Source organism: Oryza brachyantha, chromosome 5 (genome assembly GCF_000231095.2).
Source record: "Oryza brachyantha chromosome 5, ObraRS2, whole genome shotgun sequence".
Classification (NCBI taxonomy): Eukaryota; Viridiplantae; Streptophyta; class Magnoliopsida; order Poales; family Poaceae; genus Oryza; species Oryza brachyantha.
In genome coordinates this window covers 7,947,534-8,019,622 of record NC_023167.2, presented here as the reverse complement: position 1 = coordinate 8,019,622, position 72,089 = coordinate 7,947,534, and the positions used below count along the sequence as shown (strand labels likewise).

Genomic DNA, 72,089 nt, shown 5'->3' with positions numbered 1-72,089 from the left:
TTATATTCATGTCTCCTTTTGGACACAAGAGTTTTTTTGTACGCAATAATAAATCATATAATGAATTATTCAGATAATACCATCCATTTTTTATTGATGCAAGAAAAGAAATATCCAAACATACACATGAGCACACACACTCATAGTCATATGCTATGTTATTTATTCATCCCACTCAGCTCGACCATATGACCTTAACCAGAAATACTTGCATGAGTACATCATACGGATATGGTCCCGGGTTCTAGCTTAGCCGATTCTGGGGGTCGTTGCCACTGTGTCGACCCAGATGCGAACACGATTCTCGTCGAATTCGCCTGTGACGATGGCGCCTACTGTGAGCACCTCGATATTGAGGTCTGGCCGGTCTGCCTTGATCTTCTCCTCAGCCTGCTCGATCGTTTTGCCAACCAGCTCAGGCCACTCCGTCTTGGAGGCATTGCTTGTGGTCTTGGTCTCGGAGGAACTCATCTTCGCAGCGAATTGGAGAAATTACCTGAAATTGTTGGTGGTTTCACAACTATTGCATCTTTCCAGTAACAACAATTGCATAAGAAGTTTGATACTCCCTTCGTTTTTTTTTTCTATGCCATTGATTTTTTATCTACGTTTGATCTTTCGTCTTATTAAAAAAGTTATATAATTATTGAATTTTTTTATTATGATTTGATTTGTTACTAAAATAACTTTAAGTATGATTTATAATTTTAGATATTTGGACAAATTTTTTAAATAAGACGAAGGGTCAAACGTAAATTAAAAAGTCAATAGTGTCAAAAAAAACCGGAGGGAGTATCTCACAAAATCCCGAGGAATAAAACCTGCATGTTACCTCCAAGACTTTTTAGTATTGTTTAGATTTATATGAATTTTAATGAATCTAAACAAACCGGAGGGAGTATCTCACAAAATCCCGAGGAATAAAACGCGCATGTTACCTCTAATTTATAACGTAGGACTTTTTAATATTGTTTAGATTTATATGAATTTTAACAAATCTAGACATATGTATAACCAATATATATTGATTAATAGATGAATCTAGCCATTAAAAAATGGGTAATGGTCTGTCTGCCTCCTGTGTTCTCTTGTACGTTCAGACAACTCAGATAAACGATACGAGTAATATTCCAGCAAATACGAGATGCATGTTTGGATAATTGGATGCATATGTATATATACTTCTGGAGTGTTGTCCTGATTACTTCGATTCAGTGCCAAATGTTCCAGTTTTATTTAGCCCGGTTAATTAAAACATTGACCATACGCGCGCCAAGAACCAGCATTGATGAGACATATCAGCGTTGGCTTTTTACTCAGTTAACCAAAGTTAATTTGCAGCAATAAAAATGTGTAAATAGCCATATGAGCTTGTTGTAATTGGTTTGCAGTTTCACTGTCATCTTTGTACGTTAGATTTCTCAGGGGGCGTTTGTTTCTATATGATTAGCCTACGTGATGCTATAGTAAACATTTGCTAATTATAGATTAATTAGGCTTAAAAAATTCGTCTCATGGATGAGCTCTAATTTATAAAATTAGTTTTTTATTAGTCTATGTTTAATACTTCAAATTAGTGTCTAAACATCCGATGTGATATCGGGCTAAAAAGCTAAAGAACCTCTCAATTAATTCTTGAATTTTATTCCAACAATACAGAAACAGATCCTTACGTAAAATTCAAACAAATATGAACCTAATTAAACAGAAGGACATGGGAGAGAGTGTTACTTACACGCTGTATTGCTTAATTACAAACTCCAATTGATTGGTGCTTCTCTGCAGTGGTTTTCCTACAATGTTTGGATGGGTCTGCGTAACGCACGCATGGTTTTATAGGAGAACGACGGTGCAGCAATTTGGTGTGAAAGAATATATGCACCAACGCGTGGAGCAACATGTGTACAATAGCAACTGCGCAACTTGCAACGACGTTTCAAAGACGTGAGTTGACATGCTAGCTACCTATCCTTCCCGGTGGATAGGCTTCTTGCCACGTGTAGAGTTGTTGTTGAGATATCCATCCATATGTTTGAACTTGTGTGGAGATTTGAATTTTTCACATGATGAACCTTACACCTGTTCTTTACGACACGTACACTGGGATGAAGATTTAATTAAGAAGCGAATAAAGGATGGACCTTCTGTGCCTCACCAAATCAGAAAATAAAGTCACTGTGGACAAGCTTGGAGGAGCTGCCCCTCGTTTCCACTCGTACGCACTTCTTCAAAGGTATCCGTGGATTTCTCCACTCAGTGATATGCACGTAATCACATGGAAGATTGCATCATATATTATATTTTCATATTTATCGTGCATTGTTGGTTAAGATAAATAACTTATTATTGATTAAAAAATATATGATTTGTTCGCGAGACTCTTTATTATGTATGTTACTATTTCTTAAAAGGATCCATGATCAAATATTATATATGAGACAAGTATGATTGTATGATCAGTACATGTATTAATTGACAATTATATCTCATGGATCATGGTATGACGATACCAAATCGATAACGTAGACACGTGTTGGAGAACATGATGCTGGATAGATCCAACACAAGACACTACATGAGCTATATGTGATGTGCCATTAGTTTTTTATTGAGTGTTGACGTATAATCCTTAGATTGAGATGATTATGGCCCCCCAACATGTACATTGCATTGGTTATGATGAGGATATCAATGACATCGATACATCCACAACTCCACCAGTGCAACTTCTTGGTCCAATTACCCGCACTCGTGCACGTCAACTCAACTATCAGGTGAGCTCTTTCTTGAGTTCGTATTCCTCTTCTTTATACCCAGGAGACGCGTGCACTATTGTTATGCTCAAGAACGATGGACGATCCAAAGGGGCGAGGATTCGCGCGGGGTGGATTTGGACTGCAGGACAGCGGCAACTTCTAACTGCCACCACAACTTCATGCTAACTCCGATTTGGGCGTACAAGTACTTCATGGAGAGATTATCAAGTCTACATTCAAATGAATCCAACCACATCTCGTTATTTGTTCTGGAACGACCACTATTGCTGTTTTACTTTGGACTGTTTTATGTCCATGGGTGTTGCGTCACCTCTTTTGGCCAATGGGCCGTGTATCAAGTTGATGCCTATTAAGGGTGCGTCCTAGGGTTAGGTCACGACTCTGTGGTCGTGCATTTCCCCTATTTATACCCCTAGCCACCACCTAGAATGGCGGGTTTTGTTTCTACAAGTTAGCTTTTGCTACTTCCTTGTATACGTATGTGTTGGTGCAACCACTCGGATACTTGTTCACAAAACCCCATTCTGATACTATTCATCGTTGTGCTTCATATTTATCTCACAATTCAGTTGCCTGATTACTTGTTCTTGCTAATTCTTCCATTGCTCATAGAAGAAGTGCCCTCGTGGCCGGCGTCGCGCACCGCAAGATCGCGACAACCATTGGAGGTGGTGTATCGGTTGCTAAGACGCAACGTTCTTGGAAAGTTGTAGTCGAGCCGTGAACGTCATCTCCACTTCAATCGAGTTACCCTCTCATCGAAAGATCGGGCACCAAAAAAAAACCTCACGGGTCTTCATCAGCTTAGGAACTGCTAGATGCTACTCCATGACTGGGTAGTCATAATAAAAAGATAGTCTTCGGGCATTCTATAAAATATGCAGTGATGTGTGAATAATCAAGATGAAATTTGTCCCACAATTAGAGATATCTCTAGGCCCCTTGATGTTATTGATTATGAAAGTGCATGGTCATACCAAAGGTGACTGAGGAGTCTCCATCCAAAGTTAAGTAATCTATTACAGGATTAAACGATGTAGGTTTAACCGATGTGATCTATTACAAAGGGACTAATACAAACATACGCTATAGATTCAACCGATGTGATCTTTATGTTTGCTCAATGGGTCAATATATTCTGCTAGCAGTCACTGTTGTCGCCTTGCCAAAAAGAGTTTTTCGGTTCCAACCGAGTATACATGAATAAATGAGTTGCACCACTACAAGAATCTATTTAATCTATGACGGAAAAAATTCGTCACAGATCACCAAAAATTCGTCACAGAAATTTGCCTGTGACGATTCTACTTATTGTCATCTATTGAGCGTCACAGATTAAATCTATCGACGTTTTGTTCGAAATCGTCATGGATCAGCACAATCTATGACATTTTTTAACCGTCATAAAACGCTTTTGGGCTCGTATAGTCTAACCAGGCCCAAACTTTGTGACGAAATAAAACGTCACGGATGATTGCCACGTGGCGGCCAACATGGCTGGTGACATGGCTAGTGACATGGGGATGATGACATGGCAGCTGACATCATTAATTATTTTTAACGGGCCATTATTTTTGCGAGGGTCCATTAATTTTTTTATGGCCCATTTCAGAACTGGCCCATTTTGTCAACATACTATCAGATCAAAGCCAAGGCCTGTTAAAATCTGAGCCCACCAAATTGAATCCAAATTCTCATACCATAAATCAGAATACAACAAAATGTTTATCAACCTAATAACAGATACAATCTCATATTCAAAGGAATTCATCCCTACTTCTAGAATCAAACAATTGTTCCACAACAAGCAATAAAAGTTTGTGTAGCACCAGCTTGTCCGGGTTCATGAATCACACCACATTCTAGCAGAGAAATCTGAAACTAGCTTGTCCTATGGTTGTATGTGTAGCACCAGCTTGTACATAGTGTGAATTTTGAAACTAGAATGTGCTCTTTGCAATATCTCGAAAAGAATACAGAGAAAAATACTCAATGAGATGTCAAATATAACTTTTACCTTTTGTAAGAAATATTAATTTGCAATGTACTGCTTAATGGGATAAAATAAATCACTGAATAATGTTACCAATACAACTAATAATGGCTAATTGGCTATGCATAGAGAAGATTAGATAACATGTAAGACATGCCAAGGAATTACCTGATTAGTTATGGTAAATATGTACTAATTTATGAACAATGTATGGTACCACTTTATTAAAACCAACTAAGTTTTTTATGGAAAGCTTATGGACCAAGAATTTGTTCTCATGTCAGTTTGTAGAATTTTTAGACCAAATTTATGTTTTATTGTAATTACTATGTGGTAATTTGAGGGATAGAAAATTGAATTGTCCATAGAATATAATTTTATTTTCCATCGTTCTCTGGGACATGGGCTATAATGAAACATATGATCATAAATATTATTTTTGTGTAATTTTCTATACATCATATGAATTTCTATACATTAAATGAATTTCTACATGGTTATCCAAATTAATTTAAAATTGAACTATGTGTGCATATTATAAGATAAAAAATTGCAAAAAAAATATATTTAGGATTATGTGTTCCATCCTAGCCTACATCCTAGAGATGGATGAGAAATTAAATTGTCTTATAAGGACAATTCAAATTTCTGTCCCTAAATTACCACATATTAATTACAGTAATATCTATATTTGGTTAGAAAATTATGCAAACTAACATGACATAATATTTTTGGTCCAAGCTTTCCATAAAAAACTTAACTGGTTTTAATGAAATCGTACCATACAATGTTCATAAATGGATACATTCTCATGTAGTTTCTTATAACCGAAGATAAATGTATATATTTATGAACAATGCATGGTCCCACTTCATTAAAACCATTTAATTTTTATGACAAGCCTATGAATCAAAAATATGATGTCAGGTCATTTTGCATAATTTTCTGACCAAATATACATATTGTTGTAATTATTATGTGTTTATTTGGGGATAGAAAATTGAATTGTACTTAGAAGACAATTTAATTTTTTATCTATCTCAAGGACATGGGCTATAATGGAACATATGAGCCTAAATATTATTTTTCAGTAATTTTTGGTATTTTATTAGATGCACTTGTAGTTCAATTTTGAATTAATTTCCATAATCATATAGAAATTCAATTAACATATAGAAAATAGTAAATCAACTCCAAAATTTTTAGATCTTTTAACAAACAACATATACGTAGTCTATTACATATGAAAAATAAAATAATATATAATATAATTAGTTTTATGTGTTATTCATATAATGATGCAATAACTAAAAAAGAAAACAAGAGAGGGACGGGAATTAGACTTTCTTTGGGCTGAAACAAAGGAGAAGGGAGGGGAGTTGGGCCTAGTAACCAGGCCGAAAGAGCGGAGAGGGAGAGAGTTGCTGGGCCAAAAATGGCCCAAAGCAATGGGAGAGTTTTTAAACATTTTAGATTTAATTTAAACGCTGGAATGATTTTTTATTTATTAAGGATACTTCACATGCTCAAATAATTACTAGAAAAATCTATAAAATAGATGAGCACACAAAGTATTTAATAAAATTTTATCTTGACTATTTTCATGTTAAAAATTTCTATAAATTTTAACATATCATTGCTTTTGCATTTTAAACTTATTATAAAGAAAATATTAAACAAATAAATTGTTAATTAATATTTTTCTGGATCATGACATATAAATTTTATAAATATTAAATTATCATTTTATAAATTTGTGGTTATTTACAAAAATAAATCCAACCATAATTGAATTTCGAAAAATATTTTTTTTCGTATTTACTTCACTTGTTAATTCTTTTAACCTTTCGTATAAATTCTAGAATTAAATTATCCTTTTATTCGTTGATCCAAAAAATATTATATTTTGTGTTCTAAACATTATATTTGTAAATGGTGACGAAATTGCTATAACGTTACAGGTTTCGGATCGGTTTATGTCGAAATCAATAAATTGTCACGATATTATGGGCCTTGTATCCATAGTTGCATATCTATGACGATATCTGAAAACATCACGAAAATTTCGTCAAATTTCATCATAGATTAAATAGTTTTTTAGTGACACTTAATTGGCTAGAATAATAGAATTGAATGGTGATCCAAAGAGGCTCAATCCCTGTAGGGATCTAAGTAAAACTCCTGTGGGCGTAGGAGTCCCAGTTTCGGATCCTGTATATTCAGGGGCGAGTAAACTAATCACGAATGAGAAAAACATTGTTGTCGTCCTCCCGAGCCGAACACTAGCTGCACATGGACGCTAATATGTCCGTGCACGACGTCCCTTTCTATACGTATGAATACTAGTAGAGCTAGACTACGATGTTGATAGGTATAGTTTTGTACCGTGAGGTGAATGCATGTGCAAGAGAAGATTGGAATACTGCGCTCCAATACTTCCTGTACTTCGTTGTGAAGTATATCGGCGATATTCCTTCATCTTCTTAGTAATTTCTTCCGCTGCACAGCATATCTCCGGTGGTAACAATACATGATCTTTTATTTTTATGGTTTCCGGGTTTACGTGGTAAAAAAAATTTTGTTTGGTGCTATCGTAGCCCTACACGTATCTCTTCATCCATGCCCTAGAATTGATTTGCAATATCAGATGCTTACATCACTAGCTAATAAAGATAATGTGATTTTCATTCTGTGGACGACTTAAGTGACTGCCGGTGAAAATTGATTTTATTGGCGGATGCTTATAAATAAATGTGATTTTATTGGCGGATGCTTATAAATGCTTATAAATAAAAGTATGGTGTTAAGAAAAATCATTATTTTATTAGTAGTTTTTAATGGGCGAAGGATTATCTGATTTTCAATAGCTATTTAATAGTGTAAACGATATAATTAAGAAAATATACTTTAGAATGGTGAGATGATGAAAAATAATCTCTTATTTTTTCAATAGCTATTATTTTATTAGTAGTTTTTAATGGGCGAAAGATTATCTGATTTTCAATAGCTATTTAATAGTGTAAACGATATAATTAATAACTATAAAGTTGAAAATATACTTTGGAATGGTGAGATGATGAAAAATAATCTCTTATTTTTTCAATAGCTATTTAACAATTCGTGAAGCGTGAAAAATAATCTTATTCCACTAAGAAGGACGCAGTCTTGGAGGAGAGAGAGGAGTACTACAACTAGATCCAGTTTCCTTCTCTCCTCTTATTTTAATAGATTGCACATTATTTTTTTTTATTTTTATCCTACGTGATGTGTCGTAACAACAATACACTAATCATAATTTTTTATCCTTCACGTTATTAAAAAAACTAGTACTACACATCACTCTTACAATACAAACACTATTAATTCATATTTTAATTTTATATTACTCATTTTTATTGTCACCCATCTTTTCGCTCATACTTATATATATAAGACAAAATCTAAATATCAACATTAAATTTGGAGTTGATTTTGCATTTGTTTTACTAAAATTTATTTTTTAGTCTTGACTTTTAAATAGTGTAGAATTACATAAAATTTTTATTCATAAATTATTTTCATTTGTAAATATATGGTTTGGTTTTTTCCATCAAACCATGTATCAGGCAAAACATAGTTTTATTATGTTTCTTCATTAACCCATTTGTTACATCACCTTCTTATTCTACGTGGTAACTCATTTAATTCTAGAGACATCATCATATTCATTGCACTATGAATGCCCTCATATAGGCTACGGTTCTTTTGCTATATTTTTTCTCAGCTTTTGCGTGCATGCTTCAAAAACTACTTAATGGTGTTTTTTCGCAATAAAGTTTATATATAAGGGTTCAGCATCTTATGTGTTAAGAGTAAAATTTCAACCTCTTAGTGATTAATTCAATTATTTATATAATTAAATAGCAATTATAAAAGTCCGATGATCTTTCATCTTAGTGAAAATAGAACGCATTCATAATTTAATGATATAAAAACCATAATGCGTGTAGCATTAAGACTCTTAGTTGGCCTTGTACCATATTGTTTAAAAAAAATTGTTTTAAAAAAGTAGATCTCTTATGGGTATGTTTTGATGTTGTTACTGTAAATTAGTCGTCGTGTTATTACTGTACAATTCCTGTGAGACGAGAAGTGAACTTAGATAGACATGAGAAAAACCCATAAAGATATTGACCAACAGGGTTAAAACCAGTCTTTAAATAAGGTGGGATAATTTTTGAGCCTTGAGAGGAGGCTGTGAGGTGGCATGGGCCTTGGGAGGCCTTAGAAGAGAGGGAAGGTGTACAATAGCTTATAGTAAGGGGTGCCCACACACATACATATATATATATATAGTAAGAGAGTAGCTACAGCTGGTGGTAGGATCTAATTTATATATATATATATATATGACAAGACTAATATGTGCACCCCGTAGTATAAGCTATTCTACATCTCTCACTTCCAAGGCCTCCCAAGGCCCATCTTACCTCCCACCCTCCTCCTAAGACCCAAAAATCACCACCACCTTGTTTAAAGGCTGGTCAAAAAGTTAATCCCATGGGTCGACCTCTTTACGGGCTTCCCCTCATGTCTATCTAAGCTCACCTCTCGTCTCATAGGAATTGTGCAGTAACACGACGACAAAAATACAGTAACACGATGATAACAACGTCGAAACATAGCCATGAGGGATCTACTTTTTTAGAACATTTTTTTCAAACAATATGAGACAAAAGTTCTTAAAAAATAATATATGAGATGAGAGATAAAATTGTTTTGAGTTCAAAATCTTAAAAAATATCTATATGTGTAGTAATGTTGTGCCTCCTATACCGTAATAGCGTTATGTTGCTATAAAATATATGTATTGTTACTGCACAATTGCAGTAACGTTATGATAGATGTGCAGCAACATCGCGATATACGTGTAGTTGCAGTAACGTTATGATAGATGTGCAGCAACATCGCGATATACGTGTAGTAACACGTGTGTTGCACAGTCGCAGTAACGTCGTGATAGAAATACAGTAACATCACGATAGAAGTACAGTAACATCATGACGTTATATTGTTGTTACAGTATAACTAATACATGTGAGGGAATTGAAAATATTATATTCCCAATATTTTTATGCATATGCATGGCTAGCTAGTTCCTCGGCATATGCGTGCATATCGAAGTTGATTTCGTATTTATCAGTAGTTGGTCCATATAAGAAAACACGCTTTCTCTGACTGGAAAAGATGGAGAAGATATTTGGTCACATACATGTAGTTAAACGTTCTACCAAATTCATACATGTTTCCGAGACCGATGCACTCGCTCCCTTCTAAATGCAAGTATTTTTTAATTTAAATCTTATATTAAAATATAAATATTTTATTATTATTTTATAGCACTGTTTATTCTATCAGTCATTTCATATATTTAAAATTGTGCTTATTTCATCTCACCTATCGTTCCAACTTTAGTTATTTCTCATTATCAAGAGATATCATGATTTTTTTATATTTAATCTTAATATCTGTTAAATAAACTAAAGTTATTATACGTACTACTTCTGTAGGTGAGATCAATCAACATGCCATAAATGCTTGCTTGCTTATTGTACTACAAATTGTGATCGAGTCCAAATTGTGATATCCAACAACCTGTCAGCATACGCTTGTTTCAAAGTTTATGGGTCAGACAGATCGACCGGGGAATTCATAAAATACATGCCTCAATTTCAAGCAACGTGCCACACGTGTTGCAGTCATTTCCACTCAACCCATTCAAATAGCAAATTGTTGTTTCACGTCGGTGATAATGAATATAGATATATAAATAAATCTAGATGTTGGTAAAATATTCTACAATATAAAACAAAGCGAGTATATAATATCTACTCCCTCCATTCTAAATTAATAGCTCCGATTTTTATATGATTAGGTCTATGTTTGATTATTTGTCTTATTAAAAATATTTATATTATTATTAATTATTTTATTGTGATTTGATTTATTATTAAATAAATTTTAAACATGATTGTGATTTTTCTATTTGCACATAAAATTTGAATAAAACGAGTTGTAAAACATCGATTCACATGTCAACGGCATCAAATAACAAAATTAGAGGGGTATAAGATTTTTCAGGATTGGGTAGATTCATCTATTATAATATATATACATACATATATATATATATATATGTGTATATTATATATACATACATATACATATACATATATATATATATATATATATATATATATATATATATATATATATATATATATATATATAACACAGTAGTATCCATGCATATATGTTCTATATATAGACAACCCCAGAAAGTTATATAATAGGAAATAGAGATTACTTCTGTGGTTTTAAAATATAAGAATATATATGATTTAAATTTTGTACCATTATAAAAATATTTCTAAATTGATTCTCATAGTTCTCATCTCATTGATTATTCCCTAGCCAATCAAAAACTTATAAAAATATAAACAATTCATAATAAAAAAAATTAGCCAACGAAGTAACTAAAAAGGTACCTTTTGACCCAATATGGATATTTATTAAAGAACATAGAAGTACATGTATTTTGTGATAGAGAGTGCAAGATATTGCATGTACGTTGCAACATGAATTTAATTAATAAAAGCACCCTTAACACTATTTCTCTTAATCTATGCATATATTCGTTAGTGACAGCGTGCCACTTATCCCCGCACAACCTCTTTCCACCAAGAGTTGGTGGTGATTGACATGTTTTTTCCTTTCCAAATAAATTTGGTGGTAAGACGGGTGCTAGATTCACCGCAAATGAGTAGATATATGGCTCTTAATTATACCAGTTTGACATTTGACAGACACACGTTTCAGTTATGTTCATTAGCGATAAAAAAGTTATTTATAGGTAAAAAGTTTATACATGTATACTTAATGATTCAAAAGTAAATAATTGATGTAAAATAGCTACAATTGAAAAATTCTAAAATTAACTTCAGATTTAAATTTTTGCTTATGCTTATCAGTAAACCATGGAGCTCTCTTTCCTCCCCAAATAACCTGGTGATCATTTGGTTTTCTCGTGGAAAAAATTAAACATAGATTTACAGGAGTAAAATAATTTGTGAATAAAAATTTTATATATGTGTTTTTAGCGATCTAAAGACTAAAAATAAACTAGGATAAAAATAAAATTAAAATTTGAAATTTGAAATTTGAAATTAAAAATTCAAATATTGTCAAATAAACATAATTAGAAGTGAAATGATGAGACCGGCAGAAACTATGCGCATAAAAACCAAGAAAGTATATTGTTTAGAAATTATGCGCATAAAAACCAAGAAAGAAAAAACTAAGAATACACAACCTTAACATTTGCCTGCATACACAATTATATTATTAACTGGCGTAGCCTGTTCACTCACGGCACTGAAAAGTTCCAACTTGCAGCTCTCCAGATTTGTGATCAGAAGCCTACAAGTACACAACACAACTTCATCCATACAACGTAATATACCATTCGGACACAGCACACTCGAGAGGAAGCACGGTAAACTCCTCCCTCCATTACATAGTACAATTATATCTACATTTGAATATTGTATTAGAATGTAACAGTTTCTGGTATTATTTAGAGTATCACATATTCCATAAATTATTTCTTATTTAAAGTTCTTCTCACTTTACCCATCTACAATCTTACCCAAACCATGCATTACTCGTTTATTAAGAGGTAACATGGTCTTTTATTATCTATCGTAATCCTCACTAAATAATCTAAAGATGATAATATTCTAATAAGGAGGTTGTACATGCATGTACATGTCATGCTCGTATGCACCTTAGAATCTCGATAGGGATGAAATTCAGCAAATGTTCTTTTTTTAGGAATACTTCTAAGGGTTTATTCGTTTTGGAGAAAAAACAAATAATTTTGATTCGTACGAAATAACTCCTATGCCTATCATTTGGTTCGTGTGAATATAGTTTAGGAGTACCAAATGAAATTTCCATTTCTTATGAGTTGTAAAGAGGAAACAAATAAATTCTACATCCAAACCTCTTGAAAATCTATTATGGATTGGTGTATATAACCATTCCTAGTCCTCCACTGTCATATTTCTACAGGTGAAATTCGTCCAAATCGTAGCAGATATAAATATTTATTTATACATGAAGATGAAGTCCATTTTTACCGTCTGTAGAATGATATAGCTTCAGATGTTCCTCTTCTTCTATTGTTTAGCATTTCATTTGAGGAAAGAGTTTCAAATGACTCGTGCTTATCCCTTGTCCACATTGGATGTATTCTACATGTCCGCTCGATCCTCCGACCCATCTTCTTACCAAGATCTTGGATACATTTAAGAAACAACTAAAATAATTAAGTTAAGCATAGCCAAAAGTATTTTGCTTCAGGGAAAGGTGGCGCCTGATAAGCAAGAACTAATTAATTAACCAATGCTATTAATTTGCAGGTGTTTGCTTTGAACTGACATCTAGCTTGCTGCGTGTGACGATGAGCACGTCGGAGAAGATCAGCAAGCCATGCGATGCCCCTAAGACAGAGTGGCCGGAGTTAGTTGGGCTAACTATCGAGCAGGCCAAGGAGAAGATCAAGGCTGACCGCCCTGACCTTAAAGTCGCCGTCTTCCCAGTGGGGGGCCACCATCCCCCTCATATTTGACGAGAACCGCGTCATTCTTTGGGTCAACACCGTGGCTGAGATCCCCACAATCGGCTGAGCTGGATTAGCGTAACGGCACATGAATAATGGTGCTAAAACAATTATGCCCGGCGCGTGTCACAATGAGTCAAATTTAAATAAATAAGAAAGTCAGTGTTGTTTTTATTTATGTTGCATCATTTGTTTTTGTGTGTACATGTGTGAGGATGTTAGATATATTATTGTGAATGTACATGCGGGATTATTATTTGGTTTACTATGAACTTATCTATCTATCACTACTATTAAAAATAAAAAAAGCTTCTGTCATACATCTGATTTGTGCAAAAACGTGACCGAATTATGCGACCACTCGTTCAATTGGACATGCACTCAGCAACAAAATAAAAAAAAAACTCTATGGCCCAATACATACACGGTTCTACTGAACCAAAGGTTCTGGGATCGATCCTAGAGAAGGCATCTTAAATTTGCTTTTTTTTTCCATCGCTAGCGACACGTCTTCTTCGTGAAAGAAAAGAGAAAAATAGAAGACAAAGGAAACAAAATGGAAGATAAAAGGAAAAAAAGGCAAAATTTGCTACAGGATACCGAAAAAACGTGTAATTAGCCGGTGGACACCGTAAGATCACGAATTTGCTGCAGGACACCACAAAAGTGTGGTAATTATCTATAGGGCACTCTGGCCAATTTTTTATTATTTTTGGAGTCAAAAATTCTAAAAATGACGAGATTGTCTTTGGTGGCCAACCCGTTATGCGCTCTTGTCGCTGATGGGTTACAACTGTCGTTGTCTGCTCACTCACTCTGTAGGCTAGGGTTCGGGTGTGTGCGGCGCCGAGACCAACTGGGTCTGGTTTGACTGGACCCAATCGACATAACGGGTTGGCCGCCGAGGGTAATCTCGTCATTTTCAGAATTTTTGACTCTAAAAATAATAAAAGATTGGCCGAAGTGCCCTATAGCTAATTACCACATTTTTGTGGTGCCCTTCAGCAAATTCGTGATCTTATGATGTCCACCGGCTAATTACGCGTTTTTTCGATGCCCTGTAGCAAATTTTGGCAAAAAAAAAGGCAGCTCTAGCGACGCGTCTTCCTCCAAGCAATGGAAAAACTCTTTTGATAGACAAAAACAAAAGAAAAAGGAAAACGATATATTAAAATTTGAAATTTAATTTGCTTTTATTTGCAGCGCTAGCGACAGTTATTCCTGAAAGAAAAGGAGAACAGAAATAAAATGCAAAAACAGGATAGAAACGAAAAAAGGGAAAGAGAAAAAAAGAGAAATGTTAAAAATTAGAAATTAAAATGTTGTTAAGTAGAAAAAGAGAAGAGAAAATAAAAAATAAGGAGTAATGTTAAAAATTGAAAATTAAAAGGTTTAGCAGTCATCATGCATAGTTTAAAATTAAATATTTGCATCAAATAAAAAATTCATCTTATTTAACTTATTCCCTTTGTTCTATATTGTAGGATATTTTAGCAATATCTAGATTTATCTATTTATCAACGTATATTGTTATTTGAATGTAAAAGAATAATTTGTTATTTGAATGGGTTGAGTGGAAGTGACGGAACACATGCGTATATTGTTAATTAACCATGTAAAAGAACAATTTGCTATTTGAATGGGTTGAGGGGAAATGACGGAACACATGCGTGCACGATGCTTGAAATTAAGGCATGTATCTTTACTATTTAAAAGGAGGGTTCCGTCCATCCGTCCGTACAAGAAAAAAAGAAAAAGAAACGTACTCACGCCGAATCATTATCTCATGGTTGCATTTTGTCATAATGAGATATTTTAGACTATGCACTTTGCTGGTTAAAAAACCGATACATTGCAACATAAAAAATCCTATCAGCCCAAATTACTCGAATAAACTAGAGCGTATCTAACACACGAGTTATCATAGAGCACGAACATAGAGAAAAGAAGATCTACCAACATAGGGAAAAACTAGGCAACATAGGGAAAAACTAGGCACACTATATGATGTATGTAAAAACTTTGGAACTATTTATTATATTAAGTGTGCAATATTTTAGATTACAAGGTTAAGATACCCATTTTCTTTAATCCACGGAAACTTAGTTCACCTGTTTTGTAGCTAAGGTGTACTTCGTAACAGTTCTAGAGTTTAACACATGTATGTAGAATAAATTATGTACATGATTTGTCCAATCTTTATTTTTAACAGAGGTTAAATATGTGAAATTTTAATTCTAACATATGGTGTTTCATTTCATTTGAAGTTAGGGTGAAGCCCCTATGGGCTTTCGAAGTCAAAAAATGCAAAATATGGTATTTTCATACTATATAATTTGTGGGGGTATTCCTCTATGTGTTATTATGTAAATTCTTTCTATAAAGCATTCAAGAGAATATTATCTTAAATCTAACTAATTATCTTCTTATATTTGTATCTAAGCGAATTTAGAATTTATTATATGTGAAATATGATATTTATACTCTGCTCTATTTTTACATGCATTCTAGGGATTTTTCGATCTAAAATTATTTAACTAGATTAAACTTTTCAATTTAATGAGTTCAATAAAAATGGTTTCATGATTTTAGTTTTAGCGGTAATTTCTAAAGACTTCACAATTTATTCCAAAAGCATTATCATTAGATAAGATTTTTATATATGACATGCATGTTACATTCAAATTTACAATATTCCACCAAAATACATTAATACATTTCTATTTTATAGGTAGTTTCAAGCTTTCTTCCTTTTAGTAGTGTTACAGTAAATGTTTTTAGTTCTTTTTCTTCTTTTCGACTTTCCTACATGTGGCCCCACCTGTTGATGAAGAAGATAGAGGCAAAGGCAGATATGACCGGACAACGCCGGGGTTGTTATAGGAGGCTTGGATGGTGTCACGACCAAAACGTGAAATGGAAATGAGGACACGGTGAATCCAATCTCAGTTGTGCGGTCGCCGTAGATGGCCAGAGTTGTGTGTCGACAATATCCCCAAGTGGTGGCAGTGCATTGGGATTTAGTTGAGGAGAATCGCCTTGTCATAGCTCTTCGCGAGATGTCATGATGATATATCAGCATGCATGTTCATACGTGAGGCTGTATCTTGTGGGTAAGTTTGCACATCTCTGGTCAGAGTAAAAACCATTCAAACAACTGCACCTTGGGTTATGGGTGATCGATCGAGATTCTCCATGATTAGTCTCACTGCTTTTAATTAAATGAACATGGTTAATAATATGCCCGTAAATATATAGGTGAAGCTAGTAATGTATAGTGTAGAACATTATTGGTGGATAGTTGGGTCTGGTGCAGTGTGGTGTAGCACGGGTTAGAGATTGGTTCAATTTTGATTAATAATTATCAATGTTTTGCTTTTGCTAAATTAAATGCTTTATAAATATTGTTTATACAAATTATCCCATATGAATTATTATTGTACTTGTCTGGTGTGCCTTGTTGAGTATGGCGGTTGTACTCAGTCTTACGAATTCCTCCTTTTCGCTCAGAGGAAGGAGCTACATCAGATGAGTATCCTTTAGAGGATTAGGCGAGTCACTAAGCTTGAGGTTTGTCGATCAGCTGTAGTCTGCTTCCTCGTTTAATTCCATTGCATTTTTAAGACTCTTTTTATTTATTTTGTAAGACGACGATATTGTATTAATTTGTCTTTTGTGACACCCAAACTGGTCCTAGACCGAGATTTAATACACAATAAAGTTAGGAAATTGGTTAAATTTCCGATGTGACACATGTGTTGCCCTACATCAAATGATCTCACCTTGTTCCTTTTCATTATCATAACTTGCGAAGTTGGGCTTGCTTACTCACCGAAGTTGGCTCGAGTAATCCCATTAGATGCGTACATGAGCTGACAAAGGACTATGTATCTGTAAGTTTTTACATACATCATATAGTGTACCTAGGTTTTCCCTATGTTGGTGGATCTTCTTTTCTCTATGTTTGTGCTCTATGATAACTCATGTGTTAGATATCTCTCTAGTTTATTCATGTAATTTGGGATGATAGGAGTTTTTATTTTGCAACGTGTCAGTTATGTACATATTGTTCGAATACCAAATAAACTTAAATTTCTCTGTTTTTAACCAGCAAAGTGCATAGTCTCAAATATCTCATTCTGACTAAATGCAACCACGAGATAATGATTCGGCATTGTTAAAATGCTCAAAGGTTTTTTTGTGTTGGAGTGAAAACGTGCAAGGAAGATAACCTCAAACCGGTTAGAGCAAGAGAAATAGAAGTTTGAGGGTATGGACAAATTACATCTGCTTACAATGTTTTTCTTAAGTGTTTGATATATGTATTTATTTGCTTGTGTTCAATACATGTATGATTTTTCAATCGACATTACTCGAGGCTTAAATGTCTTATGGTAAGGTTATTCAAGCATTTCAAATGAAAGAAACAATAAGTGAATTAAATGAGTTCACTTTCGAGATTCCATACGCATATTTAGACAAAAAAGTTCTAAACTCTGCCCAAATTTCGTAACCAGTTATATGATAACTGCTCAGGTACAAGGATAAAAGAAACAAGACCTATCTTAGTTTGTGTAGCATCAATTATGTATGTTTACTCTGACAAATTGATTTACTGAGGTAATTTAGATTAGCCAATGTCTTGATTTTAGTATAATATGGGATACCCCATGAACGTGTATACAACTTGGCGAAATACCACATATAATGTTTATATGAAAACAAACCCTATGTGTATGTATAAAATCCAAAGCAAAGAAGGATGGTGTCCGTGATGTGGGAACTAGGGTTTCCCCCACCAGTTGGCTCACAACACACTAAGACTTATCTACGTCCTAGCTGAGAGGGTTCTGGCTACCTCAATACCTCCTCTCGAGCAGCAAGCAGGGGGCAGCCCAATACTCAACTGCTGCCAGCATGACATACTGTTACGAGCCAGTGGAGGGGGACCATCGAGAGAATTCTAGGCATGCGTGGCACCTAACATTGCCTACCCCATGTCACAACATTAATTATGATGGGAAGGCACTTGTCACTCTTTGAGTAGGTGTGGCAAATAGAATAGGCCCCTACTGGGCCTAAGTTTTAGTGTCATCATAATCCCAGTCCAGGATGATGATTGATGAACAACGTTAATCAGGATTAACAACCACCTGGCATTTGTCCTCATCGACAGGTGGAGGCCACCGGTTAGATATCCAACGGCGGTGCGAGGGGCTACAAGCTCTATCTGTACTCGAAGGGCATGGTACACGAGGGCCAACATGTTCGAGTAAGGCCGCGTTCGTTCGTGAGATGGTAAGTTAACTTAACTTGACACGAAAAACGTAGTAATAGATTAGTACATGATTAATTAATTATTAATTATTAAAAAATATAAAATAGACTAATATAATTTTTTAAAACAACTTTCCTATAGAAAAGTTTTGCAAAAAATACACCGTTTAGCAGATCGGGAAGCGTGCGCATGAAAAACGAGAAGGTAAGTTATCTTACTGGGAGCAAACGAACGCGGCCTAAGGCTATCACCGACCTTCCGTACCACAGTCCCATCGTATGTCTCGTCAACAAGAACGAATCACACACATTAAATGGCTACCCTAGAAGGTGCATGTCACACCCGGAGTTTCGTCCTTAGCCTAAATCGTAAAAAGAAATCCGTAAATAACAATTGGCTTAATTAACTCAGGAAAAATCCCTCTAAAAGGAATTAATTCAATTAAATCGAGGCTCGCAAATCGACTAACAGGATTTAAATTCAAATTGCAGAAGTATAAAATTTGGCCAAACAAATTAATTTAAAACTCGGCAAAAGTGGGGTTTTCCTTTTTCCCTCCTTTTTCCTTTCTTTTTCTCTTCCTTCTCAAATTGGGCCGAAGTCCAATTTTCCTCCCTCTCTCTTTTTCCTTTTTCTTTTTCTTTTTCTTTTCCTTCCCGGGCCGGCCCAGCCGAGCCGGCCCGTCTTCCCGCTCGGCCGGCCCAGCCGAGCCGGCCTCCCTCCGCCCGCCGCGCGCGCCCCCGCCTGGGCCGCGGCCTCGGCCCAGCTCTCGCGCTCGCCGCTCGCCCGCGCCGCGAGTCCGCGTCGCCTCTCTCCTCTCTCCCGCGCCACTGACAGGTGGGGCCCACCTGTCAGTGACCGTTCGCGGCCGCCCGCGCCCGCGCCGCGCCGGCCGAGTCCGAGTCCGCCGCCGCGCCGCAACCGCCGCCGCCGCAACCGCCGCCGCCGAGACCGCGTCGTCACCGACTCGGTCTCCAGCCTCCGCCCGCCCTAGCCGGTCGCCGCCACCCTATAAATCCCCTCCGCCGCCGCGCCGTCGCTCGTTTTCCGTCGTCGCTCAAGTCGCCGCCTCACTGCCGCCGTTCGCCGCCGCCGCGCAATCTCGCCGCCAGCCGCTGGTCGTCGCCGTCCCGCTGCGTCACCACCTCCGTCCCTCTGTCACCGACTTGTTGCCGCCCTCGCCGTCGCCAGGGAGCCTCCCCAGCGCCGCGCGCTCCCTCTCCGCCCGGTCGCCGCAGCGCCTCGCCGTGCGCCGCCGCCACTCGATCTCCACCGCCACCGCCGATCTCCCGCACCCGCCCGCGTCGCCACCTTCGCCTCGGTCTCGCCGACCCGTCCGCGCCCTCGCCGCCGCCGGTGAGCCTCCGCACCCTCCTCCCCTCTTTCTCCCCCTTTCCGGCCGACCGCCGCCGAGTCGCGCGCCGTCGCCAGACGAGGCCGAAGCCCGCCGCTCCCGCCGGCCGTCGTGGTCGTCGTCGCCTCCGCGTCGCCGACGTCTGGCCGCCGTCTCTTGCGCCCGCACGTGCCGCGCCGTCGCCGCTTGCCAGTCGCCGTCGCCGCTGTCCTTCCACCGCCGCCCGTGCGTCGCCGCCCCGGCCGTCGTCGCCGTCGCGCCGTCGCCGCTCGCCGGTCGTCGCCGTCGCGCCGTCGCCGTCGCGTCGCCGTCGCCGTGCGCCGCCGCCGCCGCGCCGCCCGCCGCTCCCGCCGGTCGCCGCCGTCCGCCGAGCCGCGCTTCTCTCTGTCCCCTCTCGCTGACGAGTGGGACCCACTCGTCAGTCGCTCCCCGCGCCCGCCTTCTCTCTCTCCTCCGGGCCCAGCTGTCAGCGCCTCTCTCCCTCTCTCTCTCACCGACAGGTGGTCCCCACCTGTCAGCCGTCAGTACCCTCTCTCCTCGCTGACGTCAGCAGCCCCATTAATTGCGCAATAATTGATTTAGGACTTTTCTGTTTAGTTAAAAAACCCAGAAAACTTCTAAAATTCATAAGTAATTCATCTAGTCTCCGTTTAAGTCCATTCAAATTTCATTAAATTCATAAAATTATCAAGAATCCATTAAAAATGGTTTCTTTTGCTGTTTCAGTAGAGTTTGTGCCTGTTTTATTTATTTTTGTGCTTTGTCGCTTAGATTCGGACCCCGCCGAAGAGCCGGTTTACTTCGAGATCGTCGCCGAAGTTCCCCAAGGGCCAGAGCAAGGCAAGTGACACTCATCCTTGAACATATTGAACCCATTATTGCAAATTCCCCACTTTATTACTTCAAATATGCATCGTTTTAATTAAAGTACTTACCTTATGCTATTTTCGGGTAAACCTTATTACTATGCCGTTGTTTATCCAACTTTGTTCATTGCTGGACCAGGGGTAAATTGATTAGAGTCAGGCCTAGGTTAATGCTTAGCCATGCTTAGTTCAACTAGCTCACCAATTATCGTTTAATTACTGTTACACTTTGATACACCTTTAATGGTTGTTATCCTTATTAATCTCCCGATGTGGATTAATACAACTAAAATATGGACAATGGTGGGCTGTGGGTGCATGGTTTTGAGAGTCGCACCCATGGTAATTAAGGACCGGTTCACGGGAAACCCTGGAAGTCATTAAGTGCTAACCACATGCCGAAATGGGTAAGGTGGGATTTGGAGCATGACTTCGAACTATTTGACGTACCCAGGCAAGGGTAGGCGTGATGGAGTATGGACGGGCAATCGTGGTGTAACGAAAGCTTCTCCTGCTTCCGGATCTACCAAGGCACAAGAGGGGACTGCCCGACTTGGTGTAAAGGAGGGGGTGAAACCTGAAGTGTGGTACGATTAAATAGGGAGGGTTGTGTAACGGGTCCTATCACGGTCTCCTTTCCGGTATGCCGTGGTGGTATGTCGGCGCACGTTCAAGTGTAGTGGAGTCGTGTCTTGTGGGTACAGTAGTACACCTCTGATCAGAGTATAAACTATTCGAATAGCCGTGCCCACGGTTACGGGCGAACTCCCAGCTTCACTGTGATTAGTGAACCCTAATAACTTGAGTAAAATCTGTTATCACTTGGGACTACTGCAGCGTGGTGTAACGTTGAGTAGTGGTTGGGCCTGTTGCAACGTGGTGTAACGTTGGACAGTGTTGTGGTATTTTACAACTGCTTATTTTATTTATGTTTTACTGTATTTAAATTACCTTTATTCTTTCAATCTCTGTTATTTATTTAAACTGCTGCTTTGTCGCAACTAACCCTAGCCCGTCCTTGCTAACTCCTATGCATCATTTATGTTTCCCCCTTGTCCGTGTTACTTGTTGAGTACGGTGGTTTGTACTCAGCCTTGCTTAACTTTCCCAACCCAGAGCTAGAAGCAGAGTCCGATGGAGGTGCCTCTCAGGAGTGAGTTGTTCCGCCGTCGGAGTGTTGCCTGTGGACTGGAGCCGTACCCGCTGGAGCTAGTCTACCCCTTTGTTTTCCTTTCCGCTGCATTTCCGCTAGAATAAGTGTAATTTTCAGTTGTTTCTAAGAACGATGGTTATGTAATCAACATTGTCTTTTTGTGTACCCTGGCTGGTCCTGGACAGGGATTTAATACACAATTAAGTTCAGAAATTCGTGTGAGGAATTTCTGGGCGTGACAGTGCAGGACGAAGGAGATAAGTCCTTGTAGCCACACATTCATTGGTTAGAATTGGGTTGCTGTGATATCCCATTGTCACTATAGAGAGAGGATCAAGCCTAGCGAACACGACAGACAGAGAGAAGATCAACATAGGAGGGAATATAGCAAAACATAGCCCTAAGTCATGAGTATTCACGAGCTAGGTGAAGAAGAAAGTAGTTGGTAGCAACCCTGAGTCACGAGTGTTTAGGAGCTAGGGAAGAAAACTACTAGGAGCTAGGTAAGGAAACTCCCAACCACTAATAGAGAGCTCTCCCACTCTCATCATCTGTATTACACTCAAATCATAAGCACATCCACAAAAGTAGGGTATTACGCATATGCATGACCCACACCTGCATACTTGCTTTGTTAGTGTGATCCTCCGGTCGTACTCTACACCATCGACCAAATTTGACCTAGCGACTTCTCCCACGCTCCTTGAGCCGAACATAAAGGGGGTCCTTTGATCTCACACTTCAGGGGCTTTGACTCCAACAGAAGGTGTCCCAAACAAACAAAGAGATACAAAGTACTACTTGGACCTAACCCAGACTACTTCGGTATCCATACTTGCCTCTCGGCCTAACTTGGACAAAGGGGGCACCGAAGGGAATAAATGCAAGTCCCTCAAGGAGGGAGAAAACCACTATGATCATTGAGCCGATATGGGAGGAGCTCTAAGGTGACCAGCAACTGCTAACCACCATTCTCAAGCTTTGTGCCAATATTGTGGTAAACTAGATTAGGTTTTTTTCCCATGGTTTGTACTTATGAGATTAATATGTAGAAAGCAACGACCACCTGTCCAAACATGAGTACACCTATTACCCTCTAAGGGGCCCAAACCTATATAAAATCCATATGTCTCATTTTCCTCTATACCTAATCGTGGGTACCTTGGTACTAGATGTCTACATCCTCTTAGTACCGTAGATTCGTAGATATGATATCACTACTCGATAAGTTGTAGGATTAATCAAACAAACATGTACAAAGCAAGTCTTCTCATTAAGGCAATCCATCTTGCACCTAATTTCTACCATCTTTATACAATATTCCCATTGCAACATATGGGGTTTCACCTACCACTTTGTATTGACACAAACCCATATTTTTGAATGCTTGAAATACAAATAAGAAGAAATTGTTCAAAGATAGTCTGAATTTATAACATAAATATATAATAACATTATACTATCGTATTGTGTCCATCTAATGTCATAAATACTAGAGGGACTAGTCATTTTGGGGCGTGGCCAAGTGTGTCGCTCTTCTCGTAAGATGTGGGGCACGGGCCTAGAGACCCCATGGCAGATCTATTATGTTTGATGGAGATTTAGATCGGACGGTGCACATGTCCCCCCAAGCCCTCGTGGCTCGTCTTTAAAGTGCTCCGCGTTAGGTTCCTCTCTAGATCATATATTGCTCGCCGTCATAGCTCACTCACTTACGAGAGACAAGTCGGCAAGAGTCTTAAGATTCGCCCACCAAATCGATCTTCTAGGTGGGGATAGGAGGAGGTAGAGGGGAGAATTAACTCGGAGTGATTTCGAGGTATAGCCACCAAATCGATCTTCTAAGTGAAGTTGGTGCTAGATTGCTTGCTTGCTGTGAGGTTTTGGGTTTGTTTCTTTGGCAGAATCAAGTGAGGATTTTATCTTCTTTTGGAATAGTTACACATTTCCATGTTTTATACGCGCTTGTTTGACAGGGATTTCATCCTTGATTTGTTTGGGAAGCAGAACGGCGCTTGAAAGTTCAAAAATCTCCGGTGGTATAGCTTCTACGTTCCTGAAACAAAAAAAAATTGCCAGGTGATTAATTAATGATTCCGGCTAATAGATTAACCACTTGTGTTTGATTCTTTTTTCTATGGCAGCTTGCATGCATACGCTGTTGCTTGCATATTCTTCGCAAATTAAGCTTTGCTACGGAATTTGTCAGTTGTCACCATGGCTGGCCAGGAAGAGCAACCTGAGTTCGGTCGCATGGACTCGATGAGCGAGCTTGGCTTCATCGGGAGCGACGTCGATGAGGAGGACAGCGGCAAGGCGATTTGGGATAATCTCGTCTCCCAAGTGAGTTAATCCCACCGATGCTTTCATGATGAATATATGTGTGCTTAGTGGTTAATTAATTTTATTGGCTGCCTGTGTATATATGTGTGTGCTGTCAAATTTATTGTGCTGCTGTTTTTAATCACACTGGTTTGTTTGCATGCGATTAAACAGCTGGCTAGCTAGCCTGTGCTGGAATTACTTATGCATGCTAATTTTATCCTTCCTTTTGTACCGTTGCATACTGGACAGTTGTCACATGCAGGTTATGTATAATATGCATGAACCACATTCTTTTACATTAATTAGCATCTTGGCCGTGTTTTCCCAGTTTGGGACTATATATTAGTTATGTAGTTCAAATTGTTTTTCTTTGACATTTTCCATGTTCTAATGTTTAAATATTTATTAGAATTTTTGGTTAAACATATTCGTTTTTATAATTTATTTCATTTATAGTAATAGAAATGTTAGGGATGCAATGACCATTTTTGAAAGAGGCAACATGTGTTTGCAATTTGTGATCCATTTAGTAAAAGGGAAATAAATACCCGTACAAGTCACTAATTTTTTTTATCATCCCGTCACAACTTTATTTCATACATAAATCTCTATATAAGATAATTTCTTTTCTAAATTCTCCCACATCTATTTTTTCATCGTTTTTTCGTTCTTCCAGTTTCTCACTCTCCATCGTTTTATAAGTTTGAAGGCTCTAGGCGAACTCGGTGGCATTGGCTCTTCAGGCTAAATATTTTTTACTTATAATATATATTGTGTCGACGACCTGAATCGGCAGTGATCTATGGGGTGACTAAGGAGGTGCAAAGAACAATGACTCTCAATATACGAGATAATACCTTACTCTTGCTTGGTGAATGTATTTGGTTGAATATGTGTGTCTACAGATCAACTAAGAAATAGCTAATCTGAAGGTGACGTGCCCCTTGAGGGAGGCATGTTTCCCTTATATAGTGAGGAACAGGATTACAGATAGAGACCTAATTTGATAAGACTAAGGCCTATCCAGCCCAGATACAGTAGAGTCTAACAATCTTGGTATGCAATCCTAGATATAACCAAACTCTAATTGACCCAGTACAAGATAATGTTGCTTTGTTTGTATGGTACCCCTTCCCCTATATAGATAGATATAGGTTATGGATACCCCTGGTACGGGTACCCCACGGCAGCCCTCGCAGACGTACATAGCCGTGCAAATCATCCGTGCATATTATTGATCATGATATATATCTTCACACAATATGCTTGTTTTTTCGAGTGCTTCGTGAGTGCTCCATGATGATTGTAGAGGCTATGGAGGGCTCCAAAGAAAGAACAAAGATAGGTGCATCGAATATGCATATATTAGGAGTACGCCCTGACGCTATGCTTAAAAAGAAAATTTAAATAGAGTCTAACAAAGATTTATGAAGGATTGTAGGATGTTACCGAGTAGATCTGTCGTCATTCATACGTTTTGCTGAGGTGTCTTGAAGACTGTGTGCCCCTCAATTGAGCATGGAGTAGATCACATTGTACCTGGCACGACCGGCTCCTTAGTTCTTCGTGAGATTGGTTCTCTCATTGGCGTCTAGCTTCGTCTTCCCATCGTTGGCAATTCGTCTTCTTGCCTCTTCTCTTCGCCCAGTTTAGTCGCATGTTCCTCTTGGCACTTCATGTCGGTTGTCTGTTGATGCTCGAGTGGTGGTGAAGACCACCTTGGGGGAACGAAGCTTCTGGATCTGCGGTAGGTATCAGACGCAGCGAGTTGGACGGTCGACTTGGCGCTAACCTTGATCTCGAGAGGCCGAGGTGTCGACTTACGAGACTGCAGCTCTGTGTGATAAGATCCAGATTGGATCTCGTCTTCGATTAGCGTCGTGTTGTCTGGAACGAAGCGGCACACCTCTTCCTCAAACTCAAATAACTCTGAGTCTATGAAATAGAGCGCGCCATACTGGTCTGCGAGAAATCTAATGATGTCGAATTTGAAAGTTTCCCCTGGGGCAAATTTTGTCTTCGTGATCTTTGAGTTTGGGTCCATCGATCTCGTCAAAACTTTCAAAGTAGCACCCCTACCTGGCGCGCCAACTGTCGACGATCTGAATCAACAGTAATATATGGTGTGGCTAACAAGGTGCAGAGAACGATGGTCAGATGAAAACACGAAGTTAACTAGGTTCAAACTCTCGATATACGAGATAACACCCTACTATTGCTTGGCGATTGTATTGGTTGAATATGTGTGTTTACAGATGAACTAGGAAATAGCTAATCTGGAGGTGACGTGCCCCTTGACAGGGGCCATGTTCCCCTTATATAGTGAGGGACATGGTTACAGATAGAGACCTAGTTTGATAAGACTAAGGCCTACCTAGCCCAGAGACGGTAGAGTCTAGCAATCTCGGTATGCAATCCAAACTCTAACCGACCCACTACAAGATAATGTTGCTTTGTTTATACGGTACACCTTTCCATATACATATACATACAGGTTATGGATACCCCCCCCCCCTTATGGGATATCCCATAGCAGCCCTCGCAGTCGTACATAGCCGTGCAAATTATCTGGTCATATTGTTGATCATCAGACATATCTCCACACAATATGCTTGTTTTTTCAAGTGCTCCATGATGATTATAGAGGCTATGGAGGGCTCCAAAGAAAGAACAAAGATAGGTGCATCGAATATGCACCTATTAGGTGTATGCCCCGACTCTATGCTTAAAAAGAAAATTTAAACAAAGTCTAACAAAGATTTATGAAAGATTGTAGGATGTCGCCAAGTAGATCTGCCGTAACTCGGACGTTCTACTGAGGGGTGTTGTCAACAGCGTGCCCCTCAATTGAGTGTGGAGTAGATCATATTGTACCTGGCACGACTGGCTCCTTAGTTTTTCATGAGATTGTTTCTCACATTGGCGTCTAGCTTTGTCTTCAAGTCATTGCCATTCGTCTTCTTACCTCTTCTCTTCGCCAGTTTAGCTGCATGTTCCTCCTAGCACTTCATCTCGGCTGTCTATTGACACTCGAGTGGTGGTGAAGACCTCCTTGGGGGAACAAAGCTTCCGGAGCTACGGTAGGTAGCAAGTTGGATGGTCGGCTTGGCGTTGACCTTGATCTCAAGTGACTAAGGTGCTGACTTAGGAGACTGCAGCTCCGTGTGCTAAGGATCCAAATTGGATCTTGTCTTCAATTGGCATCATGTTGTCTGGAACGAAGCGGCACACCTCTTCCTCAAACTCAGATGACTTCGAGTCTATGAAATAGAGTGCACCATACTGGTCGGCAAGAAATCTGATGCCGCCGATTTGAAAGTTTGCCCTAGGGCAAATTTTATCTTCATAATCTTTGAGTTTGGGTCCATTGATCTCGTCGAAACCTTTGAAGTAGCACCCCTACCTGGCACGCCAACTATCGACGATCTACATCGGCAGTAATATAAGGGGTGGCTAACAAGGTGTAGAGAATGATGGTCAGATGAAAACACAGACTTACCTAGGTTCGAACTCTCAATATACGACATAACACCCAACTCTTGCTTGAAGATTGTATTTGGTTGAATATGTGTGTCTACAGATCAACTAAGAAATAGCTAACCTGAATATGACGTGCCCCTTGAGGGGAGCCCATGTCCCCCTTATATAGTGAGGGATAGAGTTATAGATAGAGATCTAATTCAATAAAACTAAGTCATGCCTAGCCCAGATACGATAGAGCCCAACAATCTCGGCATGAAATCTCAGATGTAACCAAACTCTAACCAACCTGGTAGATGATAATGTTGTCTTTTTTACGGTACCCCTTCCCTATACAGATACATATAGGTTATGGATACCTCTGGTATGGGTACCCGACATATTGTATAATCATTTATTTTCTAAATTGTCATAAATAAACATCACTAACATGATAAACCAAGTATTAACTCTTAAGAGTAAACTTGCAACATAATCTTAGTTGTAAATTTTGATTAATAGTGTTGACACTAAACTGGAAACTAAAAAAATGAATGAAAAATTGGACCAGATCAACAAAAAATAATTTATGATTATAACTTTTCATTTGTATTCTTAGGGACTTAAAAGGCAATGATGAAAATATAAGCTATAATAAGAACACCTTAAGATCAACTCTAATATTAAGTTTCAAAATTTGAACTTTGGCTATGACAAAAAAGCCAACAAGTAAATGATAGAGCTACTAACCCTAAACTAGCAAATAGATTATCATCATCTATTAATTTCGTAAATTGAATAATCATCTACTTTTTATAAAGAATATATGCAAAAATAAACTACATGAGCATGTAAATTGAAATTTGGCTAGGCCCCTCCTGGCTGGGGGGCTAGGCGGTCACTCTCAGCCAACCTTCAATGCATCATCTCTATATAATATATAAAGTACACATCATTTTTTTTCATCAATGTCCTCTCTTGCCATCTAGATGGGGGTGGAAATACATATCATTTTCTCCCAAGTCCTCTATATAGTATAGTATAGCATATGATCGTCGTGTTTTGCTCGTATAATTATAGAGCTATGGGATTCATACCTTTGACGGATTAGATATTAGTGAGACATTTGGTATGTATGAATGAGGTGCAGGGAGAAGGAAGAAATTTTCTCTTTCCTATAGAAAACATAGAAAAAATTTATCCACTTAAATCGCTTAAACGATTTGATTGAATTAATTTAAACATATATTTCTATTTTTACATTTTTCCTTTTTTTATATGTTAAAATTCCTCCATACCAAACTGTCTCCGTGGTTGGGCCTTTCTTGGGTCCCAAACTGTGGATGAATACCATATGAGTAAAAAATGCAAGGCCTAAGTGAGGAGAGAGAGAACCTTTGAACTCGAGGCGTATGGTGGCGGTTGCCACGGCACCCGGCCCAAGCGGCGGTGGCTGCAAGCTGACGACACCTTGCCACCGTCTACGGGCGCCGCCTAGAGGGGGGATGGGATGTACTAGTCCCACACGTCTCCCCCGGTTGCCATGGCTGGATGTCGCATGGCATGTTCTTTTCCGGTCCTTGTTTAGGAGCATTTTAGTCTATTTGATTCATAGGATTGAGTACATGGTTTACGTTTGCGTTTACGTAGATGGAATAGTTGTTTTTTGTTGATCTGGTGCAGGTCACTGGCCAATTTATCCTTTCCAAAATGTTGTGATAAATAGTGATCTATTTGTGTTTCTCTTATGAATTTGTTACCTAATTCTAGATATCAAGTAGTAATCCCTGCTAAAGCATGTCTTGTTGTATTTGATCTTTGCTAGTCCTGTTGGTGTGGTAAGGGTTGCTAGGTAGTGAGTTCATTGTGTGTAGTGTTTTAGTCTGATTTTTCTCTAATTATCCGAGCACTGCTTGATTTGGTCTCCGCAAATGAGGCGCTTCTTCCTTGCATAAATGTCGGCTAAATTGTCATGATTTTTTAGAAACAAGAGATGAATAACCCTTGCTTAAGATAATCTTGTAGCATTTCATCAGTTTATTTGCATTTCATTTCACAAATACGACCCAGCTATAGTGGACGCTGGACATAGGCATGCTAACGTGTTGGGTTCAAGCGGTTTTAATGGACTGGACTTATAAATGGGTTGAATTTGGTTGGGTGGAAATGAACTGATACTGCTAATGGGTTGGATTGGTTCGGGTGAAGGGTGGAACGGTATGGATCAATTTGGATTTGGTTACAAATTTTTAGGACCAAATTGGTTACAGTCCATGAAAGTCCATTGGGTTGTGCCAAAACCTGCTTTATCTTCTCGGGACCGTGAGACACAGAGACAGTGGCACCACCACTCGATCCACTGCTCTGTCATGCCGGTGACTTGCTCATACTATACTGCCTCCATTGCACTTTCTACTATTCGGTCCCCTTCTTTTGCCACTGCAACCAGATCTGTGAGCAGTTCATGCCCGAGATCGAGGCACACGTGTAGCTCACGGAGAGCGAGCACAACAATGGTTCACGTCCCATGCAATAAGTGGAAACCTCGGCTGCTCCGTTGAGTGGATCTTATGCTGCTCCTTAATCAAGGAATGTATGCTGGTGCTCCATTGACAAGCAAGGTTAGAGCTAGCAGTTGGCAAGTCGAGAATTGAGAATTATTCGACCAAACAAGAAGAAAAAAAGAAGAAAGCAATCAAAGCTAACTCCATGTTTGTAGCAAGTAGATGTCTGGACGTGCTCAATGCCGATGATGGAAAGGTTCAGTCCATGGTCATGCTGCAAACTTTGGCCACACCATTGTGCTTCTCACCGAAGGGCGTGCTGCTGATAGGCGTAGTGTGGTCGGCTAGCTATGAACTCTCGGGCTCTGTTGATGGCCCAGATCCATGCGTCCTCCAAGCCATCGGTGGTCAAGGATTTAGGATATGGGTGGTCTGGCCAAAAATTTTTTCAAACACGGTTAATCTAATGAGGCTAAAATATATCATGATAATTAATAAAACATTTTAAAATATATAAAATTAGTAGTTAAGTGAATTTTTGAATCAAATAAGCTTATATGTTAAAAAAGTTAAAGAAGATTAATATAATACCTTTTCTCGATGATCCATGGTGGATAGTGCATATGCCTCTTTGCCCTCTGGATGGATGCGAGTGCGACCGCCAACCGGGACGGGACCTCCTCTGGCGTTCGGCCGGACGGCTGAGGCCGGCGCGTGGCAAGCGTGGTCGTGACTCGCATCGTCGCAGCAGTCCGGCGGTGTCCGGTTCCTGCCGTTGTCACGCCTCGGACTGCCGCTTGATGCCCTCTGCCATGGTCGCTGGCTTGCCGCCTCCATGGCTCCATCGACAGCCATTCGCGCCTCCATCGTCCGCCGGGCGCCGTCCGGCCGTCGCACTGATCACGAGCCGAGGAGAGAGAGGACGTGGATGAGTCGCCTGTTCGCTGTCGCCGAGTCAAGAGATGGTGAGACCGCAAGACGCAGGACGACTGTTTGGTTTCCACCGCGAGATGTTGCGTGCGATGCATGCATGCATGCACCATGCAGCCGTGAATCCCGTGATTTGCTGATTGCGTTCTGTTGCGTCAAGGCGTCATCAACAGTGTCATTTCTTTTTTTAAGTAGGGGTTCGGCCGGCAATTTTTTTGGGTGGTCCGGGGACCACCCGGACCACCCTCTAGCTCCGCCATTGTCGGTGGTTGCTGCTGTCGCTTAGCTCATCTAAACGCCCTACCAGCGGCCGCCCTTAGGTCATGCTGCGCCACCGAGCAGTTGGAGCATCACCTACAAGACATTTGTTGTTATGTGAATAGCTCAATCGGTTGAGTACTTGTGTGGTGGATTGCAAATGGATTGGTTGGTGGATTCAACCTTTAAATATGAAATGGATTGGTTTGGTTTGGTTAGGTTTCAAGCTACAATGAGTTGGGCTAGTTTGGTCTCATGAGGGGATGGATGGGTTGGACTGGTTTAAGTAACTTTAGCACGATACTGTGGGTTGGGATGGGGATGGAGTGGGTTACACCATTGGCATGCCTAGCTGGACGCACGAAAAGCTTCCCAAAATGCCAAAACCATTATTTTTCATGACTATACCACTAGTGCGTGCCAACCAATTTCCATCCATGAATCGACTTCATTGCCCTTTATGCTTAACTTTTAGCCCTGAGTCCAAACTTCCAAAGTATTTTTTGTGGAGAGAGGAAGCACATCTCCTTGTAGAGGCCTGGTGGTGGGGCGGTGCCCACAGTGTGGCACCGCCCCACCTGTGGGGGAGGAAGGTGGGGAGAGGCTTGTTGGAGTGGTTAGGAGGTGGGGGCAGCAGCAGCGGAGGTGGGGGCGGCGACAGGGGCGACGGCAGCGGCGGCGGTGGCAGAGGTGGGGGCGGTGGCGGCGGAGGCGGAGGTGGAGGCTTGTTGGAGTGGTTAGGAGGTAGGGGTGGCACCGGTGGCCCAAGCTTGTTGGAGTTGTTAGGAGATGGGGGCGGGGATGGCTGATCTAATGGTAGGAGCCGCTGGAGACAAGGTAGGAGTGGCGAGGCAAGAGATTCTCGCAACTGATGAGGATGACTGAGAGAAGGCGATGATAGAAGCAACAGGGAGGAGGCAGGTGGCGATGCGGAGGGTTTGGCTACCAGGTCTTGATGGCATCTACGATGCGGTGGGCAGTGGCTTGCTAGGTTATGTTGGGAATGGAGTGGTGGTGCGAGATCTAGGGGTTATTTCAAGAATCTTGAAGAAATCCCTGATGAATGAGATTACCAGAATACTGATGCTTTCAACGAAATAGTTTTTTTGAGGCAAGTAATAAGGATTAGTGTCGACTCTTATATAGGAGAAAATTTAACTTTCGCTAAGAAAATAAACAAATGCTTTGCTGTTAGGGTAATAGGATTTGTTGCTAATGCATTATTATTCATTATTATGACAACTATTACTTCCTCTTATGTGATTTTTTCTTGTGATCAGCCACTATTTCTTTGACAACATGCTATATGTTCCTAGCAGATAACTTTCTGAAGTTATGCCTAGTTAATTTCTTACTAGTTAATTTCTTACGGATTGTTCTTGTTCCATTTTTCTTACGTGTATCAAGAGAGGGAAATTAAAGTTACCAGTATTGTTTATATTTCTTGATATGTTTGCCTAACTTGATTTATATTGTGTGATTGTGAACACTGTAGAAATTGTTGGAAATGTCATTAGTGCCTTCTTTTGTGAGGAATATCTTTAGTTTTTTCATCTTCTATCTATTGAAATTATATTTGTACAAGTACAATACATTGTTTCATCACATGGCTTGCAATATTTCTCTCTACTGCAATGAAGACTATATGCAATGTGTAATATATTGAAACAACCATATGATTTCTGTGATTATTTATGACATAAGTGTTTGCATGAAATCTATCCGAATAATGATACCATACCATTTCTGCTGAAACCTTTCTTGTTTCCTGCTCAGGATGTCCCAAGTGAACACACATCTACTCCAGATGAAAAGTTTCCCATTGAGGTTGACGACATGCACTTTCCTTGTGATATACAATCTAAAGCAGAGGTCCATATTGCTTGTGGGACTCTAAAAGACCCATCATACAGAGCTATTTATGGATGCTGCAATTATGAGCAAATTATTGGACTTGGGAATTCACAATATACACTGGCCAGGCCATCCACATCTCAGAGAGTCTGCACTGATATTTTTTCTGGTGCCATTGGATCCGACCATCTGAATCTTCACAAGCATACAACTGCTGATGGAAACACCGAAGCCAGGTCAGAACTGAAGAGAAATGCCATTGGAGGTTTATTAGGTGAAGGGATTCTATTAGCCAAATCAGGAAAGCATATTGAGGAACATATGGTGTTGGCTCTTTCTGCTCAGCCATACAACCCTGTGTGTCCTGTGTCTCAAGGTGTTAGTTCCTACAATTCATCTTCCCAACACATTGTCAGTTCATCAGGAGTAGCTAAATATATTCAAAATTCAGGTCAAGAAATGCAAATTGCTTGTGAGATTGCAAAAGAACCAGCACATATAGCTTTATATGGAAGCAAAAACCCTTACGAATCGACTAGACTCAGTGATCCCCATGATAAATTCATTGTCCCATCTTCATTTCAAGGAGTCAATATTGGTACCATCTCTAACACTTCATCAGGGATGAACTTCCCAACCAATAGTGCTAAAGAAAGCGCTGAATACAACCAAACGGAAATTCAGAACCAAATGGATGGTTATCAGAGGTTTGAATTTGGCTTAGGATTGAACAGGGATGATGTTGGATGTTTAACTATAACAGGGGTTCCACAAAAAGGGCAACTTGGGCCAAACATGGTAAAGGATCTTTCTGCTGAGCCATACCAGCCTGTGTTTCCTGTCTCACATGGTACTAGTGCCAGTTTGTCTTCAAAACATCCAAATGTGACAAGCAAGTTGTTAGAAAATCCTGAGTATCATTCAAGGATACCTTGCACCCAACCTTCATTGCAACCAACCATCAAAGTTGTATCCACATCAATGACACCCCATGTTGAAGAGCCTTGTTATCAAGAAAATTTCTGTTTGGCAGACAGTTCTCTTCGTGCTCAAGGAATAGATGATGTTGGGGTTGGCAACCCAAGTATGTCCTTACTTTGCCGCATTGCCGTTTCTTCCAAGTATGCAGAAAACAAATCTCCCACCATGATTGATAAGGTGCATGCTGATATTTCAAAAATAGAGTCCACTTTGGATCACCAAACTTCAGCTAACAATATGAAAATTCAATATGCTCCTCAGGCTGCAAGACAACCGTCACAACAATCTCTGCATGCTGATGTTGCCAAAACATACTCACCTTTTGGTCACCATTTTGCAGCCAACATTAAACAGAGGCAGTTTGCTCCTCAAGTTGCAACAAAACCATCATACATGTCCCTACATGGAGGCAACAATCGCAACCTAAAGACTGGATCTGGCAGTGATTCCCAGACAGAACTAATCAGGCCATCCTCATCTCATAGTACTAATACCGACGTCATCTCTAGTGCATTGCCAAAGTTCAACTTGCAAGGTAAGATAATGATGGGAAAAACTGATTTCAAACGGCAAAATCTTCAAAGACAAATTGGTCTCCATGAAAACACTACATCTCGCTATTTTGGCATGTACCCTAAGTTACCAAGAATGTTATCTTTTCTGCACCAAAAATGCTCTGAATTCTCACCACTGAATCGTGCTACAATATACAGAATGGGTAGATACAATACGAACTATAACTTACCTCTAAGAATGAAAGCACATGCATGGGAAGCTAATGCTACGTATGCTCTATCTAAACCCACAAGGCAAGTCTACCAAGTATACTTTGATTCTGCAGATCAGAATCATCAATGTGTTCATGAAATGGACCTAGATGAAGCTACAAATTCGAACATGTTGACTGCTAAGCAACAGCTTGAGAGGAAGGTTCAAAGGAACCTTCAGAGGCATTGTAAGAAAATCGATGCATCTGAAGCACGGACACAGCATGGCAATGTTGAGACTTCTATTAGGAGGGACCCAGCTAAGGAATTTCTTGAAATAGTAAGGCATCATGAAGCATGCTTCGTTTCATTTTATCATCCTACTCATATACCAGCCCATGTCATGAAAATGTTCGATCAGTGCTTTGGTGTTGATATGAAAAAGGAAATGCCATTTCCAAAGAGTTATCCAACACGAGGTTATGGTACTGTAGGGCTTGCTCATCAGAGTAGCACTTTTGGTTTGGAAAGATCTGATTTGGATTCCACTCTCCCACATGAATCCAAAAGTCTAGACAATGAGGAGCTAAATGCTTTGCTATTCCAAAGGGAGTTCAGTAGTTTAAGCAAAGGGAATTATCGGCTTATTCACATAGAAGGCCATGTGTTTCAATGCAGGTTTGTGGGCATTGATTAGCTCTAAAGATGCAGATGATATGCTGCTTCTTTCACATGCATGAAATATGTTATAACTACATTTCCTGATGGCCAAATTGTTGTTCTTTTCTGTTTTGTTTTGCAGCATTGATCAGTGTGGAAGCCGCTTTATACAGCAGAAGCTTCCAACAGCGACACCTGAAGAGAAATTCATGGTCTTTAAAGAAATCATGCCTCATGTTGTTGATCTGGTGATTGATGTCTATGGAAATTATGTGTTGAAAAAGGTTTTACTTGAGTGATTGCAACTCTTTAACATTTGATGATTTAGCTAGGCCCTAGAAAGTTCATTCACTTGTATGCATTTCCTTTTCTACCAGATGATCGAGCATGGAACCTTGTTCCAAAGGAGAGAAATTACTGCATGCTTTTTTGGACGTGTTTTAAGCTTGAGCTGCCAACTGTATGGATGTAGAGTAATCCAGAGGGTAATATGCATTTCATCTCTACCACCCCATAAACTTTTGCATATCTGATTAGCTTCATATAAAGATCTAGATTATATTTTTTTGAGGTGGGTTTTATTTCGAGGTGGCAATGTCCACTCCTTCACCTACTACTTCCCCACGGCTACACACTCTAGGATGAGTAAAGTATTTTCATCACTCGGTTAGATATCCACTTATTTCTTGCATGTCACATAAATAGTTACTAAAAATAATTGAAAAAAATTTATAAGATAAATTAACATGAGATATATTTTATGAAGTTCAATTTGACTTCTATAATAATCCATCTTGTCATTTTAAAAAAAAATTAGTAATTATTTAGATGACATGTAAGAAAGAAATGGATGCCTAACCGAGTGATCAAGAACCACCTTCTCTTGGATGTCAATATGGTGGAAGGATGGCAGACATACTAGATTGGAGGTGATGGAGGGATTGTGCGAGATAGGAGGCAGCAATGACATCAAATGTATCACTTTCACAAAGGAGAGTAACTGTAAAGGCATAGCTCATGATGATGGCATGGTGGTAGCTGGAGGCAGTGGCAATGGCATTAGAGTTTAGAGTATAGGATTGCCTAGTTGGAACATGTAGGGATGATAGGATGGTCTCGACAGTTGGATCTCTATTGATGATCTACTCCATTGATGATCTATTTCCATGATGGTGATGAGTCTACTTTCGCCGCCTCCAGCTAATATCTATCATGTGGGATCAAGAGCCTACCCCAAAAATCACCGACTAAGAAAAAAAATGCACATCTCCAAGGGTTTGGATCCCTTCCATCATAGCCATTGACATGTGACCGTTCAACGGGCCCTCACCAAGCGGCTGATCCATTCACCTCCGTGATCACCCGTCCCTCCTAGCATCCCCCTCCTCCTGCACTACCTACCAACCCCTTCCCCTAAAAGCTTGCGTCCTTCTTGCCCTCTCTATCTGCCATCATGCCCAGTGAGAGAAGGGCAACGCAGGTACAAGGGGTTGGATTAGGTAGCAAGAGGGAAAGGGAAAGGCTTCCATCTCTCACTGCTGTAAGATTCAGCATAGATGCTTGTTGCATTAGCTAGCCACCATTGGTTCTTCGCCGCAGTCATCATTCTTGCTCAGAGTGGAGAATTTAGATGTTTTTTTCTAGTGTTAAATATTCGGCATTGCAGCTATTTTTTTTCTAAGTAGCAAGCAATCTCGACTGTCCGATCACATCTGATGGCACTCAGCTGAACTACGATGACTGGCCATCAGGTAATTAATAATAGCCCATGGTCCTATGGTGTCACGCCCAGAAATTTACACCAAATTTCTGAACAATAGCATGTATTAAATCTCGGTCCAGGCATCAGCCCGAGTACACACTATGACAAATTAATACACAGTTCCACGGCTTAAAAACAAATAAAAACAATTATCTATCGAAATGCAGCGGAAAGAGGAAAACAAGACTAGACCATCTAATCTTCAGCTTCAGCTTGCGAAGACGGCTCCACACCACAGGCACTCTCGACGGCGGACTGAACCTTACTTCAACCTTCGGAACAACCTTCTTCTGACACCGGCTCTGGCGCTTGCTCTGGTGGGGGAAAATTAAGCAAGGCTGAGTACAAACCACCGTACTCAACAAGTAACACCCAAGAGAGGGAGAATAATGAATGCAACAGGGTATCAAGGATAGGCTAAGGTTAACTTGCACAAAAGCTGCAGTAATTTAGCAAAACAGTAGATAAAATAGACTGAAATAAAAGTGAAGTAAACATTTAAAATAATCATCCACTGTCCAACGTTACACCACGTTGCAACAGGCCCAGACCGCTGTCGAACGTTACACCACGTAGCGATAGGGTCAACCCTCTGTCCAACGTTAAACCACGTTGCGACAGACCCAAACCACTGCCAACGTTACACCACATTGCGCAGGGTCAAACCAGTTCCAAGATTAATAAAATTATTAAAGGGGTTCAACTAATCCCAGTGAGTCTGTCGGTTCGCCCAATAACCGCGGGCACGGCTATTCGAATAGTTTTACTCTGCAGAGGTGTACAACTTTACCCACAAGACATGGCTGCCAAGCATGTTACCATGCCCCAACGTATCACCACGATACCTCAGTACGGAAACCATGATAAGACCTTTCACCTAACCCTCCCTAGACAATCGCACCACACTTCAGGTTTCACCCCCTCCTTTACACCAAGTCGGGCAGTCCCCTCTTGTGCCTTGGTAGATCCGGAAGCAGGAGAAGCTTTCGTTACACCACGATTGCCCGTCCATACTCCATCACGCCTACCCTTGCCTGGGTACGTCGAATAGGGACAAGCTAGATTACGAGTCTCACCGTTGCCCATTCTGGCTTGTGGTTAGTACGTGTAAGACCTTCAGGGTTTCCCGAGAACCGGTCCTTAATTGCCATGGGCACGACTCTCAAAACCATGCACCCACAGCCCACCATAAGCAATATTTTAGTTGTATTAAACCACATCGGGAAATGAATAATGATAACAACCATTGAAGGTGTACCAAAGTGCAACAATAATTAAATAATAATTGGTGAGCTAGTTGAACTAAGCATGGCTAAGCATTGACTAACCCTAATTCTAGTCAAATTAACCCTGGGATGACAATAATAAATGGGAATCAACGGATATAAAGGTAAATGCCCAATAGATAAATACAATAAATAGATTTGCATAAAACAATGCATGTTTGAATGTAAAAGCGGGGGATTTTATAATCATGGGTTCAATATGATCAAAGAAGGGTGCCACTTGCCTTGCTTAGACCCACGAGGAACTTCGGCGACGACTTCGGGAACAAACGGCGCTGCGACGGGGTCAAAACCTACGACAAACAAGGCAAAACAAACAAAACAGGCTAAAAGACTACTGAAACAGAGAAAGAAACTATTTTTAATGGATTCTTGGCATTTTTCTGGATTTAATGAAACTTGACTGGACCTAAACGGAGACTAGATGAATTACTTATGAATTTTAGAAGTTTTCTGGGTTTTTAACTAAACAGAAAAGTCCTAAATCAATTATTGCGCAATTAATGGGGCTGCTGACGTCAGCGAGGAGAGAGGAACTGACGGCTGACAGGTGGGGACCACCTATCGGTGAGAGAGAGGGGGAGGTGGGCGGCTGACACGCGGGCCCGGGGAGGAGAGAGAGGAAGGGGCTGGCGGGGAACGACTGACGGGTGGGTCCCACTCGTCAGCGAGAGAGGACAGAGAGGAGCGAGCAGAGCGCGCGGCTCGCGGCTCGCGGCGCGACGGCGCGGCGGGCGGCGACCGGCGGACGGCGGCGCGGACCGGCGGGTATGCGGCGGACGGCGGCGATTGGCGGCGGCGGCCGGGAAGCGAGGACGTCGGCGGCGCGAGCAGCGGCGCCCGAGCGCAGCGCACGACGACGACGGCACGGCGGCACGGCGACGGCTGAGGAGGAAAGGGGAGGTGGCGATGGCGATGACCGGCGGCACGAGGGCGTCGACGTCGGCGACACCGACCGGCGACCGAAGGGCGACGACGGCGTCGGCGAGGAGGAGGCAGAGACCGCGGCGGGGTGGCGCGGCTCGGAGCGGCGGCGGAGCAGAGCGGAGGGAGAGGGTGGCTGAGCGGCGGTGGAGCGGAGCGGCCAAGTGGCAGCGAGAGAGGAGAGGAGAGACGGCCTCGACGGCGGCGCGGGGACAGTGACGGCCGGCGACGGCTCGACAGCAGAGCGGCGGTTGGTGGTCGGCGGAGGCGAAGGTGGTGACGAGAACAGCGACGACGAGTCGGCGCGGACGAAGACGGCAGGTGGAGGGGCGATGGCGATGGCGCCGGAAGGTGGAGGCGACGGCGGGCGCAGGCAGCGAAGGCTTGGTGGCCGCGCGACGACGGCCGATGCGATGAGATCGGTCGGTGCCGGGCGACGGTGGCGCGACGGCGCTGCGGAGCGGCGGCGCAACCGGAGCAGTGGCGCACGGTGACGATGGCGAACGGCACGGCAACAACGGCGTGACGGCGACGACGAGAAGGCGACAAGCGGGTGACGCGGCGGACGGCGACCGGCACTTACCGTTTGCACGGGGAGGTCGGCAGCGGCGACGAAGAGGGGAGAAAGAGGGAGAGAGGAGCGGAGCGCTCACCAGTGGCGACGAGGAGCGGCAGCAGGTCGGCGAGGATGAGGCAGAGGTGATGACGCAGACGAGCGACGGCCTGCGACGTTCGGGGGCGAGATCGGCCGACGGCGTCGAGACGACGGGGCACGGCGGCGGAAGGGACGAAGGGGCGGCGACGAAGCTCGGCGACCACCGGTGGCGACGAGGGCCGGCGGAAGGTCGGCGAGGACGAGGCGGAGGTGGTGACGCGGGTGGGCGGCGACGTCCAACGGCCGACGGGGAAAACGGCGGCTGACGGCGACGGAGGGAAGCTTCGGCGGAAAGGGGGAAAGTGGCGGCGGGGCGGCGGCGCGAGGATTTTATAGGTGGTGGCGCCGGCTAGGGCGGAGCGGCCGGTGGAGACCGAGTCGACGACGCGGCGAACTCGGCGGCGGCGGTTGCGGCGGTGGTTGCAGCGGCGGAGGACTCGGGGCGGCGGCGGACTCGGCTGGCGCGACGCGGAGGCGGGGGCGCTGGCGAAACCTGGTCGCTGACAGGTGGGCCCCACCTGTCAGTGGCGCGAGGGGAGGAGGGAGGCGAGACGGACTCGCGGCGAGCGCGGGCGCGGACGCGCGAGCGAGCTGGGCCGGGCGGCGGCCCAGGCGGAGGCGCGCGCGGGCGGAGGAGGCTGGAGCGGGAGGCCGGCTCGGCTGGGCCGGCCGGGCGGGGAGAGGTGGGCCGGCTCGGCTGGGCCGGCCCGGGAAGGAGGAGAGGAAAAAGAAAAAGGAAAAAGAAAAGGAAGGGAGGAAAATTGGACTTCGGCCCAATTTGAGAAGGAAGGGAAAAAGAAAGGAAAAAGGAGGGAAAAAGGAAAACCCCACTTTTGCCGAATTTTAAATTATTTTGTTTGGCCAAATTTTATACTTCTGCAATTTGAATTTAAATCCAGTTAATCGATTTGCGAGCCTCGATTTAATTGAATTAGGTTCTTTTTAGAGGGATTTTTCCTGAGTTAATTAAGCCAATTGTTGCTTACGAATTTCTTTTTACGATTTAGGCTTGGGATAAAACCCCGGGCGTGACAAATCCACCCCCCTTAACAGAATCTCGTCCCCGAGATTCGGAGGAGCTGTTAAAGAGGTGCAGACAAGCAGCCTAGAGTTGGCAGAACTTACCTGGAACAAACTCGGGTGCGGCTTGAGCTTCCTTGGCTGAGACTTGATTGACTTGGGCTTGCACGAATCCTGGTTTGTTGCGTCTTGGCTGTGGACACTCCTTGGCGAAGTGACCCGGTCTGTTGCAGTTGAAACAAACCCCTGGCTTCTGAGCTGGTGTTGCCCGGCTTGGCGGTGGCAGTGCTGATAAGGGCTGCAGTGGTCCTCCATTGCTGTCGTTGTCATGGGGGTTGTAGTTGCTTGGGTTGAAAGGTCGGTGTTGACGAACAATCAGTGTCGAAGACCCCTGTTGTTGTCCAAAGTGCAAACGTGGCTTCTGGTTCTTTCCTGTGTTGACTTGTTCCGCTTTTCTCTTGCGATCCATCTGGTTGCACTGGTCCTCCTGGCAGATTGCTTTGTCCACTAACTTCTCAAAGTCCGCGAAATCCTTTGAGATCAGCTGTTTGGTCAGGTCATCATTCAATCCTTCAAGAAACTTCTCTTGTCTTTCAGCATCGGTGCGCACATCTTCCGGGGCATAACGTGCTAGGCGGTTGAACTCATGGAGATACTCTGTAACTGTCATATCCCCTTGTTGTAGATCACGAAACTCTCGCTTCTTCTGTGCCACTATTCCATCCGGCACATGAGCTTTCCGAAAACTATTGCAGAACTCGTCCCAAGTGATATCTGTAGTGGCAGTCCGAGTAGCCAGAAGGTTATCCCACCAAACGGAGGCGGGTCCCATCAGTTGGTGAGTCGCGAAAGCGACCTTCTCTTGATCACTGCACTCCAAAAGATTCAGCTTCTTTTCGATTGCATGTAGCCAGTCATTTGCTTCCATCGGGTTGGTTGTGCTCGCAAACGTCGGTGGTCGAACTCGAAGAAACTCTGATAACCTTGACTATGCTGGCAGTGGTCCTTGGTGTTGATTTTGCTGCTGATTCATCCAAAGCTGCATCACCTGTTGGTGTTGTTGTTGCATCTGTTGCATCATCATGGTCATCATCTGAGCCTGGTTGGCTAGAACTTGGGCAATCGTCGTGTCCTCTTGTTGCGGCGGTGGCGGTCCATTGCGCGAACCTTCATGGTTTTCTTGACTTCCAGTTGCTCCATTGTTGTTGCGGTTACTGTTCCTTGTGTTCACCATCTTCAGAGCAGAAGGAGAGAACAAAGGCAGAGGAGAAAATCAAAGGGGCTTTTCTTGAATTACTCGAGTGAAATTTTCTGATCTGGATTAAAACACTTAAAAGAGCACTCAACTCCTGGTGGTACGACCATAACGCCTCCACTTGTTATGGTGAACCGCTAACCCCAAAACAAACCTACACACACAAAAACTACCAAGCAACGACTAAAAGGCGATGCTAGGGTAACGTCTACGGCTCGAAACGGCTGCGACGACTGAAGAAGCAACGCTTGACTCTTGAACGACTTGTCTTCAACTTGAGAGCGACGCTTGGAGTAGCGCAGACCTGACTCTTCACCTCTGGAAGAACTTGACTCTTCGGTCTTGACACTTGATCAGCTGAAGTCGTTGTCGACTGCTGCGACGAAGGGACGGGCTCGTCGGTGGGATGACACACATCTAGAGAGATCAAGGTTTGAGAAGCAAGTATGCTCAGCTAAATTTTCAAAACCAAAAGACTCGACTCTTTTTTTTTTAAACGACTCAAATTTTGCAAAATCTAATGCATATGAAAGAAGGCTCCTAGGGTTTCCATTTGGCTCATCCTACGGTCAAGATTGGCTCTGATACCAACTTGTCACGCCCAGAAATTTACACCAAATTTCTGAACAATAGCATGTATTAAATCTCGGTCCAGGCATCAGCCCGAGTACACACTATGACAAATTAATACACAGTTCCACGGCTTAAAAACAAATAAAAACAATTATCTATCGAAATGCAGCGGAAAGAGGAAAACAAGACTAGACCATCTAATCTTCAGCTTCAGCTTGCGAAGACGGCTCCACACCACAGGCACTCTCGACGGCGGACTGAACCTTACTTCAACCTTCGGAACAACCTTCTTCTGACACCGGCTCTGGCGCTTGCTCTGGTGGGGGAAAATTAAGCAAGGCTGAGTACAAACCACCGTACTCAACAAGTAACACCCAAGAGAGGGAGAATAATGAATGCAACAGGGTATCAAGGATAGGCTAAGGTTAACTTGCACAAAAGCTGCAGTAATTTAGCAAAACAGTAGATAAAATAGACTGAAATAAAAGTGAAGTAAACATTTAAAATAATCATCCACTGTCCAACGTTACACCACGTTGCAACAGGCCCAGACCGCTGTCGAACGTTACACCACGTAGCGATAGGGTCAACCCTCTGTCCAACGTTAAACCACGTTGCGACAGACCCAAACCACTGCCAACGTTACACCACATTGCGCAGGGTCAAACCAGTTCCAAGATTAATAAAATTATTAAAGGGGTTCAACTAATCCCAGTGAGTCTGTCGGTTCGCCCAATAACCGCGGGCACGGCTATTCGAATAGTTTTACTCTGCAGAGGTGTACAACTTTACCCACAAGACATGGCTGCCAAGCATGTTACCATGCCCCAACGTATCACCACGATACCTCAGTACGGAAACCATGATAAGACCTTTCACCTAACCCTCCCTAGACAATCGCACCACACTTCAGGTTTCACCCCCTCCTTTACACCAAGTCGGGCAGTCCCCTCTTGTGCCTTGGTAGATCCGGAAGCAGGAGAAGCTTTCGTTACACCACGATTGCCCGTCCATACTCCATCACGCCTACCCTTGCCTGGGTACGTCGAATAGGGACAAGCTAGATTACGAGTCTCACCGTTGCCCATTCTGGCTTGTGGTTAGTACGTGTAAGACCTTCAGGGTTTCCCGAGAACCGGTCCTTAATTGCCATGGGCACGACTCTCAAAACCATGCACCCACAGCCCACCATAAGCAATATTTTAGTTGTATTAAACCACATCGGGAAATGAATAATGATAACAACCATTGAAGGTGTACCAAAGTGCAACAATAATTAAATAATAATTGGTGAGCTAGTTGAACTAAGCATGGCTAAGCATTGACTAACCCTAATTCTAGTCAAATTAACCCTGGGATGACAATAATAAATGGGAATCAACGGATATAAAGGTAAATGCCCAATAGATAAATACAATAAATAGATTTGCATAAAACAATGCATGTTTGAATGTAAAAGCGGGGGATTTTATAATCATGGGTTCAATATGATCAAAGAAGGGTGCCACTTGCCTTGCTTAGACCCACGAGGAACTTCGGCGACGACTTCGGGAACAAACGGCGCTGCGACGGGGTCAAAACCTACGACAAACAAGGCAAAACAAACAAAACAGGCTAAAAGACTACTGAAACAGAGAAAGAAACTATTTTTAATGGATTCTTGGCATTTTTCTGGATTTAATGAAACTTGACTGGACCTAAACGGAGACTAGATGAATTACTTATGAATTTTAGAAGTTTTCTGGGTTTTTAACTAAACAGAAAAGTCCTAAATCAATTATTGCGCAATTAATGGGGCTGCTGACGTCAGCGAGGAGAGAGGAACTGACGGCTGACAGGTGGGGACCACCTATCGGTGAGAGAGAGGGGGAGGTGGGCGGCTGACACGCGGGCCCGGGGAGGAGAGAGAGGAAGGGGCTGGCGGGGAACGACTGACGGGTGGGTCCCACTCGTCAGCGAGAGAGGACAGAGAGGAGCGAGCAGAGCGCGCGGCTCGCGGCTCGCGGCGCGACGGCGCGGCGGGCGGCGACCGGCGGACGGCGGCGCGGACCGGCGGGTATGCGGCGGACGGCGGCGATTGGCGGCGGCGGCCGGGAAGCGAGGACGTCGGCGGCGCGAGCAGCGGCGCCCGAGCGCAGCGCACGACGACGACGGCACGGCGGCACGGCGACGGCTGAGGAGGAAAGGGGAGGTGGCGATGGCGATGACCGGCGGCACGAGGGCGTCGACGTCGGCGACACCGACCGGCGACCGAAGGGCGACGACGGCGTCGGCGAGGAGGAGGCAGAGACCGCGGCGGGGTGGCGCGGCTCGGAGCGGCGGCGGAGCAGAGCGGAGGGAGAGGGTGGCTGAGCGGCGGTGGAGCGGAGCGGCCAAGTGGCAGCGAGAGAGGAGAGGAGAGACGGCCTCGACGGCGGCGCGGGGACAGTGACGGCCGGCGACGGCTCGACAGCAGAGCGGCGGTTGGTGGTCGGCGGAGGCGAAGGTGGTGACGAGAACAGCGACGACGAGTCGGCGCGGACGAAGACGGCAGGTGGAGGGGCGATGGCGATGGCGCCGGAAGGTGGAGGCGACGGCGGGCGCAGGCAGCGAAGGCTTGGTGGCCGCGCGACGACGGCCGATGCGATGAGATCGGTCGGTGCCGGGCGACGGTGGCGCGACGGCGCTGCGGAGCGGCGGCGCAACCGGAGCAGTGGCGCACGGTGACGATGGCGAACGGCACGGCAACAACGGCGTGACGGCGACGACGAGAAGGCGACAAGCGGGTGACGCGGCGGACGGCGACCGGCACTTACCGTTTGCACGGGGAGGTCGGCAGCGGCGACGAAGAGGGGAGAAAGAGGGAGAGAGGAGCGGAGCGCTCACCAGTGGCGACGAGGAGCGGCAGCAGGTCGGCGAGGATGAGGCAGAGGTGATGACGCAGACGAGCGACGGCCTGCGACGTTCGGGGGCGAGATCGGCCGACGGCGTCGAGACGACGGGGCACGGCGGCGGAAGGGACGAAGGGGCGGCGACGAAGCTCGGCGACCACCGGTGGCGACGAGGGCCGGCGGAAGGTCGGCGAGGACGAGGCGGAGGTGGTGACGCGGGTGGGCGGCGACGTCCAACGGCCGACGGGGAAAACGGCGGCTGACGGCGACGGAGGGAAGCTTCGGCGGAAAGGGGGAAAGTGGCGGCGGGGCGGCGGCGCGAGGATTTTATAGGTGGTGGCGCCGGCTAGGGCGGAGCGGCCGGTGGAGACCGAGTCGACGACGCGGCGAACTCGGCGGCGGCGGTTGCGGCGGTGGTTGCAGCGGCGGAGGACTCGGGGCGGCGGCGGACTCGGCTGGCGCGACGCGGAGGCGGGGGCGCTGGCGAAACCTGGTCGCTGACAGGTGGGCCCCACCTGTCAGTGGCGCGAGGGGAGGAGGGAGGCGAGACGGACTCGCGGCGAGCGCGGGCGCGGACGCGCGAGCGAGCTGGGCCGGGCGGCGGCCCAGGCGGAGGCGCGCGCGGGCGGAGGAGGCTGGAGCGGGAGGCCGGCTCGGCTGGGCCGGCCGGGCGGGGAGAGGTGGGCCGGCTCGGCTGGGCCGGCCCGGGAAGGAGGAGAGGAAAAAGAAAAAGGAAAAAGAAAAGGAAGGGAGGAAAATTGGACTTCGGCCCAATTTGAGAAGGAAGGGAAAAAGAAAGGAAAAAGGAGGGAAAAAGGAAAACCCCACTTTTGCCGAATTTTAAATTATTTTGTTTGGCCAAATTTTATACTTCTGCAATTTGAATTTAAATCCAGTTAATCGATTTGCGAGCCTCGATTTAATTGAATTAGGTTCTTTTTAGAGGGATTTTTCCTGAGTTAATTAAGCCAATTGTTGCTTACGAATTTCTTTTTACGATTTAGGCTTGGGATAAAACCCCGGGCGTGACATATGGCATGTTAAGTGAGATAGACAGACTGTGCTGGTGCACTCTCTAACTAGCATGTACTTCGTCCCATAATAACTTTATTTTTCGTTTTTCCGTGTCCAACGTTTGACCATTCGTCTTATTTGAAAAATTTGTAAAAAACTTTAAAAAAAATAGTCACACATAAAGTACTATTCATGTTTTATCATCTAGTAAGAATAAAAGTATTAATCGCAAAAAATTCAAATAAGACGAAAAGTCAAAACATTATATAAAAAACTGAAAAATTGTCTTATTTCGGGATAGAGATAGTAAACAGGATGGTTCACTTTCATGTGCTGGATTTGTAATTATTATGGGTCTAACCATGTTTAACTTATTTCCATGTACAGAATTAGTTTAAAACACGCTAAGAATGGCTACAATCTATTATAAAATTCTCACCTTTCGTATTGAATTATTTTTAGCTAAATAAAACAAAAGGAGAATTTAGTCATATATTTTCATGACATGGAATTACTCTCATCAAAGTTTGTTACAATCCGTTTATTAATTTTATGAGATCCTATTGCAACGAATGGGCAACTTGCTAGTCAAAATTCAAAAATAAATTTGACAAATTTTGGGCAGAGAAGCAGACATATGATATAGATGGGGGAAGGAAAACTTAGATGTGGACAAATGAGGTAGGTTAGGAAAGGACTAAGGAAACTACAGGAATAGTAGTGCTATTTGTCAAAGGAACAAGATTGTTCTAATTTGCCATTATTAGTAGTTATTGTCAAATTTAAGGTGGCGTGTACCAAATTTTACTCGTGCTATCTTTTGAAACAAAGAACCGCCATTATGTTTCAGTTGTCTTTTATTCTGTTTGTGTTTATAAAACACATAATTTAGCTCTTCAGTTCCTTGCTGAACTGAAACGTTTTGTTTGGGGGGCAACTCTCCGGTGCATTTTACCTGTAGTATTATATTACCAATAGAAAAAGGGTATTTTTGTACTTTGTTAATTACTTGATTAGCATTGTTTTATAATTTTATAAAGATTACAATAAAAAGGATGATATTGCCTTTTCAAATTTCTACTACACCTAATATTATTGGTAGTATAATTTAATCATAGCCGTTCGATAAAAATAGATCAACGGTATGGATTAAATTCTACTACCAGTAAAATGCACCGTAGTCAGTCTCTTGTTTGGGTAACTGATACCAACATTCCTTGTCTTGCCCCTTGTTTTTTTATCCAGGCTGTAGAACTTGCTGATCTAGATCAAAAGATACAGATTGCCAACGAGCTCAACAATGATATCATGAAATGTATACATGACCAAAATGCAAACCATGTTGTCCAGAAATGTATAGAGCATGTGCCTCCACAATTCATACATTTTTTTCTGGACAGCATGTATGGGCATGTTGTGCAGTTATCAATTCATCCATATGGATGCCGTGTCATCCAGGTTATTTGATTCTTTACTTTTCCGTTAATTTTGCAATATTTTTTAGCATATAGTCAACTGATCCATAAGACGTTCTGTTTATGTTTTCAGAGTGTTCTGGAGTACTTTCATGACCCATCAATACAGGAGACTTTTCTTAAAGAGATTATAGAGGATGTTTACTGTATGGCAAAAGACAAATATGCTAACTATGTTGTGCAGGTCAGTTATAGCTTTGTACTGCCCTCTTGAGTTGTTCATTATTCATTACAACTATGCCCGTATTGTTCTATGATGCTGAAGAAAGAATCCATTGACGCACTTGGTTGCTGCATTGAATTTATTACAGTATTACTTGCCACAGATGTATTGATGGTAGTATCTATTCATTTTTTGTGCCAATGCTACATTCCCATTTACCTTATTGTCTGGTTTTTCTCATTGCAGTACATTTTGGAACATGGGGAAGCCCTGGTGCGATCTGCAATTATAAAGAGATTTAGTGGGAAAGTTATGACCATGAGCAAGCAAAAATACGCTTCTAATGTCATTGAAAAATGCTTGGTCTTTGGTAGCTATAATGACAAACAGAAGATTATTAATGAGGTCCTAAGCACAAGTGGTGAAACTGAAGCTCTTATGGTATATATAAACCTCCTTCTGAATATCTGATTAATAGATGACTAGATAAATTCATAGAAATGAAAAGAGCCTTAAAGTAACCTAAGATAATCTGAAATAATCCGATTTGTACTTGGAAGTTACATCCAAATATCCAGCCCACTGGTAGTACAGACGTTAGCTTCTTTGTGACTCTACAATGATTCCTGAAAAGTACTAAGATTTTCTTGGAAAGAGAACAAACGCTAGTTTTACACCAGTAATGAAATTCTCCTATGAACTAGCCACAAAGATTAATTGTTCTTCTGAACTAGGTCTTTGACTGTTTCTTTCTGGATAATGCAGGTTATGGTGAACGACCAATATGCTAATTATGTTGTGCAGAAGGTTATTGAGACCTGCGACGACCGGCAGCGAAAGCTAATACTCGAGTGCCTGAGGATGCGCCATAGGCAGATTCGCCACTGCACCTATGCAAAGCACGTCGTTGCACGCCTGGAGAGGCTCATCGAAGCCGGGGGTAGGCAAACTCTTTCCCCCTTTCCCGCATCACTCCAATACAGTTACACAGAGATGAGTTTTTTTACCATTCTTAAAAAAAAGTAACTCAAGATATTATATTTTTTAGTGTAAAAAGTATGATATCTTGAGATACCTAAAATTTATACTAAATTGATATCTTGAGATACTTTTTAAGGACGATAAAAAAGTCCTAGCAGAAATGCACCAAAACTAAGCACCTCCCTCTGCTGTTACATTTTCTGCAGAGCGCACAATGATGCAGCCCTGGCGCCGCCGCCCCCGTCGACATGGAAAGGAGCCTGAGCTACGCTGACGCCTGACGACGATCTGGAAATGAGTTTGAGTTGCCGGCTGAAGAGATGGAAACTTCTATCCCCTGCTGTTCCTATCTGCATTTTATTAGTCATACTCTTGTGGAAATTTATCAAATAATCGAGACTGCTGTGATAATGAACTAGCCATGCCCCTGCCTGCAATGTTAGTACCTGGCAATGAACGCGAAGACCCATTCGATGTCTATGATGTCATGTCATCTGACCCTGCAAGTGCGTGTTCTGCTTGTGTTTTTAATTCAAGACTACAGTCATATCCTGATTTTTGGAGTTCCAGTTTTGGTGTTATAAAGAAGGATTCGTTGTTCACTCACTTAACTTCAAATTTTGTTTTGGGCTGTTTTTATCAGCTTGTTTTTAATGTTTTTCTCGTTGTTTTTTTGCTTTATCTATGTTTTATTCGTCCGTGTGTATACGTCGACCTTCGACTTTTAGAATACTTTGACATCTATTTTCTATTATAATATAATTAGAAATATTAATCAATATACAATTTTACCAAGTGTCTTTTAGGACTAATATACATATAGTATTCATGCTTCTAAGGTGTTTTCAAAATTTATCTATAGTCAAACTTATGAATGTTTGAGCTCAAAATTATTCAAAACGACAGTTATTATGGTACAGGAGGGAGTATATAAGTATTTAGACTAATACAATAGTGTGCAAAACTGAACTTTGTGTGAGCTGGATCACAAACTTTGCCATGTGACAAATAAATAAACAAAAATTCAAAATTGTGAATTATGGCAAATCAATAATTTGTAAATTACAATATTGGTATTTAAATTTTTGAATTGCATTAAAATAAGGAGATATCTTCTATTCATAATTGGAATGCAATAATTCATCTTAATAAACTTTAACTGCAAATGAATGGCATCTTACCTCCTATGAGGTTAAAAGACTAGCCCTTGGATCAATGTTTCATGAACGGAAAGTTTCGTATTACCACTGCTACCAAAACGGTAATCGCTGGCGGGCGAAACAGTTACTCGGTGGTGGGCGAGGATACCTCCAGCGACCAAAGGTCAGTAAAGAATAAAGATCGACCATCTTCGCTGGCGCACTAGCTAGCTCCGCCTGCATTAACGTATTTTTCTAGCAGGCCACCTAACGAAAGCATCGATCGGGTCCCTGCTCGCAGCCTGTATCTACTGCCCTTGATATATCGTAGAAAAACCTCAGCTAGGCAGCTAACTCATTCCAAGCTTTGTAAAGATTTAGACCCAACTCTGATCTGTCCACTTGTTGTTTCTTGCGCCCATGCATGTAGCAACCAGACATAGCAGAAAGCCCAGCAAAGAGACATGCAATTGGCATATACATATATATATATATGTCACCACCAAAGTAAAAACGTGCATGCATGCAATGCCAAACGCGTTCAATTAATTGATCGATGGCCAAATTAGCCGGCATGCATGCTAGCTGTGCCTGCAAATGAAACATATGGACATACATGGTCATTGTACACATATACGGTGCCGGCCGACGGCTGCCCCTATATGCACCAATTATTAGCTAGCCAAGAGCAGGTTCATCGTATATAACACAGCTAAATATATACATAGATATAGTTGACGCACTTGTGTATAGGTTGTGATATATTACACATATAGTAGTATATATAATTGTGGTAGCTAGCTAGAGATGAGCAGCGAGAAGTCGTCGTGGCCGGAGGTGGTGGGGCTGCCGGCGGAGGCCGCGGAGCAGATGATCCTGCACGACCAGCCGGATGTTCACGTCGTCGTGCTGCGCGTCGGCTCCGTCGTCACCACGGAGATCAACCCCAAGCGCGTCCGCGTCTTCACCAACATCTCCGGCAGCGTCGCGCAGGTCCCCAAGATCGGCTAGGTTAATAATTATATGCTTTTTTTTTTGGATGGGTTAATAATTATATGCTTGTTCTATGCGTTTGCGCGCCCGCGTAGCTAGCTATGGGTAATGGTATGTTTTCAGTTTAATTTACTAGATCGGTCGGACCCATGCATGTAAGCCAGCAATAAAGTGAAATGTCGTCGCTTTCCGATCCAAATAAAAGCACCGTGTATACGTTAAGAGCAAGGCTAATAATATAGCCAACAAGCCGGCTATAAGACTTCTTGTAGTTTTTTTATAGCCCACTCATATAATGGTTAGCTCTTCATCTTTAATACAGGACCCACATGTCTCTCACATGGTGTCTTGGTTCATGTGCCTGAGCTAGCTATAAGCTTATAACCAGCTTCTCATCTCTCTCCTCCCTTATCTCTTCCACATCAGCATTTAGCTGGCTATAAACCAGCTATTATACTTGCTCTAAGGTATTCTAAATTATCGCCGGTTCATACAATTTTCTGCCCAAAGCTGAATTGATTTGGCCGGAATGTATAGTGAAATAGTTTAGACTTGAATAACACTGCCCCAGAAAACGATTTTACACGTGGGCAAGGACAGAACACATCTTAAGGCAGGGGTAGCAGCCTAATGTCTGTGAGGATGGAGCATCTTTGTAGCAGGCTCCCACGTGCGAAAATAGTCTTCACCGACGGTGCACCACATTAGCCACCTGCAAAGATTTTTTTCATAGTTAGTGCACCCCACAAGTCACCTGCAAAGATCATTTTGCAGGCGGCATATTTTTCACATTGATTACTACTTTGCAAGTGGTTATAGTGTCGTCGCCTGCGAAAATACACACCCTGAAATAAATGGTAGATTGTTTTATATTTAGGATTAGTGTTATATAAATCAGTATATATTTTGGTTTTGTATGCCATAAATATATTTTTTTCCAAGTGAGGTAGTACCTATGTAATATCAACTGAATTGAAATAATAACAAATAAAGATGGAATTTGTTTGGAAAGACATTTAGTTGTATACAAATGAACGAAACACACAAATTAAATCCATAATTCATTAAATAATAAAAAAGCCCTGCAGAAATGCACCAAAACTAAATACCCTCCCCCTGCTGTTACATTATTTTTCTGCAGAGCGCACAATGATGCAGCCCTGGCGGCGCCGCCCCCGTCGACATGGAAAGGAGCCTGAGCTACGCTGACGCCTGCCGATCTGGAAATGAGTTTGAGTTGCCGGCTGAAGAGATGGAAACCTCTATCCCCTGCTGCTCCTATCTGCATTTTAGTAGTCATACTCTTGTGGCAAATTTATCAAATAATCGAGACTGCTGTGATGATGAACTAGCCATGCCCCTGCATGCAATGTTACTTAGTACCTGGCAATGAACGCGAAGACCCGTTCGATGTCTATGTCTATGATGCGATGTCATCTGCACCCTGCAAGTGCGAGTTCTGCTTGTGTTTTTAACTGAAGACTACAGTCATATCCTGATTTTTGGAGTTCTAATTTTGGTGTTATATAGAAAAGAATTTGCTGTTCACTCACTTAACTTGAAATTTTGTTTTGGGCTGTTTTATGAGTTTGTTTTAATGTTTTTCCTCAGTTTTTTTTTTTTGCCTTATCTATGTTTTCATTCGTCCGTGTGTATATGTTGACTTCGATTTTTTGAATACTCTGACATCTATTTTCTATTATAATATAATTAAAAATATTAATGAATATACAGTTAGCCACAATAGCCGCCTGCAAAGATTGTTTTTATAGTTAGTGCACCCCACGAGCCACCTGCAAAGATTATTTTTGCAGGCGGCCCATTTCCCATAGTGACTACTACTTTGCAGGTGGTTATAGTGTGCTTGCTTGTGAAAATACACACCCTAAAATGTAGGGTAACCGATTTAATTAATTATTTTATATTTAGGATTAGTGTTATATAAATAAGAATATATTTTGGTTTTGTATACAACAAATATATTTTTCCAAGTGAGGTAGTACATACTCCCTCCATATTTTTTATGTATGACACCGTTGACTTTTAGAATCACGTTTGACTATTCGTCTTATTCAAAATTTATATCCAAATATGCAAAATTATAATGCATAATTAAAGTTTCTATAATAATAAATCATATTATAACAAAATAATTAATAATTATATAATTTTTTGAATAAAACAAATGGTCAAACGTGGACCTAAAAGTCAACGGCGTCATATAAAAGAATATGGAGGGAGTATGTAATATCAATTGAATTGAAATAATAATAAAAGTTTCAAAATAAAGATGGAATTTGTTTGGAAAGACAGTTAGTTGTATACAAATGAATGAAATACACTAATTAAATTCATAATTCATTAAATAATGTCATATTACTTTAAACATAAATTGCTCTATCTGGAATATCCTATTCAGCATTCTAATACAAGTAAACGTTAGAATGTTCCAGTTGATTATTCCTCGACATTATCATTCCATCCCATGTTGCTCACATCACGTTGGCGCTAACAGTGGGATTGTACATAATATTCATCACGACATCCTTCACAAGAAAATGAGTGGTTGAGGACGGCAAGCTAATTAAGGATGACCCTCAAAATAGATTCTCAGAAGACAAATTGCCAGGGATCACAACTCTGCGAGACCAGTATCCCTATCTAAACAACATTGTTACGCACAAACAGACAACAATTTCAGAAGTCTTTCAGATTTCATCACCGGTTTTTTTTTGTGAAGGGATATGATTGGTTCAAAATTAGTGTCATGGACCAACGGGATGTCTCGTTCTAACATAGGAGAATATGAATTTAGTCTGAATCTTACCCCAACTAGGGAATTATTGGTGAAATCTCACTGTCTTTGCTCTTGTTCACAGTGGGGTTTCTAATCCTAGATAAACGACTTTGGAACTAAGAGCATCTTCAAGAGAATGATCATCTTACTTGTCATACTTAATTTTAGCAATTTTGCATAAAAAAAAATATCTTCCAAGAGAATGACTATTTGACTTGTCATGCCATTTAAATAATTAAACTTGAGTTCTCAATAGCCAAATCTGTTAACACATTGCCTCACTAGCAAAATTGCTATCCATAAGTGCCACGTGGATGGGATCCCCTTGTCATCCTCTCATTGCTAGGATTTGGAGTCTCTTGGAGATGCTCGAATTTGAGTTGCCAAAACTAAAATGAATAGGTGAATTTCAATTTGTTAAGTCAAAATTTAGCCATTCTCTTGGAAATGCTCTAAGGAACCCACTGAAAGTCAAGATCTTTTCTTTGGTATCTACTCCGTGGTATAGTATTAATAAAGGATAATCTCACTAAGAAAAATCGACAACAAAATGAGATTTATTGTTTTTGTTGTAAAGAGACAACTCAACACTTTACCTAAATAACTTTAGACATACGACCATCTCATAGTATCCCGCATATGTTCAAAGGGTGGCTTTTGTGAGTTTCGAAGGATATGGGATCTCATGTCTTGTGATAAGGGGCTACTATGTGTTGAAATGGCGTGATAATTCTGGTTATTCTCCTTTGCCTATTGTCTTCTTGCTAATTAACTGGCTCCATAGTGCTAATTCTGGTTATACATAAATGGAAATGGCATGGTAATTGTGGTTATTCTTCTTTGCATGTTGCCTAGCAATCCTTATGCAAGACACTAGTCATGGTTTCTATACCCTCTACGTTATAACGAAACTAGTACTAAACATCACTCTTACCATGCAAACACTAATAATTCATATTTAAATTTAATGTTACCTATATTTTATCATGCATTCGGTGTTGTGTAGAAATCATGTTTCATACAGGATATGGTTTTCTTCGATTTCTTTATTAACTCACTCATCACGTCATCTTTTATCCTATGTAACAACTCATTTAATTATATGAAAATCATCCTAGTCATTGCACTGTGAATACCCATAACTGGCTCCATAGCTAACATGTTCTTCAAAAACCAGGTTTACATGATCTTATTGCGGTGGCATCAGTTTTATATTTGAAGATTATTAGGGCATGAGTGTGCGTGTCGGTTGTGTACATCATAGGAAGTGTTCTCGTCCAATTAATATCAATTTGATATAATTGTCCGAGATTTAATAAGCTTCCATTATCTAAAATTGAATCAAAATGTGACATAGTGGCTCAAGCAGGAGCAGTATATGAACGTATTCTCCCATAGAACCAAGAGTGCAGGAAACACGGTAGGTAATACATCAATTTCTTTTGACTTTGGAAATTCAGCTTTTAAGACTTACTGCGTATCATTTAGTATATTCAAGCATCGCCTCCTGGGTATAACATCAACTAATCGAGGTTAACTTGGTCTCGTCATCTTTGAATACCCTTTTGCTATGTATAGTACAGAACCAGTAAATTGCTCTGGTTTTATTTAGCTGTAGTCATCAAGGTGTTAAAATATTTCTAAAATATCTAAAATATAAGTAATACATTCATTTCATATTGTAAGACTTTCTAGCCTTGCCTAAATTCATTCATAAATATATATAATTTATATATATATTTAGATTCATTAGCATCCATATTAATCTAGGCAATGCTAAAATTCACTCATGAATGTATATAATTTATATATATGTCTAGATTTATTAGAGAGTCTTATATTATGAAACGGATGAAATATTTTTTAAATTGTTTAGCACTTTATGATTAAAAAGAAAAAAACTTTGTACCCATCAATAAATATAAATTGAATGCAACAACATATTCTGTTGGTTAGTTTGACGGGGGGAGAAAGTGAGAAGTATGTTCAGCATGTTCGGTGGAACAGCCATGTAAAAGAACAGAAAAGTGCACTAAGTGTGCACGAGTTCACGAGCAGTATAAACAATATCGCTGCAATACAAACAAACGTGCTGCTTAAACGCTGAAGTAAATACTTATAACAAAATGGTAACCATGGCTGAAACACCCAATAAGCGAGGAGTAACACATTCTGCAGTTTGCAAGTTTTAACTGGGTAATTCAATGGGTTTGACGCGGCATGACAACATATTCACAAAATCAGGCTTATCTCAAACACGAATCCTACCTCAATAACTTAAAACTTGTCGGACAAATCCCGATTTTAAAAATCCTTTCAAATGATCACTCGTCCTTATTTTGTACAAAACCAGAACAAGTGATGTATTGCGGTAACAGAACATTTACTGCAAACTAAATCTTCTTTGATCCATCTTACAGGAAGTGAAAAGAGAGAACATAAATCAGATAAGGTAAATCCTCCGCCAACTTTAAGATACCATCTCAGGAAAATGTCTACAACAGTCCGAACTGTAGCATTTTTACAGCGATAACAGTTACGGTAACAGACACGCTGGGTGGAGCAAGCCTCTACGGGAACAAACTCACCCCACCAGCGCTTGTCACTCCTCACTCTTATGTCAAAGACAAAGATATGTCGATACAGCAGCTTCTAAAATAGCTCCTCTTTGTCACAAAATTCAAAAATCAAACTCGCCTGTAGCCTGCAACATCATAGACATGGATGTCAATAATTGGAGCACAATGCAGAGGTGTGCTAGACTTTCCAAGCAAAACAGGTAGTATGTCATAATTTTGTTAGGGGCAATGGTGAAAGGTAAGTCAAAAAAAAACAAACTTATTAATTTAACACAGGAAATGAAAAAGGATTTGAAGCTAATTGAGCAAAAACCAATGTGTAGAAATTATGAACAATGGTTATTTTGTGAACAGTGAGCTACATTATTGTAAAAAACATTCAAGCATCAGATTCTTTCAAATTACAAGAGAAACACAGAAATTATCAAGTGCAAGAGCAAACAGATAGTGTAAATCAGAGTAAAATATATTAGAAAAAATGGAGTTCCATCATGAGCATACATTAAGAATTTATGCACTATTATCCAACCACATTTAACCTCTGATGCACTTAATTTCAATCCAAATTTGACTTACTCAGTTATGTGACAAAATAATTAGAATTAAATTCATTAGTACTGAAGTAAAATTTACCCCTATTCGAAAACAGAATTCCTGAATACCGAATTATTCAACCATATCAAACTAGATCAAAACTAAAGGCTCAAAACAAGTGTGTTCACAAGTTCAATCAAATTATCATATTGACTACCTTGTTAAATAGAACATCACGGCCATTCAAATGCATAATTCCATCCTTCAAAGTGCATTTCCAGCGGTTCTTTGTCCTTGTCACCTGTGTAAACCAGCAAAGAGATAAAAGCATGAGACACTAAGTAGAGGAAAACCTAATCCGCTTAGCCAATATTATTAAACAAAAGGGAGCATCGCTACTTTGTCAAATTGCGCAAGGACAAGGTGCTGTGTGTTAGGCTCGTCCTCCCCTTGCTCAAGGTCATCTAACTCGTCGTCATCATCGTCATCTTCATTAAGAGGAGGTTCATCATCATCTCCGGCATCATTTCTCGGTTTTGGCGTTCCAACAGCCGGTGTGGGAGCTCGATATTCCGCTAAGGAACAAATTAAAACATGCATAAAATCAGTAACATTGAAACTAATATCTCTCAAACAAGATCAAACTCCACAGTTTCATGAGAAACTAACAAGATTCTCCAGGGGTATTATAATCTTCAGTTGGAACTCCTTGGAAGTAAAATGGCTGAAAGCAATATAACCCAGTTAGGCAGAATATTCAAAGATATAAGATAAAAGCATTGATGAATTCAAATTATACATCATTATAGTCATCCATCCCATCCCGTTGAGGAATAATTGGAGCCATTGTTGTTTCTTTTGTGGAAGATCCCTTAGCTGCTGTTCCTTTCTTGTTCACGATGGAACTCCAAAGTTGTTGTGCATTGTTCTAAATAAAAGACCAAAGAGAGAATGAGAATTTCTCGAACAAAATGGTAATATTAGAAGCATGGTTTAATTATCTAAGTAAGCACGAGTTAACAGTATCTGGTGAAACAGTAAACATAAGCAGGACAAGAACCTACAGGTATGATACATAAAAAGTTCTCCAATGTGCACATAAAGTACAAATTTCTGTTGTGTTGGCTTACAAAATTATCATCAAATTTCTCAAATTCTTCTAGAAATTTCAGTCCTAATTGTCTGATTGATTCAGTTGTCACAAATATAACACCAACAAACTAGGTTACAAGATACAATTTTTAGTTTGGGAGGTACTTCCAAAAACATCTCACCACCTAAATACATCAAGCTACCTATCACCCTGTGAAATGCTCAGTAAAATTACTCCGAGCAATTTCATTTCTACAAGGACAATTCTTTATTACGTAACTGGTACCATTGTGACTATCATTGCTTCAATTATCATGTTATAGCTGTATATCACCATTACAGAAGGCCACCACACAAGCTAGCTTACCCTGTTTGGCAGAACCAGCACCAGTTCAATTTTCAGCTGGGGGTAAGCTGATCCAAGTACAATCTTTAATACACCCTCACATTACTGAGGAGTTAAACGGTTTGCCTGAAACCCTTTTTCTTCACCCCTACTATATACTAATGAAATATCAGCTAGCCATATATTTGAAGTACCCAAGAAACAAGTGGTGCGACTCTCTTTGCAAAAAGAAACTGATCAATTATCAGTGTTAATAATGTTCCAGTTTCCCACAAATCCCATACATTACTCTCTCGGTTCCATAATATAACTTTTCCGTTTGAATAAGAATGGTCAAATGTCTGTGCAAAAGTCAACCACGTCATCTATTAAAAGCTGGAGGGAGTACATCGGTATGGTTTTGCTACAGACTGTTTGAAACAAATGTGGATGTTATTCATGTAACACAGCCAACATAGTAATACATGCATGCCATAGAGTACATGTCATTCATATAAAGGTCTACAAGTTAAAATTCGTAATCAATCAATAAATGTAGCACTGAGGAATATACACCAATATAGCACCAACATGATAGTGACACAAAAATGCAAGTACAACAGAAGAAACTGGTAGCCCTAGCATTTGTTAAAACTGTAGTGTCCAAACCAATATAAAAAACATGCATCCTAAATATTTAGTTTATATATTATCATCCCTGTCAATTATCATTTCAACATCAATTCTATTTCCTGTTAATTATGTCATATTTCACAGCCTACGGCACCACCAACTGACACTGGCTGATGCCACTCAACATTATCTCACCCCTATCAATGCACATGCAGCCCATCCTACACTGCCCCCTCCTATCCAAGCCACTGTTTTGTTATATTTTCCTGGCTATGGTGGGTCACCAACTAGTTAATGTTAGACATGTGACATGATAGTTGATGAATTTGGGATGCTTAAAATAATATCCACGTGTGCATATGTAAGGATATCTATTGATATTACAAGTTTACAACAATGGAAACTAAACACTCTACAGAGAATCAAACATATGGCCATATCAGAGATTCAACTTTGGTACCAAAGAGAGCGATTTGAAACATTTTTTTATGGGCATAGAAATAATTAACGGGTGCATTCATAAGAGTAGAGAGAGGATCTACAGTCTATTACCAAACTATAAGGCTGGTACATTCTTAATTTCTGCACATGCATAGAGAAAGTATCATGAAGCCTACAAACCCCAGAATAAACAAGCATTGAGTTTGAAAGGAGCTTGGTTTAAAACAAGCAATTCTCTATATTTTGAACAAAAGTTGTACAATTCATGTGACTGGTCATGAAAAATATACTAGTTGAACTCTTAACTTGCATTGCTCCAATTATTGCATCTGACTGGGTTCCATGAACCATCGAGGAAAGATGCAAATCCAAACCTTCCTTTCTCAACAAGGCCCAAAAAGGCCTATGGGTCAGATAGGAAACAAATTCATAGTGGCATCTTTAAACAGGTATAGGAAGAACTACTACACATGCTTGTCAGATTAAATTGCAACATAAATTGTGATAGTGAATCCCCCTTTCCATTATTGAATAATACCTTTGATACAGCAAATTCTACTATCTGATCTGCACTTCCATCTTGTTGTGGCACAAAAGAACCAGAAGGGAGCTGACCAGGATATTCATCCCTCTTGCGTTTTCCAGAGGACATCATTAGAAAATCCTACAATATGAAATAAATCAAATATTTCAATTAAGATAGTTGTCAAATTAGTGAGAAGCAGACAAGCTAGGAAATTTCAGTTGATGAAAGCAACCGAATAGCAATGAAATGCAACGGATTTCGAAGAAATACGTGGCAGGTTCTAAACTCAGAAAGTTGCGAGTATTACGAAGAAGAAAATCCCACAAACACCAGGCGCACATAGGGATGGTAGACTTACCACCACCATCATTAACTTCTACTGTATTAGTAGAGATACAAAAGTAATGTTTCGAAGTTGCAATTAGAGCTTGGCTCTGACCAGTTCAGTAGTAACTGTACATGTAGTCTACCTTAAAAATAGATAAGAAATGTGGCTTCATTGATGGCTCACGAGAAACAGTTTAATTCCTAGCAAAAATAGATACAGAATGGGGAACCCTCTCTATTTTAAAATCTCCATCACCGCCCTATAAGAGATGGAAACACAAGGCACTGGATGTTGAGATCTGCTACAAACACATCTCTTCTCTCCTCCTTTAATATATTTGATGAGCATATCCCTACTACTAATTCAAAAGGGATGCTTTCCTTGACTAGATAGTGATTTTATGCATGAAATGGTAAAGCACCAAATTAAAAGGGGAAAATATGTAGTGGAAATCACATCTTAGGTGAAAACTTGGAAACTACTGTATAAATGTTCTAGAAAAATATCAAAAAGAATCACACACATAAGTAGGATGATATTAGAGAGCCACACAAAATCGCACGATCAAATTCAACTTTGTTTGAAAGATATAAAATTCACAAACAGCTATGGAAAAGCAATATCCCTGATGTTTCTCTTTTTGTCCACAATTTTTTATTTTATATCACATAAAAGAAGTAAAATTTGGTCTTGCAATTTTGTATGGTTCTATAACATCATCTTACCTATGTGTATGAATTTTTCAAGATCTTTTGAAAACTTTTATGGAGTTGGTTGCATGATTTCCATCATATTTTACCAACTAAAAGGGGGCAGGAAGTCATGGAAAGTCTAACACAAACATATGCATGACATTTACTGGTGACCAGGGGCGGAACCAGGAATTTCTCAAGCCTAGGGCTCAACGATAGAGTATAAATCTTTTGGACAAAAATTTAACTAAAACTTAGTACTTTCCTAGTGCATTTTTTCAGCCAGACGTGAGGCTCAAGCTCAAGCTGGCCCACGCCTGTATTCACCATAGTATCTGAGAATGTTTAGTTACTGGCCAAATAATACCAAGTATCATCAGAAGGATATAGTAATAAACCAAAGATCTGAGTATTCTTTCTAGAACGAGGTTACCATATAAAACAGCAGTAAATAACCAGTGACCACTGCAATTTAGAACACTGGATGACTGCAATGCCCATTGAGTATTAAAATATAAGTACTTATTACATATTAATAAGTATGCAATCGTGATTTGACTGATAAAAAAACTAGGGACGTTGCTTACCAAAAATATCAACAAAAGAAAAAGGGCTAACAGCAAATAAATCTCATTTTCAACATAATACCCGGAACTGCAAGTGAGAGGCCATCTCATTTTTACCTTAGTTAGTTGCGACGGCTGTCCTGTCCTATCTGGGTCCTCACGATTCTCTACATAAGCTACACATCAATCAAAGTTAGCTATATCATTACTGCTACACAGTCAATATTTCTTCAATCAAGTTAACTGTAATGGAATGCTGAGATCTGAGAACAAAAACTGAGCATAACATGAAGTCATTAACACATACCAACATTCACATCAACACCCAGAGGTCTCTGAGTCATCCAGGGAGAGGGTGGTGGCTGTAAAATAACAATAATAAATTTCAACGTGAAACCCAAGCCAAAGGGGGAAGACACAAATCAACAAATCCAAATTGATTTTACCATGTAGGGACTCGGGCGACCAGTCTTTGGATCAGCCCCATTCATGGCCATCCCATTTCTCACATCACTAATCGGGGATGGGGCATAGTCTGAAGGCCCAGTGGGAATGTTGTACATCCCTGTATCAGTTCCTGGAAGAGGTGTCTGGATCGGGGTCTGTAGAGGCGTCTGCATACAAATACAGCCAATCACGTCAATACCCTGCCTCTCAATCGCAGAGATCAAGGCCAATCTTGAGGGGAATTCCTCACCGGTGGGAACAGCATGTCCGCCGTGGGGGTGGCGTACTCCTCGGAGGTTGCCTCGTAGGGCACGTTAAGGTCGTGCACTGGCGGGGTCCCTCCAGCGGCGGGCGTTCCTGCGGACGCCGCGGGGGCCGCCTTGGAGCGGTCGATGTTCCCGGAGATTGCGCCGCAGTGCAGCATCTTCATCTCCCAGAGCTAGGGTTTCGGGGGCCCGGATCGGGGAGCCAAACCGTCAAATCACGCCAACCAAGCAGCAATTCGGTACACAACTGGGGCCAGGGACCCCGAGGGATCGTCGGTACTTACCGCCTGGAGCTCGTTGAGGACGGCGTCGCCGACGCCGTACGAGATGAAGTCCTCGCGGACCTTGGAGATGACGTCGTCGATGACGGAGATGTAGACCGTGGAGACGTTACTGCTGGCCATGGTGGGCGGCGGGCTCGTCTAGGGTTAGGGTTTGGGGTGCGGGGAACGAGGCGGGGCGGGGCGGGGCGGGGCGGGGCGGTGAGGAGGGGGACAGGATGGCGTCGAGTCAGGGAAGAAGGGGGGAGGGGAAGGGGAGGGGAGGGGGGAGGCGGACTAGAGAGTTGGGGAATTAAGGAGAGAATATAAATAGGTTTGCATCCGGTGGCGTCACGTGGCCGGGGGTATTTGTAGGCCGCCCCCGACCACTGACTCCGCCACTACCACCGCCTTGAGGAATTTCCGGAAAGGCCCCTGCCCTTGGCCAATTTTGCCTACCATGTTCCCGAGTATTGCGCTTCTTCTCTTCACCGAAATTATACCCGTAGGTCCTTCCAAAGTACAGGGTATGGATTTCCTAGCTTTAGCTCATTTTAGCATATGAGCCCTTTTTGTAGTTAGTTTTGTAAATATGTCCCTTAGATCTGGATGATTAGGATTGTTTAGGAGAAGGTTGTGTCAGCTGGTTTCACCAGGTTCGAGTGATAAATATATTTCGATTAAGGCTGGGTATGCACAGCTAATTAGAAGTATTTCTCTCCTACACTCTTATGTGTCTGTTTGGTTCCTTATATCATTCTATCACTATTTATATATGTGTGTCATCCTGGTTGAGTTTGGCTATGTTGAGTGAGTGCAAGGAGGGATGAAAATGGTTTAGAATATTTTTGGATTCCGGACCAGTTTTCGAAAACAAAATTTATAGATCGAAATATTTTTGAAATTTATCAGAAATGGAAACGAATTTAAATTTTTTTCTCGGAAACGGAAACGGTACGATAAGGGTATTTCGGTCAAAAATCAGAATCAGTACTTTTTAGAATTTTCTCAGTAAACTTTCCGGAATTTTTGTCAGAATTTCTATAGGCCATATATCTATAATATCAGCCTAAATAGCTCAGCCCATTTTAGCAAGTTAATCTTAAGTTCTTAATTAATCAAGAACATATACACTAACACTTTATTTTATAATAAATTCTATGATATGCAATTTACTTTGTAATATGATATATAAACTTTGTAATAATCTATTAAATGTGATCTTTAGTTTATAATAATTTATAAGCTATAGCCTTTATTTGTTATTGAGATAATTATTAACAAAGTGATCTATGAACTTGATTGTAATGATAACAAAATGGTATGGCTAGTTGCTAATGTTTATAATTTTTGGTCTAGTATTTTAGGAAAAAAAATGAAAGCTCGGTTTGAGGGTTATTATAATACGATAAATTTATGTTACCGTATTCGCTCCAATTCGTATTTGTCTTGTTTTCGTATTCGATAATATTCGATTCCGTTTTCATATCCGAGGTTTTCGATTCCGATTCTGATTCCCAAAGATATAGAAACGGAAACGATAATTGTGGTTTTCGTGCGTTTCCAAGCTGTTTTCATCCCTAAGTGCAAGAGAAGTTGTTTGATTGGTTATAATGCTTGCTATTTTGGTTGGTTGTATGAAAAGATCATCCAAAAGCTCTATGTAGGAGATTTTGTATGGTTGTCTGTATAAGCCTTAGTTTGGTTACCTCCTATATTTTGTTGAGGGATTATTGGTTGTATTCTATGGATTAAATATTATGTAGTATTTGACAAGCTAAATTTCAATGAATCCATTACATGTGCAACCAGTGGATCGATGAAAGAAAGGGAATCCAATGAATGGCTAAAATGCTTTGGTGATAACAAAAATATATACAAAGAGAAATAAGGGGCTATTTGGATCCAAAGACTTTTTTCAGTCCCTTGGCACATCGGATATTTGGATGTTAAATAGAAATATTAAATATAGACTGATAACAAAACTAATTGCATAAATAAAGGCTATTTTATTAGATAAATTTTTTAAGCCTAATTAATTCACGATTAGCAAATGTTTACTATAGTATTACATTCGCTAATCATGGACTAATTAGGCTCAATAGATTCGTCTCGCGAAATAGTCTAAAATATGGGGTGAGTTTTATTAATAGTCTATATTTAATAATTCTAATTAATGTCCAAACATTCAATGTGACAGGGATTAAAAAAGTTGGAGGGAAACAAACATCCCCTTAATCTATTAATAAAATTGTTTGCATGTACAACGCAGTGGAAAACCCGGACTATACTAGCATTGAACCTAAAAAACCGAAACAAAAAGGACACCCTTGGTCTAGTTGTATGCAAAGACTGCACACTCATTCGAGCCACTTTGGACTATGTGGTTTCAAGTAAACCATACAAGAAACTACATCGGTGACTTTGCCTCAGTAGGACGAGTCTCTAGTCGATTAAGTGGAAGTTAGCCATATTGCCATTGCATCAATTGTGAAAGCATGGAAACATATCATAGGTATAGTTAGGGGTTTGTGCAAATTTGCCACTGGTTTTTTCTATATTACAAAAATGTCACTAGAATGAGAATTTTAATGGCATTGTTGGAATTTTCTAGTGGCAATTTTATACTAACGATTCAAACCGGTGGTAAAATTGCAATTGCCTCATATAGTTAATGAATCGCGGTTCAACCGCTAGACCGGTGAACTGAAGCCAATCAGGATTTATGTACCATGATATGATGTGCAATAGAACATTAAACATCTTATTATGTAATTTATTGAAGCGGTAAGATAAGGATTCATAAAAAAAAAATTTAAAAATGAACTTCAGTGACCTTCTAATAAAGTCAGTTGTTCGTCCTTCCCTATCACATGTCTCCATAGTACTGCCTGGATCCAATAGCAGCAGGAGCCTAGTTGTAGAACTAGAGGTGATAAAGGTCATGGCATTTGGATGTGGTGGTTGTGAGGTCTCTTCTGCTAGATTTGATTGAGTAGAGGGAAGAAAGATCAATAAAGGTGATGGTGAAGGATAGCCAAAACTGGCGAGCCCATGTATCCAAGCGGATATATGTAGTATTTTTAATTAGTAACTTAGCGCCTCAAATAAGCCAGTCTTAAATTCGCTCCATATGAGATTTGAACTTATGACCTTGGGGTGCTACTCGGGTCACTACAACCACTAGGTTACATGCCATTTCGCTTGCATGCTTTCTAATGTACAACAACTTTGTTACGACAATAGTCTTTATGGGACAAATCAGATGGGACAAGAATGAAATCTTTTGGTGACGGAGGGAGTAGAAATGATATTTGATAGGTGTTATATTTGGATAACACTTCCACCCATTAGGCATAAATATAGTCATTGACCCCATAAACTAACTCATTTTCACAATCTTGAGAAAGAGCCAGATTTCCCCTTTCCCTTGTGCATTTGTCTTGCATCTGTTGGTCTTGTTGAGTATAATGGTTATACTCAGTCTTGCCTTTCCCCCCTTTCCCAATAACCGAAGTCGCGTCTGACGAGAAGATGTTCGAAGATTAGACGAGTTGGTATGGTCAAGTGCTGCATGTGGGGTTGTGCCGATTATGCCGCTTCTTTGAGAAGCTACATTAGAATATTTGTTTAATTAAGATGATGGATCTGTACTGAAGTGTCATAGTGTGTACTCAGGCAAGTCCTATACTGAGATTTAATGCATACTATGGTTCAGAAATTGATGTAATTTACGGGTGTGACAATAACTCATTTAATTCAGTAGATATTATTCTTTTCATTGTATTGTAAGGACATGTATAGTTGCAGTTATCCTCTTAGGTTGGCTCATCTCCTCCACTAAACTTGAACTTGTGAAGCATATACATACCTAGTTGTTTGGTTGAATTAGATGAGTGTGGATATAGTTGTGTTGTTTGATTGGATGCCCACTATGGATTGTATATACATATGGATTTGTATATAGGAGAATGTTCTATAAACCCATGGTGTGTTTACCTTGTTGCTACATCAGCAAGTATTTAACTTTTTACTTCCATGGTAAAGTTATCACTTCTACATGAAAAATGTTATGCAAACCATAAAAACATAGGGGTGAAAAATATTGTGGAAACCATAAAATATTGTGCATAATCAGAAGTGAAAAGATGAGATTAATAACCAGTGAATGATGAAGCATAGAAAAACTAAATTAGTAAAAAAAAAAGCTGAACGTCATGCATTTGTGAAAAATTATAATCCAATCGAAATGAAATAAAGCACATCTATGCAATCAGGATCCCGCGAGAAAAAGGAAAAGGTAAAAAGAAGCGAATGACTCGGCGTCGGCGGAGGAGAGACTCCGCCAGTGAAAGCAGCGCTGCGTCGGCGCCCCGCCGCGATGCTCTCGGACACGCGGCGGAGACGCTCGCGGTGTTGGGCGTGGGGCCTGTGGGATCGACGGGCGGCGAACGCACGGCCACCGATCGGCCGAATGGAGATAAACGGCGACCCACATGGCCTCTCCCCATAGGCTCCCCGGCCGCTTCCCCCAATCCGAACATGCCAATGCCATCATCCCCCGCGCCACCCATCTCCACGGTTTCCTCATCCCACGGTGCCCGTGCCCACCACCTGTTCGACCACCTGACACGCCCGCCATGCCTCCCGCCCTCACCTCGAACCCGCCTTCCTTCCGCCCCCTCTCCACGCCTCTCACCCGCCGCCGCGCCGCGGCAACCTTCCTCTGCCGCGTCGGCGCTGGCAGGCCGTCCAAGGACACCGGCGCGGATGACGAGCCCAAGAAGAGGCCCTTCTTCGCCGATTTCGGCAAGCTCTCGGACGGCAAGTCACTGATACCGGCCTTCCCGCCGGCGGCGGCCGGGTCTCTGTTCGCTGGTGGGAGGGGGAGGAAGGACCCGCAGACGGTGTTCGTCGCGGGCGCCACAGGGCAGGTGGGTGTCCGCGTCGCACAGACGCTCCTGCGGCAGGGGTTCGCGGTGCGCGCGGGGGTGCCGGACCTCGCGTCCGCTCAGGAGCTGGCCCGGCTCGCCGCGGCGTACCGGCTCATCTCCCCTACCGAGGCACGCCGACTCAATGCGGTGAAGTCGGGTTTCGACGACCCCGAGGCGATCGCCAAGTCCATCGGCCCGGCGACCAAGGTGGTGGTTACAGTCAGCGCAGCTGAGAAAGGACCTGACGGCGGTGTGATCACCACCGACGAGGCGCTCCGGGTTGTGCAGGCCGCTGACCTTGCCGGTGTGGTACACGTTATTGTGGTGTATGACCAGGGGGCTGGTGGCACCAGCGGCGAGTCCACATACAATGTGCTCGACGGGTTCACGTCCTTCTTCTCGAACCTGTTCTCCCGTGTGCAGTCACTGCCCCTAAACGAGTTCTTGGGCAAGGTGGTGGAGACCGACGTCAGGTACACTCTCATCAAGACGTCACTCACGGATGACTACAGTCCTGAGAGTTCCTATGGCTTGGTGCTGGCCAAGGAGGGTGCGTCCAGCACGACTTCCTCGACAGAAACCGGCAAGGTATACATAATTGATATAGCTGTGGTGGTGAAAGAGTCTATATGAAGGTTCATCATGTTGCTTACATGCATAGCTTCATGCGATTCTGTAGGTGTCCAAGTTGCAGATTGCTGGTCTTGTGGCAGATGTCTTCTCGAATGTAGCAGTTGCGGAGAACAAGGTACTGATTCACATCTGCTATATGTTAAACCCTTGCATTACAACACATTTGAAAGCATCACTGTAATTAGGCAATCTGTTGGTAGTTTTGCCCTGATAGCCCCATGAGGAACCTTTATCGGAGAGGAAGGTTGTCATGATTAGTCAGAAGTACATTGCACCGCGTTGGTGGTCATTATATTCTGATATTCATGAAAGGCACGGTTAATCAGATGCCTCAAATTTGATTAAAGAGAACATACATGCTTGACCAATATTCTGAAGTACCACGTAACAGATAATAGTCTGGTGTGCAAATAACAATATTATGTTTTGTTTGTGACCATCTAAGCACAAACCATATATAATGGTTTGCCAATCGGTGAAGGAAAAGCGTATACGTAGAAATAGAAATGTTAGAAATAAACGTATGATATTACTGAAGCTTCCAAAATCTGAAATTTGAAAAACAACTTTGCTTAGAAGTTATAGTGGAACAAAATTCCTCATTTTTTAATGCATATAGTCAATTGGTGCGCAATGATGGGGCCAGATTAAACTAGCTATGGCCCCGTTCGTTCCCACCCCTAATTAACCCAGATTTACTCGTCTTTCGCGTGCACATACCCGAACTGCTAAATGGTGTATTTTTTGCAAAAAAATTCTATAGGAAAGTTACTTTAAAAATCATAGTAATCTATTTTATAATTAATTATTAATTAATTATGTACAAATCAATTACTATATTTTCCGTGCCGGATATCTATACCTCAGCCGAACGCAGCCTATAGCAATTAAACTGACCTAACTGTCAGTGCTCTAACCTCTACCTTGTACTGAGAAGCACTTTTTAAATACTGTCTTTATATCTCCATTATGCAACCAACTGATTGTGCTGGAAAACATTCTGTGTAATTCAACTATGAATTTACATGGTTGATGCTTATTCACTCGATTTTTACTTCCATCACAATAAATTTCCCATTTTCCAGGTTGTCCAAGTTTCAACTAGCTCGTCAGTAACATCCAAGCCCATAGAGGAGGCTTTCTCGTGAGTATAGACTAACACATATGCATTTTTCTCCAACAAATTGCTATTTGATTCTTTTGGTACTGGTAGACTGGTAGTCCTCTACGTAGTGCTCAGGTAAACATACTTCTACTGAAATGAGGAATCTAAAGTGTTAGTGAAAACTGAAAACAACTCCATCTCTTGATTTATTAAGATGGGCATCAGCCATAGGTCAGAGCATAACATATCTTTCATTATCATCAGAAGACAGCTTCTTGTATAAGAAACCTTGATTCTCTGCCAGCATGGTTATCTTATCGAAAGTTGTGGCCAGTATCTGTTATCGTTGTTGATGGGTTCCATTGTAACCAAAGGACTATTTTCACAATGAAATTCCCAAACAAATCGTTTTTCTCACTCCTAAATTCTGATGGTTAGTTTCAGGAGTAATTGTGAAATTATTTCGGTACTTAAAATCTTTCTGACGGTTACTCTGTGTGTGGCATTGCACACATACTCTCTCTTCAGAGCTATCCCTGAAGACAGTAGAAGGAAGGAGTACCAAGAAGCTGTTGCAAAGGCACAGGCAGCAGAAGAGGAGGCTCGGGTTTCGCAGCGAGCTAACGAGGCAGAAGAGGATACCAGTAAGGTCAAAGCCGAGGGGAAGAAGACGTCCTCTGATGAGGCAGCTGCAAGTGCGGCGCGTGAGGCACAAGCTTCTCTGGAGAACCTTCTGAGCAGAGCCAAAGGGTTCAGCACGGATTTCTCCTGGGAGAAGCTCAGCACACAACTTGCAGGAGCGGCCACGGGGGACTCAGACGAGGAGGAACCAAAAGCGCAGATCGCCACCGTGAGAGGTCAGGCAAAAGCAAAGAAACTGGCACCACAGAGAGCTGTTGTTAAGCCCGCGGCGCAGAAGACGAGACCACCAACACCAAAGCAGCCGGAAACCAAGCCGGAGGTGAGGCCCGTCTTTGGGGGACTCTTCAAGCAAGAAACAATCTTTGTGGACGAGGACTGAGCTATGCAGGCATTTTCTTTCTCTTTTGGTTATCCTTGTGAAGCTCTTGATGTATTCTTGGAAGGTGCATGAGTGACAGTTGTATAAAATTGGCCGCGATAGCCGAGTATCACTCTCTGCCCTGTGAGAGCAAGTTCAATAGTATAGCCAACCATTGGCTCTAATTTATCTATAGTTAATCTAATAGTCAATTCATACAATAGTTGCCTACAAAACATCAATACATGGTCCCACGTGCCATACACATATTTTGTATTGAAGCCCATGTGCAGCTTGCTATAAATTAGTAGTTCATCTCTCTTCTCTCTCCTCTTATCTCTTTAAAATATGCTTATAGCTGGCTTATAGCCTGCTATTGTACCTGCTCTAAGAATTGTTCGCTGATTTCGGAGTTCATTAATTTCCAGTCCTATGCTTATGTTAGCATTCCTCGACAAAAGTTTCAACTCCTACGGTACCTGTGTTTACGAGTGTACTGAGCTGCTAGGTCCTAAATATATAGCTATCTAGGATGTGATTTGATCCATCCTAGTGCCGTCAATCTAGATACAAGTATGTCCAAATTCATATTTTAGGATCTTATTCTAGATATATATATTTTGAGGAGATATTAAAGTACTATGTTAGCGATGTGGGGGCCAAGATCCCCATGCCTATTGAGAAAATATGGGAGATTTGTTTCGGTCCAACAAAAAGTATCTCGAGATACCAATGCCTCACGGTACCAAATCATTTCTGATCATTGGATCTAACAGTGCACATCCTATTCAGCTAGATCCAATGGTAGAAAACGATTTGGTACCTCGAGGTACCGGTATCTCGAGGTACTTTTTGATGGACTAGAGCAAATATCAAAATATGGATATCTAGGATGTGATTTGATTCATCCTGTTACTATCAATCTAAATATGAGTATATCGATATCCATAGTTCTATAATAGGACCTCATTGTAGTCTTTGTATATGTCTATTTTGGAGAGAGAATAAAGTACTATGTCGGGATACGAGGACCATGGTCCTCACGCCTATCGAGAGGTGA

General features: G+C 41.5%; 3 protein-coding genes across 3 annotated transcripts; 2 read left to right on the top strand and 1 right to left on the bottom strand.

Moving 5' to 3' along the window:
- The first annotated feature begins 24,300 nt into the window (after positions 1-24,300).
- LOC102707965 lies at positions 24,301-50,252 on the top strand. The gene is made up of 9 exons (XM_006655103.3): positions 24,301-24,426; positions 33,336-35,779; positions 35,904-36,045; positions 36,139-36,246; positions 48,366-48,578; positions 48,669-48,779; positions 49,005-49,199; positions 49,524-49,698; positions 49,946-50,252. The coding sequence occupies exons 1-9, from the start codon at positions 24,301-24,303 to the stop codon at positions 50,011-50,013; spliced, it is 3,582 nt and encodes a 1,193-aa protein (XP_006655166.1). The 3' UTR covers positions 50,014-50,252.
- Positions 50,253-57,034: 6,782 nt separating this feature from the next.
- On the bottom strand, positions 57,035-63,655 carry LOC102703682 (transcription initiation factor IIA subunit 1-like). The gene is made up of 11 exons (XM_006654171.3): positions 63,382-63,655; positions 63,082-63,270; positions 62,831-62,998; positions 62,692-62,746; positions 62,502-62,560; positions 60,811-60,936; positions 58,581-58,709; positions 58,451-58,505; positions 58,181-58,356; positions 57,999-58,082; positions 57,035-57,372 (listed from the first exon to the last, which is right to left on the bottom strand). The coding sequence occupies exons 1-11, from the start codon at positions 63,499-63,501 to the stop codon at positions 57,349-57,351; spliced, it is 1,185 nt and encodes a 394-aa protein (XP_006654234.1). The 5' UTR covers positions 63,502-63,655; the 3' UTR covers positions 57,035-57,348.
- Positions 63,656-67,838: 4,183 nt separating this feature from the next.
- LOC102703966 (protein PLASTID TRANSCRIPTIONALLY ACTIVE 16, chloroplastic) lies at positions 67,839-71,218 on the top strand. The gene is made up of 4 exons (XM_015837755.2): positions 67,839-68,879; positions 68,971-69,039; positions 70,010-70,068; positions 70,558-71,218. The coding sequence occupies exons 1-4, from the start codon at positions 67,854-67,856 to the stop codon at positions 71,048-71,050; spliced, it is 1,647 nt and encodes a 548-aa protein (XP_015693241.2). The 5' UTR covers positions 67,839-67,853; the 3' UTR covers positions 71,051-71,218.
- Positions 71,219-72,089: the final 871 nt, after the last annotated feature.

Excerpts from the sequence above, each read along its gene's own strand:
- LOC102707965 (XM_006655103.3), top strand. The coding sequence starts at position 24,301 with ATGGCTGGCCAGGAAGAGCAACCTGAGTTCGGTCGCATGGACTCGATG. Across the intron at positions 36,046-36,138 it reads GAAATTATGTGTTGAAAAAG|ATGATCGAGCATGGAACCTT; the intron begins GTTTTACTTGAG and ends CTTTTCTACCAG. Across the intron at positions 36,247-48,365 it reads GATGTAGAGTAATCCAGAGG|GCTGTAGAACTTGCTGATCT; the intron begins GTAATATGCATT and ends TTTTTTATCCAG.
- LOC102703682 (XM_006654171.3), bottom strand. The coding sequence starts at position 63,501 with ATGGCCAGCAGTAACGTCTCCACGGTCTACATCTCCGTCATCGACGAC. Across the intron at positions 62,747-62,830 it reads GTCGCCCGAGTCCCTACATG|CCACCACCCTCTCCCTGGAT; the intron begins GTAAAATCAATT and ends GTTATTTTACAG. Across the intron at positions 57,373-57,998 it reads GTGATGTTCTATTTAACAAG|GCTACAGGCGAGTTTGATTT; the intron begins GTAGTCAATATG and ends ATGATGTTGCAG.
- LOC102703966 (XM_015837755.2), top strand. The coding sequence starts at position 67,854 with ATGGCCTCTCCCCATAGGCTCCCCGGCCGCTTCCCCCAATCCGAACAT. Across the intron at positions 68,880-68,970 it reads CCTCGACAGAAACCGGCAAG|GTGTCCAAGTTGCAGATTGC; the intron begins GTATACATAATT and ends GCGATTCTGTAG. Across the intron at positions 70,069-70,557 it reads CCCATAGAGGAGGCTTTCTC|AGCTATCCCTGAAGACAGTA; the intron begins GTGAGTATAGAC and ends CTCTCTCTTCAG.